At 36.1% G+C, this 71,162-nt stretch overlaps 5 protein-coding genes across 11 annotated transcripts; 2 read left to right on the top strand and 3 right to left on the bottom strand.

Moving 5' to 3' along the window:
• Window positions 1-2,096: 2,096 nt before the first annotated feature.
• Window positions 2,097-8,439, bottom strand: LOC133308570 (phenylalanine--tRNA ligase beta subunit, cytoplasmic). The gene is made up of 10 exons (XM_061509202.1): window positions 8,290-8,439; window positions 8,028-8,195; window positions 7,530-7,658; window positions 7,297-7,428; window positions 6,948-7,082; window positions 4,439-4,513; window positions 3,599-3,706; window positions 3,226-3,321; window positions 3,026-3,109; window positions 2,097-2,637 (listed from the first exon to the last, which is right to left on the bottom strand). The coding sequence occupies exons 1-10, from the start codon at window positions 8,290-8,292 to the stop codon at window positions 2,569-2,571; spliced, it is 999 nt and encodes a 332-aa protein (XP_061365186.1). The 5' UTR covers window positions 8,293-8,439; the 3' UTR covers window positions 2,097-2,568.
• Window positions 8,440-16,340: 7,901 nt separating this feature from the next.
• LOC133308584 (uncharacterized) lies at window positions 16,341-17,385 on the top strand. The gene is made up of 2 exons (XM_061509222.1): window positions 16,341-16,478; window positions 16,968-17,385. Exons 1-2 carry the CDS (start codon window positions 16,341-16,343, stop codon window positions 17,163-17,165), a joined length of 336 nt encoding a protein of 111 aa, XP_061365206.1. The 3' UTR covers window positions 17,166-17,385.
• Window positions 17,386-19,285: 1,900 nt separating this feature from the next.
• Window positions 19,286-38,321, top strand: LOC133308563 (long chain acyl-CoA synthetase 4-like). The gene is made up of 19 exons (XM_061509194.1): window positions 19,286-19,440; window positions 19,883-19,946; window positions 20,044-20,133; window positions 20,407-20,463; window positions 20,811-20,859; window positions 21,173-21,249; window positions 21,377-21,416; window positions 21,507-21,601; window positions 21,991-22,158; window positions 22,353-22,463; window positions 22,608-22,695; window positions 22,937-23,003; window positions 35,004-35,079; window positions 35,186-35,303; window positions 36,086-36,331; window positions 36,436-36,575; window positions 37,146-37,328; window positions 37,786-37,905; window positions 38,274-38,321. Exons 1-19 carry the CDS (start codon window positions 19,286-19,288, stop codon window positions 38,319-38,321), a joined length of 1,992 nt encoding a protein of 663 aa, XP_061365178.1.
• A 1,876-nt stretch (window positions 38,322-40,197) lies between these two features.
• Window positions 40,198-45,437, bottom strand: LOC133308566 (uncharacterized). Of its 2 annotated transcripts, XM_061509198.1 has the most exons (7): window positions 45,186-45,437; window positions 44,933-45,087; window positions 44,609-44,826; window positions 43,013-43,616; window positions 41,084-41,590; window positions 40,842-41,000; window positions 40,198-40,666 (listed from the first exon to the last, which is right to left on the bottom strand). In XM_061509198.1, the coding sequence occupies exons 1-6, from the start codon at window positions 45,362-45,364 to the stop codon at window positions 40,888-40,890; spliced, it is 1,776 nt and encodes a 591-aa protein (XP_061365182.1). In that variant the 5' UTR covers window positions 45,365-45,437; the 3' UTR covers window positions 40,198-40,666; window positions 40,842-40,887. The 2 variants fall into 2 exon arrangements, with proteins under 2 accessions (XP_061365182.1, XP_061365183.1); XM_061509199.1 differs by lacking the exons at window positions 40,198-40,666; window positions 40,842-41,000 and having other exon boundaries at window positions 41,227-41,410; window positions 41,490-41,590.
• Window positions 45,438-48,095: 2,658 nt separating this feature from the next.
• LOC133308577 (endoglucanase 6-like) lies at window positions 48,096-53,067 on the bottom strand. 6 transcript variants are annotated; one of them, XM_061509214.1, is made up of 9 exons: window positions 52,857-53,067; window positions 52,489-52,697; window positions 52,083-52,283; window positions 50,314-50,403; window positions 49,952-50,116; window positions 49,556-49,840; window positions 49,101-49,449; window positions 48,932-49,006; window positions 48,096-48,850 (listed from the first exon to the last, which is right to left on the bottom strand). In XM_061509214.1, exons 1-9 carry the CDS (start codon window positions 53,062-53,064, stop codon window positions 48,540-48,542), a joined length of 1,893 nt encoding a protein of 630 aa, XP_061365198.1. In that variant the 5' UTR covers window positions 53,065-53,067; the 3' UTR covers window positions 48,096-48,539. The 6 variants fall into 6 exon arrangements, with proteins under 6 accessions (XP_061365198.1, XP_061365195.1, XP_061365196.1 ...); XM_061509211.1 differs by having other exon boundaries at window positions 48,096-48,853; window positions 52,489-52,701; window positions 52,861-53,067; XM_061509212.1 differs by having other exon boundaries at window positions 52,489-52,701; window positions 52,861-53,067.
• Window positions 53,068-71,162: the final 18,095 nt, after the last annotated feature.

Here is a 71,162-nt window from a genome sequence, read left to right as displayed (position 1 = left end):
CTCCTTTGTGGGTTCTAAGCTAAGGGTTTTGTTCATTCAATAATCCTATGCATTTTTGCTTCCAACATTGATGGATTTCATTGAGTATTAAGCAAACTCAGATTTCGAGGGTTCAAAGGCTCATAAATGGTGCTATCCTCGGGTGGGTTGGTGAAGAAGAATGAGTTTGGGTGGAAAGAGAAAGTCACTTAAGTGAGATTTTTATAATTTCTGCATATGCTCGTTGGCCTCCTCGCTGCAGCGAGGAGTGGCTGGCTGTGATTTTTATTATATTTTCTCATCTCCTCACTTAACAAACAAAATCACTCTACTTGAGTATTTACTTCATAAATCTCTCATGACGTTCATTTTATTTAATTAAACCTCTTAATTAATCTTTATTATGCACAATTAAATAATTAATCCAATACAATTTCACACTTTACAAATTAGGTTTATTATAAAGTAATCCTGTACCAATTGATTTACATAAATAATTAAATTCAAATTTTCTTTGCACTCGAGGAATTGAAAATCATGTACCAACTAATAGCCATATTAAAATTAAAAGAGACTATTAGTGATAACATATACCTGTTTCTCAAACTATTATTTTATAGTATAATTGATAAATTATCAGTTATTTTTTAAGTACAATTAAAAATAGGATTCATTGATTCTCTTGTCATGATAATTTCTCCCGTCAACGATATCATTTTGGAATGACACATTTAATTCCGAGATGGGAGAACAATAAACTGTTAAAAATAAGTATTACTCTATACGGATTAAATGTTGTTAATAGTTTTTGAAAAGTTTGAATGTAAAGGCAGGAAAAAAAATTAACGGAATCCATTTTCACGTGGGGAGAATTATCACGAAAGGCAACGAGACATTATATTTTGTTATTTTATTTTTACAATGTAGGTACAAAGCCCCACAGTATGAATTTGAGGATGTGCTTTAAGGTAATTGGCACTCAACTGTTCTTCAAAACAAAATATGGACACGATCATATATTTGACGTTCTAAGCAGTATGAACACAAATTGCCTACTTCGCAGAGGTCCCGACCTGACGGTCGAATTTGAATCCTTTACGTTTACCACAATACTTGCCTATCTCATTCAATACAAAAATTTTGTCGTAAATAAGAGAAAATCGTGTTACAAAAAATTGTTCCATAACCTTAGAGAAGACCAATGTACGTAACTATATATATATATATATATATATATATGGGGAGAGATCTTTTGACTCTAGAGTAAGACTTACAACTCTTACTCCTCATCTCAACCGTTGATTTCTGTTCATCTAACGGTTATTTATAACAATTAATTATTTATTTATTTCAAATAAATAATAACCGTTAGATGGACAGAAATCAACGGTTGAGATGAGGAGTAAGAGTTGTAAGTCTTACTCTAGAGTCAAAAGATCTCTCCCCTATATATATATATATATATATATATATATATATATATATGGAAAAGTAAATTTTATGTTGTAGGAGAATTCTAATCTCATGTCATAAATACATTAAGTATGAGACCCACCTATTTAAAAAAAACAAAAAACAAAAAAATAAGCGGCACACCTTTTTATGGTATGTGTAGGAAGGATTTGTTTTCTCATGCAACATGAGAAAAACAAACCCCATATATATATATACATATATATATATATATATATATATATATATATTAGTGAATTAATACTGAAGCGAACTTCATGGCAGTTGATAACAAAATTTAGTACTGCAGGTGATTCTGTTAATGGCAGCTGATACCCAAGCATACCAATTTTTGCACAACATAGAAAAAATACAGTTTCTCTTTTTATTTTAATAATAATTAAAACAGTAATCAAATTACACTGTGGGTTTAGGGTTTAAAAACTCCAAACAATAAAATTATTAATCATAAACTTCTTTATAGGACAAGGTTCATACGAGGAGATCCCTAACATCACGCTCAAATTTTTCCACGTCAGTATAGATGGATCAAACATAAAACATCTAACAGTCTTAAACAAGGATGATAAACCACCGCAGACAAAATGGTAGACATGTAACTTGGGAGTTAAGACTACTCTTCTTCATTGACAAAATTTTCAAATGTATCAATATCCTGTCTGTTTTAAGGCCAAATTCAACTGTTTTCAACAATAGCTCTAAAGTTCACGGTTGAAATTATCCCTATCAGGTAATTCATTGCTTTTGATGTTCTAAACATATGAAACGGAGAAACTTGAGTATAGAAAATGATACAAACACCCCTCATCTCGGACATATAAAGTTACATTTAAGCTCAAAGAATTTGAATAATCACTCAAGCAGTTGAGCATCTTGATTCCGAGCTTGAAAGAACAATAATTTCAAAAAAAACGAGGGGGGAAAATGACTACCTACAGGGAGATCAATATCAGCCTAACAAAAATTACAAGAGGAAGGAGGTGGTGTAGTAGTTGGGGGAAGGGGGGGTGAAAGACGTAGAAGCGCAACAGCAATGAGAAAATACAAACTGCATTTGCATCATCGCAGACTGAAATAGTTTAGGATGGAGACACTTACATTTGCTACAAATAATCTTTATATGAAACTTTCAATATTAAGTTCAACAAAGGAGCAGGGATCCGGAATGTCGAAGTTGTTTAATACCTGAAAGAACACATAGTAGTTTAAATTTTGAAAGAACAAATACAGATTATTTATATATATATATATATATATATATATATATATATATATATATATTATGTGAAAATAGAGGAAGAAAATAGTGCCAAGTAAGAATAGAACTGAAACATTTATTGCCAGAGAGATACAATCTGCTCAACAAAGAAATATGGAATACTTGCGTCTCCATTCTGCAAATCCCTCTCTTGTAATCATTTTAACCAATTCAAAATAACCTCAATTAAAATATGGCTTAATTACAGAAAATAGACACAATCACCAAAACAAAAAAAATACAGGAATGCAAAATCATGTACGAACAAGTGGCCATATTAAATCAAGATAACATAATTTTAGTGATGACAACTACCTCTGGATGAACAATGCCAAAAGTGCCAATGTGCTTTCCCTTGTAAATGATTCTAGCTTGTCTACCAGCAAGAAACTCAGGCTCCTTCAATAAGCAATTGAGTTCATAGAATACTAATCAGCAGCAGAATAAATATCCTTTACAAGAAAAAAAGGACAAAATAAAACACACAGAACTCCTATGCAGGATTATACACTTACATCTGACCGCTCAATATAATAACCTGCTTTATCACCAGGTGAAACAAAGGGAACACCATTCTTTTCCATTACTCTGTCCACCAAGCCATGAATTATCTGCATATCATTGGATAAAATGAAATTCGATCATCCAATTTATTTTTCTCGTGTCTAGAAGGACTACATGCTAACTGTTAGGATTAGCGATATATAATTTAGATATTGAACTTCTTTTACAAATACAGCCAGTGTGGATAAGAACAATCTAAGGTTCTCATCCTACTCACTGATAAATCAAGTAGAGATAGCAATATATCAAATACTTTACATTCAATAACTTATATTCAAATAGCAAAGAACCAAATGAAGTATCATGAAGCATTATTTAGTATACCTCGAATCCCGCATTAGCACCACAGTACAGTGCAGCAAGTTGGCGAAGATTTTTTGCGCCAACATCATTTTTGTCATCCAAAATTGCTATATCACCCACTTCAAAAATCTAAACCAGAATTTTAAGATAGAAATGAGTTGTTCTAAGCTTAAAACAGTTCAGGATAAAAAAAATGAAAAATAGCAATGTACGATGCAGAGGTAGAGTAAACAATTAGTTCTCACCAACTTAAGTTTGAACCTTTCTGTGGAAAAGACTAGGTATCAATATATTTTTCTAATAGCAACCTTTCTAAATTGCACATGTAATATATTATGAACTCATCAGAAGAATCAAGTGATTATGTATTTGGCAGCAGACTTGCTAGGTAATATACTAATATAGCAATCTTTCACATTTTCCATTCGTTTACAAGTCTTTGCATTTCCGGCCAGTTTATCACTTTCTCTACTGCCTTCCAGTTTATTATATGTCATTTATTATTGCTTTCTATGATTTGATAGGTTAATCTCTCTAATACCATAGACACACATCATGATTCATGTTAACATTGCATGCGAAATGATATCTCTAATTAAGGAAGTGGCAATGTGAAAATGACATAATGATTTGGACAATAATTTTCTAAGCAGATATATTACACTGAAAGAATATACCTAAAATGAAAGATCCCATACAATTTACTATCACTGGCACTGAATTTTCATGTGACAACCACACTTTTATACATCAACATCACCTTTATCCCAAAGGATCACACTTTCATGATAGAAAATATGATTACTGTAAAGACTCATGATAGAAATATCAATAACCAAAGGGACGAACTTAAAATAATACCTTTATGGGCTTTGGATGATCCTTGTTGTGAGCAACAGTTTTCAAAATACCAGGCATAAGACTAGTCCGGACAGCCTGAATATATGTTAGACATAAAAAATAAATTATATGAATTAAGGCCAAAAACTAAAAAAAAATAAGGAGAGAAAATCAATATATCATTTTTATCTTGGTGAAAAACCAATATATCACTAATGAATACACACATCCAACCTGTTGCTTGAAAGTTTTTTTTAAGGAAATATAGGACTAAAAGCAACAGAACAGATGACCGACAGATATAAATTGAATGAATTTTGGGTTCTCAGCAAGAAGTGAGAAACAACATCAGTACAGTGAACCCATCTAAATGCCAGGTCAACATATACAAGTAAGTGTTGCAAATATAATATAATATAATATATAAAACCATTTATTTGCCTCTCCCAATAGATTAAGGGTGTGCATGACAACCATTCTATTCCCTAGCACTGTTTCTGAAAAGAATCAATTATTTTCTATTTATGTGCCTTGGAGCAGTTTCTGAGAAAAAAAATGTGTTTGATAACATGTTCTATTTTTATTCCGAGAATGAGAATTGCGTTTGATAACACAACAAATAATATAATAAAAAATAATTTCTATTAAATATAAAAATTTTTTGGATCATCACTTTCCTTTCCATATGGTGTGGTTGTGGTGGCGGCGGCTGTATGGTAGTGGTGGTGGCATTGACGTGGTGAAGATAGTGGTGGTGGTTGTGACGACAGTGGCTGAGACGATAACAGTGGTAATGGTGGTGGTGGAGGTGACGACAGTGGCTGCGACAATGGTGGTGGATATGGTGGTTGGTGGCGACAACAATGATAGCAGTGGCATGATGGTGGTGGTGGTGGTAGTGACTACGGCGGTGGCGGTAGTGGTAGGTGACAATGGTGGTGGTGGTGGTGGTGGTGGTGGTGATGGTGGCAGTGGTGGCGATGGCGTGGTGATGGTAGTGGTGGGGGTGGTGTAATAGTGGCGATGGTGGTGACCGTAATGGCTTTGACGATGGTGGTAGTGGTTGGTGGTGGCGGCGGTGACGACGACGGTGGTGGCTGTGACAATGGTAGTGGTGGTTGGTGACAGTGGAGGTGATGGTAGTGGTGGCGTCGTGGTGATAGTAGTGATGGCGATGGGGTGGTGGCAGTGGCGTGTGATGGCGATGGTGGCAGTGACGACAGTGGTTGCGATAATAGTGGTGGTGGTAGATGGCGGTAGTGGTGATGGTGGTGGTGACGATGATAGTGGCGGCGGCGGCGGCGGCGGTAATTGTGGTGGTGGTGACGATGGCATGGTGGTAGTGATGGTGGAGGAGGTGGTGGTAATGATGGTAGATGTGGAGAGTGATTGAGAGAGATAAGTGTTTCTCCTTTTGTGCCCAGGAACAAAAAAGCACAAATTTTTTGATTCTTTTTTCTGTTCCCCGGCACAAAAATTAAACCGGTTCATCCCGGAAACAAAAAAATAAACCGGTTTTACCAAACGAGTTTCCTATCCATTTCTGTTCCCGGGAACAGAAATTAAAAAAGAATTGATTCCGGGAAGGTTGTCATGTGCACCCTAAGCTTTTGGGAGAATTGGTTACTTTACATGGTATTAAAGCTTTTATGACCAAGTGATCTAGAGTTCGATCCTTGTCGCGTCCATATTTTTCTAATAATCTTCTAATAAATATTATAAAATTTCTTAGCACAGGTGATGACCTTGTGCACTATTCACCTTGTAAGCCCAATAGGCTCTTGCATGAGAGGGCGTTAGAAAAATATAATATAATATATAAAATCATTCATTTGCCTTCACTAACAATTTAAGCTTTTGAGAGAATTGGTTGCATGATAGTAGGTATATTGCATCCTAACCAGTTCAATGTTGGTATTATACAATTCTAGCAACTCAAGTATGCAACTTGTTCAACTTCAAAGTATATCCCCAAGTAAATCTACTACTAAAGAGCAGATAGCAGATAAAATACAGGTGATTGATCAAGTCAGGAATATTCAACTTCAGATTGCAATTCAATACTGGGAATATAATCCATGCAGCAGAAAACCAAAAAAAGGAAAAGAGAACAGTCTGTCGTGATGATTTGTAGATGGCAGCCTGGATGCAGCAGCACTGCCATCCTGTGATGCATTCGATGATACTATTCTTTTCTCATTTCAACTCTTAGATTAATTTAGCATGATTAGCCTTTCTAAGTAAAAATTACTCTTCCGATCAAAGATAAGTAAAGGAAGAAAGAAATAATATTAGTAAAAAATAAAAACTATCAGAGGAGCTATGTATGAGAAACAGTGAGAACTATTAGTAGTTTGCACAACTCGAAAAGACAGGAAAGAATATAAACAACTTCCGAGAACTACGTGAAGAGACAAATACTAAAAAGGACAATTTAAAGACTTTCTATTGTCATTGCAATTAGATTAACTTCTTTGTATAAGCTTAGTAGGCACATTGCCATTGAAAAAGGAAGATAAAGCGTGTGAACCTCAAAGTCTGAAGACCTAGGGTTTCCAATGACGACTGCTTTAGATTTATCATCTTTGCGGTTTAGCAAGGCAAAGTTTTCCCTTTTAGAGCAAAGTATAAATGTCAAGACCTCTGTGAACCCAATCATTGCGACCTGAAAAGAAGTTAGTAATAAAAGGATTCAGATAACTGGGCACTTTAAACAACTAACAGTAACATTCATGAATATGCCGTGCTTTAGTAATTTATTCTATTGCACTGGGTTTAACAAAGATAATATGATTGGCTTATTTAAAGAGAAATCAAAAGCATGAATCATTAACCTGCTTCAATCAAGGAGTCAAATGATCTGTTATTTTGTTCTATACCTCTTTTCTGATAAGATCACTAAGCTCATTCAGAGGAAGCATTGTCAAGGAAGTAGCCAATCTCTTTGAGCCCCGATTATCTACTACTGCTTTATCCTTGATAGCATTGAATCCATAAGCAATTGCAACATCCTATAGACAAAAAAAAAAAAAAAAGAGCATGGCTTATCAGTAAAATACACATAGATCCAAAACATGCATTTAGGAATAATCAAGTCTATCACTGCCAGTACCTCCATAACATCACACGGGTGAAGAATATCACTTCTATGGGGAGGTACAGATACAACAAAGTTACACTGCTTATTGTCAGATGTAGACTGTTCAGCTTGCAATTGCATCCGATTTAAGAGCTTAGTGACCTGAAGTAGAGGGAGGTTATGAAACAGAAATGACAAGTTAGACAATATTTATTCACTTCAGTTGCTGCCAGAACACAATGAGCATTGAATCTTGCATTAGAGACAATACACTGCGCATAGAAAGAGTAAAATGCATGCATAAAAGAAAACACACCTACCCTGAAATACGTACAAATCTTAAAAATAAAATATATTGATTGTTTAAACACATACCAAATTTAGTCCTCAAGATAAATTAACTTAAGATAATAAAAATGTTAATACTAAGCTTAATCAGTTATCAATAGTCAATTTGCAAGTGCAGGAACAAGCCATTCAATATAAAGCACCAAAATTCTCCTTAGATTTTACATTACAGGAAATAATTACCTCTTCTGCCTCCAATGATACCCCAGTCAATCCAGTAACGTAAGATAGAGAAACTTCCATATTGTAGACAGATAAATCAGGATATATGTGTGACTTTCCATCGGAAGAAATCACTTCAACTGGTTCAATGACAAACTTATTTTCACAATATTCTGAGAAGGCTGTCACCTAAGAAAACATAGAATAGTCTGTCATCATCTAAACAATTGTAACACCTATAAAATGCAAACAGAAAAGCATAAAATGAAATTCACTACTCCACCATTATATTTAAAACAATCTTCGCCTTTGTCAGATCAGTAGCAGTACATTCAATCAATACATTCTTAGTCTCCAGAGTGATGGCTGAATGTGCACCATTGATAATTGGGGGTAAAGATAAAACAGTTCTGTCAAATCATTATAGTATATCAATAACTGAATTTAACAACAGAATATAGGAAGCAAGGAGATTAGAGAAAAATAAAGACCAAGTGCCACTAGTTTGCCATTCACAAAAAGCACAATTAACAGAAAATAGAGCAGGAGTGATCGTTAAAAGCACTTCTGCAAGTTAACCTGACACAAATTTAGTGGAAAATCATCTCATTGAAGAAAATATGACAGTTTTTTTCAGTTTAAGCTTCCATACAATGACTAGTATGCATCTGAGTGTGCACGTGCATCATGAGTTAAAATTTAATAGCATATTGTTGGGTTTCATTTGCAAGGTATGGGACTTAGAGTCCCACATTGGTTGTATGGGCAACTAATGTGGGATTTATAAGGCCTTGGGCACTCCTACCCTTTGAACTAGCTTTTGAGGTGGTGCATCCCAAGGTCTCATCAAATGATATCAGAGCATCCATCACGTGGAGTGTGCATGAGGGCACGCACTAGGGAAGCTTGTGGAATGTTGGGTTCCATTTGCAAAGTATGGGACTTGGACTCCCACATTGGTTGTATGGGCAACTAATATGGGATTTATAAGGCTTTGGGCACTCCCACCCTTTGAGCTAGCTTTTGGGGTGGTGCATTCCAAGGTCTCATCACATATATAACTAGTTTACACTGCGGCCATTTTTATACAATTATTTTGTTGAAAAACTTACAACACCTTCACATTACAATGCATACAATGAGTATATTTTATGCTCTATATCTGTCATAGTTTATTTTTTATGAATTAGAATTTCAAACACTAGTCAGTGAAACCAGAAGAGAGATGAAGAAGAAAGAGAGAGAGGAGAGAAAAGAGAAAAATATCTCATGTTTTCATTATGTGTAAATCAGCACACGTGACCCCCTTATAGTGCTAAGGGTAAGAGCCACGTCACTGGTTCTGTTGAACAGAATTGGTAAGTGTAACTAATTACACTTGGTGTATTACAAAAGTACCCTTATCAGATATTACAAATATATCCCTATGTATCTACTCTAATAGCCCCCCTCAAACTCAGGGTGGATGAAACAAAGAGTGATAGTCAACCACACTGAGTTTGTCACGCAGAACAGCAAAACGAGAGGTAGAGAGGCTTTTGGTGAGAGTGTCAGCAAGCTGATCTATAGCAGGAACGTGACAGACACAAATGTCTTTAGCTAGAACCCTCTCACGAACAAAAAATAAGTCAAGTTCCATGTGCTTGGTACGAGCATGAAGAACAGGATTGTGGGACAGTGAAACTGTGCTTAGATTATCACAGAAAATCAGGGGAGTGGAGAACTGAATATGAAATTCATGTAATAGAGACTTGAGCCAAAGAACCTCAGAAGTGGCAAGTGCAAGGCTACGGTATTCAGCCTCAGTGCTAGACCGTGCAATCAATGGTTGTTTCTTGGACCACCAAGAGACCAAGTTAGATCCAAAAAACACACAGGCAACTGATGTTGAACGTCGATCATCTGGATCCCCTGCCCAATCAGCATCACAGAAGGCAGTGATAGAAAAGAGATGGCTGGGATGACAAGGTTGCAGCAACATCCCATGCTTGAGTGTACCCCGAAGGTACCTTAAAATGCGTTTGACAGCTGACCAGTGTTCTTCAAAAGGCTGAGACATAAACTGACAAGCTTTGTTCACTGCATAGCTAATTTCTGGCCGTGTGAGAGTTGCATACTGCAAAGCTCCAATAATGGAGCGATAAAATGAGGGGTCTAAGTAATAATTGGAACCATATTTGGACAACTTGCAGCCAGAAGGGAGGGGAGTAGAAATTCCTTTTGCTTCAGCCATATTGGCTTTGGTAAGCAGGTCTCTGATGTATTTGGACTATGATAGAAAGCGGCCACCAGAAGCTGACTTCTTGACTTCAATACCAAGGAAAAAATCAAGATCTCCAAGATCTTTTAGAGAAAAAACAGCATTCAGATTATGAACTAAAGAGTGAAGCAAGCTAGCATCACTTCCAGTGATGATTATATCATCTACATAAACTAGGAGGAACACACAGTGATTGGACTTCCTATAGATAAAAAAGGAAGGATCACATTTGCTTGCCAAAAATCCAAGCTGAAACAAAGATGCCTTGAGTTTGTCAAACCAGGCCCTTGGTGCCAGCTTTAAACCATATAAAGCTTTATGTAACCTGCAAACAAGAGACTTATCAGAAAATTCAAAACCAGGGGGTTGTGTCATGTAGACTTCTTCCTCTAAAATGCCATTGAGAAAGGCATTATTGACATCCAACTGTCTTAGCTGCCAACCAAAAGAAATGGCAATAGTAAGAATGACCCGAATGGTAATGGGCTTCACAATTGGGGAGAATGTCTCAGTGAAGTCAAAATCAGCTTGCTGGTGGAAGCCTTTAGCCACTAATCTGGCTTTGTACCTGCTGATAGAGCCATCTGGGTTCTCCTTAATCCGAAAGACCCATTTGCAGCCAATGGCCTTTCTGTTTTCGGGAAGGGGAACTAAGGTCCAGGTAGAATTAGCTTGAAGAGCATTGATTTCCGATTGCATAGCAGTAAGCCAATTGGGATTGACAAGAGCCTGTTTGAGTGAGGTAGGTTCAAGAGAAGTCAGTAGTATTTGAGGTAGTTGGGCAGACTTAGATCGAGTGAGGATAGTATGAGAAGGAGAAGAACGAAGGGAACCAGAGGGTATATACTCCGAACCAGAACTGGTGCTAGAAGAAGAGAAAGGGCTAGAGTTAGCTGAAATTGGAGAGGATAAACTGATACCTGAACCAGAAGGTGATACATCACTGTTGGAATGTGAAGTGCTTGCTGCTTGGGAGGATGAGGATGAGGGATCAGCTGGACTGACTGAGGTTGAACCAGAAGAGGATACTGACCTGGATGCTGGGAGAGGAGAGGTATACTGCTGTAGAGGAGAGTCACTCTGTTGACTAGAGATTGGTGTTTGGGAACAGGGTACAGAAGAAGGTACCAATGGAATTAAGTTGGAAATGGGTTGTGAGGTAGTACTGGCAGGAAGAGAGGATGTCACATGTGTCCAAGAGGTATATGGAAATTTTGTTTCATTAAAAAGGACATCCTTGGAAATGAACAGACGACCAGAGGAGTTGAGACATTTGTAGCCTTTGTGATTGGGAGAGTAGCCAAGAAATAAGCACTCACTGCTTCTAAAGTCCAACTTATGATTATTATATGGTCTTAAGAAGGGAAAACATGCACAGCCAAAGACTTTAAGACTCTTATAGTCAGGGACAGATTTAAAAAGTTTAGTGAAAGGGACCTCAAAGTTCAATGATGCTGTAGGAAGGCAGTTGATAAGGTGGACAGCTGAGATAAATGCATGATCCCAAAATTTGATGAGCAGAGATGCATGTGCAAGTAAGGTAAGACCAGTTTCTACTATGTGACGATGTTTCCTCTCAACCACTCCATTGTGATGGTGAGTGTGAGGACATGTAATTCTGTGAATGATACCATGTTGTTTCAAAAGTTGATGAAAAGAACGAAATTCTCCTCCCCAGTCAGTTTGGAGAGCTTTTATAGAGGATTGAAAATGATTTGAAACAAGAGTTTTAAACTGAGAAAAAATAATTATAGTTTCAGATTTTTGTTTGAGAGGATAAATCCAAGTATACCTAGAGTGAGCATCTACAAAGGAGATATAGTATGCAAATCCCAAGGTTGATTTTACTGGGGCAGGACCCCATAAGTCACTGAAGACCAAATCAAAAGGTTTTTCATAGACTGAGGTTGAAGTTGGTGAATGCAATCGGTGAATTTTACCCATACAACAAGCTGAACAAAAATCAATGTCACTTTTATTTGGAATAGGGACATTACAAGACTTTAAAACAGAATTGAGAGCCTCAGTGTGAGGATGACCCAAACGACAATGCCATAAAGAGTACATGTATGATGAGCCTACAACTTTCTGATGACCAGAAGCAACATTTATTGTACATGGGGAATTGACACTTGAAAAAGAAGGACTAGAACCTAAAGACTTATTACAAAGAGACATTGAGTTGGAGACACAAGTCTGACTTGAGGCTGGAGCAAGATGTACTCCATTGAAACGATATAGACCATCTGATCCCAAGTCACCCTCCAACAGCACTTCATGAGATTCCTGTGATTTGACACAGCAAGTAAAGGGGTGAAATTCAAAATAAACTCTATTGTCCCTGGCAAATTTACTCACACTGATAAGGTTTTTAGTGATGGAAGGTACAAGCAATAAGTTGTGAAGGTGCAAGTGAGTGTGTGGGTTAATAGGAGAGGGAAAAGAGGATAAACCAGTGGCATGAACTTTCAGATCTTGTCCATTTCCTATGTAAACCTGATCTGCACCTGTCAGCTGAGTACTTTGCAGGAGGTTTTGAGGATGAGACGTGACATGATGAGAAGCCCCTGAGTCTGGAAACCACTCAATGGCTTGAACACTTGGAGGAGTTGGCAATAAACCTTGCCCTTGTGAAGCAGTATTGCATTGTTGTGGAGGCATGTGTTGGTTCTGATTTGTAGTGAGGAGAACTTGAGGAGAATGTGGGGAAGGTCGAATATACTGGTGTGACCTTTGAGAGTAGGACTGAGCAGCTGGAAAGTGCTGTGAAGCTGTAGATAGAGAGTGATCAGGTACAAAATTTTCATCAAAACGGTACCAACAGCTCTGGACACTGTGTCCAAACTTATAGCACAATTGACATTGCAGGTTGTTGCGTCCATAGCTTCTGCCACTTCTGTTATAACGCATGAAAGATCTTCCTCTTCCTCTACCAGTGCCATAAGACCTCTGGTTTGGCAGACTGTGATCATGACTTTGTTGAATAGTACGAAGAGGAGCTCTGCTAGATGTGGAATCAGTTTTCTGATCAGTAGGTTGTGCCTGTACAACATTCACAGACATTGACTCTGCCAGAAGTGTCTCATTTTGCTTTGCAAGCATCATCTCATGAGACATTAATTCAACACGTAGATCATTGAGTGAATAGGGATTTTCACGAGCTCTAACAGCTGTAACAAAGGCGTTGAACTCTGCAGGAAGTCCAGCTAGGATTATTTCCATTTGTTCTTCAGTAGAAATAGGACTTTTGATAGCCTTTAACTCATCACACAACGACTTGAAGCGTCTAAGATTTTCTGCAATGGATCTACCACCTTTTTTGATAGTGCGAAGCTCAGATATGAGTTGATGAGCTTTGGATCTCATCATTCCTTGAAAAAATTTGTGGATCTGATCCCATGCTTCATATGCATGACTCACTCCTAAGATCTCGTTCAGCATATCTTCAGAAATCGTCGACAGAAGCCACGAAAGAAGCATCTGATCTTGACGCAGCCACTCAGTGTACAGTGGATTTGTGACTCCAGTAGCACGATCTTCCTCTGACTGGTACTGAAGTGGAATTTTAGGGTTAACAAGGAAGTGTTGGAGTTGATGTGAGGTGATTACTGGCTCTACAACTTGATTCCATAAGAGAAAGTTGCTTTCGGTCAACTTAACAGAGATCGCATGGTTGAACAGTGACGGAGACGATGAGCGATTCTCCGTTGCTGCGTTTATTGTCGAACTCGTCGACTGAGAAGGTGACGCGGAAGACATGGTGAGAGAGTAGCTTGTATCAGGCCCTCGAAGAAGGCTCTGATACCATCAGAGGAACCAGAAGAGAGATGAAGAAGAAAGAGAGAGAGAGAAGAGAGAAAAGTGAAAAATATCTCATGTTTTCATTATGTGTAAATCAGCACACGTGACCCCCTTATAGTGCTAAGGGTAAGAGCCACGTCATTGGTTCTGTTGAACAGAATTGGTTAGTGTAACTAATTACACTTGGTGTATTACAAAAGTACCCTTATCAGATATTACAAATATATCCCTATGTATCTACTCTAATACTCTGGATTCTGAATTTCATTTTCGCAATCTTCCACGGTCTTGTACTGAACAGGAATTTTTGGATTTACTGGATTTACTAGATGACGATGCAACTAGTGAGATGTAATAATCGGTTCAATTATCTGGTTCCAGAATAGATAATTGTCTTCTGTGAGTTTGACGGTGATTTGGTGATTGAAGAGAAGAGGCGCGCGATTCTCCATTGAAGTTGAATCTCTATGTGAACTTGATGTAGTTGATTCGTTGTTGTTTGACGGAACAACAGTATCAGATGCTAAAGCGGAAGCCATAGTGAAGCTCGAAAAATGGATCAAGCCCTCAGGATGAGAGCTCTGATACCATATTCGAATACTGTGTAGAAGCCATAGATGAGAGAGGAAGAGAAAGAGAGAGAGAGAGAGAGAGAGAGAGAGAGAGAGAGAGAGAAAAGTGAATATCTGAGAATGTATATTATGGTTATTGTATGTGATACAAGGCATCCTGATATATATACAGTAAGCCAAAACAGAATTGTAACTGACTAAAAGGAATTTATCAGCTACACGCAGATACATTGGATAAAGGTATAATACAGTAAGATACTATATCTAATAGACATTATGAATGAGAGCCAGCCACGTGTTTATGGAATTCTGATATTCTTGCATTATAATCTCATAATAACAATATTGTTCAAACTTCGTCATGGCTTGAGTGGATTGATATCTCATGTATGGATGTTCATTCTAGACAATTGGAGTTGTGTTGTTTGAGCATGCTGGCGATGTGAATAGATCTCTAGTTAGATGGAACCTGTTTTGCCTGAAACATGTTGCTAGAAATGATAAATTAAGATTGTTTTTTCTGAAGTATGTGATTCTGGTCATGGAGGTGCTGTTACATATGCACAAAAGTCAGGATAATATTGTTACACTTATTTAGTAGTTGGCGCGCATGGAGAAACAGCTCTGCATTAGTTCAGTTTGTTTAGAAGCAAGTTTGGTGATTGTGGCAGTACCTAACTAAGCATTTCTTCTTGTGAAATTTTTGTCTTTTTGAAGGGATAAGCTCATGTTGTCATTACATTTATGATGTATGGTCACCCTCTTTTAGACTTGTTCCCTCATTATGAGTTGCGGGGTTGTGATTCTTGTTGGTTTTTCTATTTTCCATTGACCTTCTCCTCTTTGACATGATATTGGCTCTAAAATCCTTGTTTCCTCCTAGTTGAGTGAATGCTGCAGGATTAGTGCACTTGCCATGCAGTATGGGATTCTGCTGCAAGATCAGGCACCTACAACTTGCCAGCCACTTTAATATTTTGCGCTGACTGATTCTTACTTGTAACTATTTGCAACCACTAGCCAGATAATTGAAACAATATCTGTTCATTCTGTAGAATAAGAAAATATTTTCTTTGCCCAAGAATCTGTAATCACTTTGTTGTGGGTTTGTCTCTGGAGAAATTTTTTTTTTGTGGTTGGAAATCAAGTTGAATCATGTGGCAAATTTCTGTGTCGGGTAAACATTGTGGCGGGATGATGATGCTCTCTAAGAATTTGTTTCAATTCAAGCTGCTTTAGAACTAAACAGAGGTGCATATGGTGTTTTGCTTGTGGGGAAATGGTACCCTAGTCCCTAGTCACCAAACCAGATAATTTTGTTGCTACATTACAGCAACATACAATTGTTGCGGAGAAGAAGTCAGCTTGGAAGCCTTGAGGTCTTCGTAACTGGTCTAATTGGTTGACAGCCTCCGCGATAGTAAACAGATCTGGTCTGTAGTAAGCTTCATCCAAGTTGTTGGGCACTGCTAGGCACAAACTCCAGAGCGTGTTGCAACTCAGAGCTTTCTGTGGAAATTTTGAAAGATGTTCACCAAGTTGATCTTCAAATACGTAGCCTATTTGTCATTAAATTGTTTCTTCTTTCTTTTTAATTGGATATATATAGAATCTGATGGTAAGAGGGTGAACTTTTTTGTAAGTGAAAGGTTAATGAGTAGCGTTTCTATTAGAAGTAGTCCTTGGTGCTGAACATGTCGGATGCTAGTCACTGCTTTTGAGGAATCTCTGGAATCATATCATGTTTCTGGTCTTCAATTATTCTATTTTCTTTTTGGCTGCAGGTTTCACGTTCCTGTGAGTCAGAGATGGGCTGCCAGTGGAGGTTTTGCTGCTAAGGTGCGACAGTTTTCTCTTATGGTCGAGTCGAGTGTGTGTTTTCTAGCTCTGTATGCTGCATTTGTTATTAAAAAACTCAACATTTTCGTGGAAAGAATGCTTCCAGTGAGTATAACTGATATTAGGTGGAGGTTACTTTAAGCTGGCCATACGTGGCTATTCTTAATTGAATTGGGCTTTTTACATTTGTAACCATGTTGCCTTTTTCTGTTAGGGTTGGGGATTAAGGGTGTACAAGTTTGAAAACATGAGGATGAAGGTGTTTTTTAGGATTAGTGGAGTGACCGTTTACTTTATGGTGATAACTGATAAGGTTGTGGAGCTCAGTTGGAGTGTCTTCTTTTTTATCTGTTCACATTGTAATTGAACATTCAGTCTTAAGATTAATATGTCTTCACATTTAAAGGTTAACTAAGCTCATTCAGAAGAAGCGAGCTTCATTGATGTGCAAAGCTGGAAAATTTTAATGAATTTGTATTTTGTGTATAGCATCCACTGCCTTCTGGTCAGCAACAGCAGGAGGATGTCAATATAATGCCTAAGCAGAGGCCTCAGACATTGGATTCACTGTTTGCAAACATGAAGGAGCAAAGAATGAAAGTTTTGTCAAGACAGAATAATGCTGTGCACCACAATGGAGGTGGGAGCCGGAGGTCTCCATGGGGAAGAGGTCAATTTGGCAACTGACAAACTGGCTGGAATATGAATCTCATGATGTCACTTTCAGAGTAGTCGTATGCTTGGTCTGCTGCATCCCAACCCCAATCCCTTAGCTGATGCAAATAGAATTTTCCGTGTGCTAGCTGGCTAGATATATTTTTTATGTCTGGAATATTTTTACCCTTTTCATTTGAACTTATTTCTGTTCATTTGCGCTTCCATTGTATATTAGTATTCTTCCATGGAATATTGTTTGGTTTTGTGATTCATGTTTGCCGTCTAGCACATGGAATTCCCAGCTGTTAACATTACTTGAATGCCCTTAGGTTTGTTATTGTCATTGCCCAAGGTATTTGATGAGCTTTTGCATGTTGATATGAATTAATATTTCATTGTGGGAAACTACTCCCAGTATACCTATTTGATAGGAAAGATTCTCTAGTTTTAAGAGAGCACTTAACCTGTCATGTGTAGGCGAAGGTTGCGATCAGGTGTACTTGTCTCTTGCGTGTGCCGGGAATGGCGTGTGCTTTATCTTTAAATGTGATGACATTCGCCTGAGAACTTGATCAAATAAATGATAGTGAAGGCTACCTGTTCATAGGAGTTCATAGGAATTTTTTAAATGTGATCCAGGACGACCATGATCTTTTCACTAGAAAATTGACACCTAGATTAATTTTTTTTCCTTTTTTCTCTCATCTTTCTCCTCAACTTTTTTTCTTTCTCTCTCTGCAGTCCCATCAAATGTTTTATCACACAAACTTCGCTCGTGTTCTTAGTGCCCATTGGGATTCTATGGAATCAACAATATAATCCACTGATATTTATTATAGTAGGCTCTTGTGTCACACTGGTTGAGTATTATATTGTAGAAGTTAAATTATGCTTTTATTGTTTATATATGATTTCATATATAAATTTATAAAGATGCAAAATATAAACTATTAGGTAAATGTTAAGTTATATAATCTTTGGGTGATGCTCAGTCGTGTGGTCAAATTCATGAAAAGACATTTGTGTTAAATGCTCATAATCTTTTTCCCTAATAATATTAAAAAAGGGGTTTTATTAACCAAAGAGTTAAAAGGAGTAACAAATAATAAATATTAAATAAAAATTATATAATTTGATATGTTTAGAATAAAAAGTTTTTATTATTATTTATTTTCATAAATTTGATATATTTAATAGTACTTAATAAAAGATATTAAATGCCTTTTAATTAACACTGCTTTGACATTTATTTTCTTTTAAGAATATGGCAGTTGTAAGCATGTGAAAATCGATTGAACGCACCAAACTCCAATGTGCCGGAGTCGGGGGATCTGGGTTAGCTATGGGGTTTGTGTAATCAGTATTCTAATATGTTTTATGGGTTTAATATTTGTCGTTTTAAAAGATATAAGTTATATCATTTTAGGAGAGAGATATACACAAAAAATAAAAATTATGGGGAAAAAAATAAGTGATTTTTTTTAATTTAAATTTTAAATAAAAAATATTATTTTGTGTCTATCTTTATCTTAAAATAACACAATTTTATATCATTTAAAATGACAAGTACTTTTTTTTTTTATTCCTCGTCTAATTTTTTTAACACCTATAGTACTTTAGTTTTGTATAAGCACATAATTGTTTTTTTTTTTTTTTTTTGTAAATATAAGCACATAATTGTTTTGTATACAATGTAATCCCGCTTAGTCTTGGACCTTTTCTTCCGGAGAATGCTTTAGGCGTGACTTCGATTCGTAGATAGTTGTTTTCTTTTTTTTCTCCAATGTAACAAAAAAAAAAAAAATATATATATATATATATATATATATATTAAGGATGAATGTGTATAATTGCACAAAATTTGCTCCTAAAATATAATAACAACGTGAGCTATTAGGAAATTGAAAATTGAATAGGGATAATTAAAAACTCAAATAAGAAAAAAAAAAATATGGAAATTAGTAACTAACTCGCTACATGGCGCAGAAAAAAGTGTGCAACGATCTGAAGTTGTTGACCAATAGAAAGCGTGTCTCACGACACGTAACACGTTTTAACGTCGTTGTAGTGGCAAGTTGTCGATTCCGTTGTGTCTCTTCGTGTGCTTCCAGTTCCAGTTATTGAGGGTGAGGAAGATTTGATTCAAAGGCATGGAGGAAACAAGATATATCGTTGAGGTTGAGAAAGCGAAGGAGGCCAAAGATGGAAGGCCATCCATGGGCCCCGTTTACCGCAGCGTCTTTTCCAAGGATCATGCACATCCTCCTCCCGTTGATGGTCTTAAAACCTGTTGGGATGTTTTCAGGTCTGTTTCATGGACAATGTTAATAATGTTTTCTTCTTTTCTTAAATTTGATATTTACAACGAGACAACACCATCCATGCATATTTGGATGAAATCAATGATGATTGTGAATGCAACGTTCCAGATGGATGGAATGAGTAGTTATTTGAATCTGGTAGATGGAGTGAACCACCATTGTTATGATTGAATTGGTGATTTTTATTTAATAAAAAAAGGAGATAGAATGAAAAAAAAAAAAAAAACGTTTATGATGATGTGCATGTATATATTTTTAGGGAAATATAAGTATTATGTTCGAAATTATAAAGTTTGTTAAAAAAAAATTAATATTATAACTATGTACTTCTTGAAATAAATAATTAGGAATGAGCATGGGACTTGTTATATTTGATAAGATATTAGACATTTCATGTTAGTTCTGACTGTTTTTGTTCTTATACAGAATGTCTGTTGAGAAATATCCAACAAATCCAATGCTTGGTTGCCGGGAGATCGTGAATGGGAAAGTAAACTCTCTCTTTTATCTTTCTTTCACTTTTGACAATCTGCAAATAAGTCACCACTCACCACTTATGAATTATTTTTCTCGGGGCTCTTTTGTAGCCTGACAAGTACAAGTGGCAAACTTACAAAGAAGTGTACGACTTGGTGGTGAAGGTTGGAAATTCCATCCGCAGTTGTGGTTACGGGAAAGTAAGTCAGTCACCTATGCCTTCTTCACTGGAAAATGAAACCATGTTTTGTTTTCACTTTTTTTTTATACTTTTATCTTATTTAATATATTCTCACTCACTACATAATAATGTGTTGCTCACATGTTCTGTTATTTACTTATTTGCGATCAACAGTGATGTGCACTCTTTTGTACCGAATACAAATTCTAAACCCTCTTAATTTAATTCTTTTTTAAAGTTTGTTCTTGGTAACATATGCTTACTTTATATATTGCCGGTTAACACTTAACAGGGAGTAAAATGTGGTATTTATGGTGGCAATTGCTCAGAGTGGATTATAAGCATGGAGGTACATTTCTTTTCTTTTATGTTGTATTTATATGTTGATCTTTGCCTGTGTCTTTGTGTTGTGTATTTATTATTGTTTCTATTTTTACTGTATTGTTAATGTGATTGATTGTTCTACTCTGTTTATGATCCTTTTTGAACATGAAGGAGAACAAGGCATTTTTAGATTGAAAATTTGTTTCATCTATCTAATATCTGCTTTCTACACAAAGTTTAGTTTCTGTTATTTGGTGCTCTATATTATGTGGTAGGCATCCTTGACCACCACCTAGTGATGGCCATTTTTATTGTTGTTAAACTTGCTTCTATCCTCTAAATATTTTCTGACATGTTACAACATAACTGCAGGCCTGCAATGCGCATGGACTTTACTGTGTTCCTTTATATGACACCTTAGGTATGTCCATACCTTTTTTAGCCTACACCTTGCTGATGGATTGACTTAACAACAACTGTAATTGGTTTTCCATTTAGTACACTAGATTCACTATTGTCAGTGCCAATCATACTCAAGCTTAAACTATTAGGTAGAAACACATAAATGGTTTAACATATCTAACATAACTCTTCATAATCCGTTACACGTTACAACTGAAGTTTCTTAGGTTCTTTTTAGCTCTTAACCAAGAATATTTGCTATCCTAATATTTCAATATTGATTTTTCAAATGTTTGTTATAATGGGTTTTGACTCTCATATATATGACTTAGGTGCTGGGGCAGTGGAATTTATTATATGCCATTCAGAGGTCACACTTGCCTTTGCAGAAGAAAAGAAGATACCTGAGGTTCACCTATTGAATTTATCTATGATAGCACTCACTGTATTACTGCTACGAAGCATTAGAAAGTGTGCTGCACAATTTTTTGTAAACTGTCAGTCTTATCCATATATTTGTTGTTGAAACTTTTCAGCTATTGAAAACATTTCCAAATGCATCAAAGTATCTCAAGAGTAAGTTTCATTGATTCTCTCCGTTCCTTTTCCTAAAATATGTCTGTATTTGCAAAGAAAGCAATTACCTTTATTTATTTACTTGTGTAGCACTTGTGAGCTTTGGAAATGTTACTCCGGAACAAAAGCAAGAAGTTGAAAAGTTTGGGTTGGCAATATATTCATGGGATGAATTTTTACAAATGGTGGGTTATTCATTTGACGCATTATTACTTTTTTTTTCCCCCTACTATTGTAAAATTTGACATGAGAGATGCTCCTTCTGTAGTTACTTGGAAGTATCTGTGATTAGTCTATAAAATTTTGTTGTTGTTGTATTACTAGTACTACCTCTTTCAACCTGTAGGTGGTGTACTAGTGGCATGTATGGTAAAATATTAGTGAACGTAGTTTTTGTGCAGTGGGAATGACAAACTAAGGATGTTTTCTTGTAAATGGCAACTTCAGTTTACATTGAAATTTATGTTTCTAACGCTCACCTCAGAAAAAAACCAGAGGGAAGTAATGTGTTTCTATTGTTTTATGGATATTTTGTGGTTCAATTCCTCATTCGAGTTTTTAATATCTGTCGCAGGGTCAAAATAAGAGTTTTGATCTTCCCGAACAAAAGGAAAGTGACATCTGTACAATAATGTATACGAGTGGAACTACTGGTGACCCCAAGGGAGTGATGATATCCAATGAGAACATTATTACACTCTTAGCCGGAATTAAGCATGTGCTGGAGAGTTGCAATGAAAGGGTAAGTAGTTTTCTTTTATGATCCCTCGATCTTATTTTCAAGTAAATGAATTTACAGAGGACTCCTAAAATGTAATTTCTTTCCATTTAAGTTAAGCATGTTATTTTTTAGTTTTATGATAATGAATGTTTAGCTATGTATGCTATCTTTTATTCTTTTACTTTCCTAATTTCCCTTCTTTTTCCTGCTTGCAGTTGCATGAGAAAGATGTATACATATCATACCTTCCTCTTGCACACATCTTTGATAGGGTCATTGAGGAGGCAATGATATGGCATGGTGCCGCCATAGGTTTCTGGCGTGGTGTGAGTGTATATGCTAAATCTCATTCATTACGGAATGAAAGCTTGATATGATTATTGAACTTTGGATTTGATTTTATCCCTAGAAAAGTCAAATTTTTGTTTTTTATAATAATAATATGAACACCTTTTATGCAATGGCTGCAGGATATCAAATTGTTACTGGAAGACATTGGGGAACTAAAACCAACTATTTTCTGTGTTGTTCCCCGTGTGCTTGATAGAGTGTACTCAGGTAAGCTTTTTGTCCTTGTTGACAGTTTAGTGATCTTTCTAACATCGTATGTTGCTGATCATCAAATTATGATTTCAGGACAGACAAAATTATTTTCTAAATTATTTCTTGGTCATTGATTGCATTGCAGTGGTCTTTTTCTTAAATTCCTTTTCTTTTTCTTTTTTTCCATTTATCTGAACAGCTTCTCCTCTCCAAAAAATAAAGTATAAAAAATCTCAATCTTCATCTTGATATACAGGTTTGACACAAAAGATTTCTACAGGAGGCTTCGTTAAACAGACAATGTTCAATTTTGCCTACTCATAGTAAGTACTATGTTTCTGTATGTTACTTAAGAGTCTTGGCCAAATCATGACAAACCCGGTCAGGGTTTCTCTTTAAGATATGATGAAAATATGACTCAATACTGTATGAATGTTCCTATGTCAATCAAATCACACAAAAATATCTCATTCAGATAATTATGATTATTATTTGGTTATTGTAGAATATGTAGAATATTCTAGATAGTATTTATTGATGTAGTTAGTAGTTGTATATTTAGTTGGTAGTTGTATATTTATTGATGTAGTTGGTGGTTGTATATTTATTAAAGTAGTTAAGGTAGTTGGATGTACTAAATATAAAAAGAACCCATTGGGTCTCTCAATGAATCAAGAAAGTATTATTCAGACAACACTTCTTCCACTTCTTCTTTTCTCCATGGTATCAAGAGCTGGTTATATTCCAGTCTCTTCCCCGTTCTGATTTATTTTTAAGTCATTTTCCTATTCCTTTTTTTCGTTTTAGCCACTGCCCAAGCCAGAATCCTTACCTAGACACCTCCAACCACGAAACCAAGGCCACCATTAGGTTCAGAAAAAAATTCTGAGCCAACCAACAGAAGACCCGTAGCAGTACTATTCATTACTGTAGCAGTACTGTTCATTACTGTAGCAGTACTGTTCATTACTGTAGCAGTACTGTTCATTACTATAGCAATTACTGTTTCACTGTGGCCAAGATTGCTCTCATTCATTGACTTTGGCGAGCAACCATCTTCCTGTTTTGAGGGTCAAAATCATATTTTGAGGAACTTTTTTTCTGGGTACCTGTTAGAAAGCCATGGATGCTGAAAATTCTGAAATTTCGTCTGGAACCTCACCCCTTCCCAACTCTTCGTCTTCTGGAGACAACCCAGCAATGCAGATCACCAATCACCGTTTAAACGGTTGGAACTATGTGCAATGGTGTCAATCTGTTAAGTTGTTTATCCAGGCTAAAGGGAAGATGGGGTATCTTGACGGAAAAAAAGTAAAACCAACAGAACGTGAACCTGGTTATGATGCTTGGGTGACTGAAAATGCTTTAGTCATGATATGGCTGACTAATTCTATGGAACCAGATATCAGTCAAACTTATTTATTTCTTGATACAGCTCAAGAAATTTGGGAAGCTGTTAAAGAATATTACTCTGACCTGGGCAATGCATCTCAGGCTTTTGATCTCAACACCAAGGTGAAAGAATTACGGCAAGGAGGGATGACTGTTACTAAATACTTCCTTGCTCTAAAAACACTGTGGCAAGAGTTGGATCTTTATGATAAAGCAGACCTTCAAGGTTTAGAAGCTAACGCAAGGTTCAAAAATTATATAGAGAAAAGGCGTCTCTATAATTTTCTTGCTGGTCTTAATTCTGATCTGGATGATGTTCGTGGAAGAATATTGGGGCAAAACCCATTACCTTCACTTGCTACTGCTTTTTCTGAAGTACGAAGGGAGGAGCTTCGCCGAAAAGTAATGTTGGGTGATATGGACTCTAAGTCCTTTGATGGGTCTGCTCTTATAGAAAAGAATATTGTTCGTCCTTCTGTGGACTTAAAACAATCTGACCGTTGGTGTTCTCATTGCAATAAGGGTGGTCACACTTGTGAAAAATGTTGGAAAATTCATGGAAAACCACCAAACTGGAAACCAAAAAGACAAAACAAGAATCGTGCTAATCAAGTATCTTCCGAAGATAAAGGGGAGGTGTCTCATGTCCCTTCAAACCTTGATGGTGTTTTCTTCTCTAAGGCCCAGTATAAGCAATTTCAGAAACTGATATCTCAACCTGCCGAGGCAACTAGTCATGTTGCTCAAAAAGGTATGGCATTCCATGTTGAACGTAGTAATCGTTGGATTCTTGATTCAGGGGCCTCTGATCACATCACAGGTAATGCAACCTTATTTTTCTCCTATACCCCTTACTATCACCTGTCACGAATAAGAACAGCTGATCGGAATTTCTCCACTATTGCGGGGAAGGGATCCATTAAACTTTCTGAGCATATTATTTTGAATTCAGTCCTTCATGTTCCCTCTCTTACCTGTAACCTCATCTCAATTAGCAAACTTACTGCTGAGTTGCATTGTGTTGCTAAGTTCTCTGCAAATGCTTGTACCTTTCAGGAACAGGACTCGGGGACAATGATTGACAGTGCTAGAGAGGAAGAAGGGCTCTATTATTTTAAAGAGGATCCTTGTGAAAGGAGGATTTTTTCGAACCACTCTCTATGTTTATTAGATAGCTGTAATGATGTTTTGTTATGGCATCGTAAGTTAGGACACCAAAATTTTGTCTATCTTCAGAAGTTATTCCCGAACTTGTTCATCAATAAAAAGCCAAGTTCCCTTCTTTGTGATATTTGTCAGCTTGCAAAGTATTCTCGTGCCACTTATTCTCCTAAAAAATATCATGAATCTTCTCCCTTTACATTGATTCATAGTGATATTTGGGGACCTGCTCGTGAAAGAATGTCTCGGGTGCTCGTTGGTTTATTACTTTCATTGATGATCATTCTACGGTATGTTGGGTATACCTCTTGAAAGATAAGTCTGATGCGGCATCCACCTTTAAAAACTTTCATGGTATGATTCAAACTCAATTCCAGACCTCTATCAAAATTCTGCGAACAGACAATGGTACTCAATATTTTAATTCTGTTCTTGGAGATTTCCTAAACCAGCATGGAATTATTCATCAAAGTTCTTGTTGTTGGACAGGTGGCTTCAATACTCAAGAGGGGGGGTGAATTGAGTTTTACAAAATCTTTTCGCAAAGTACCTCCTTTGATGTTTTAAGGACTATTTTTTCAATAAAGTGATTTAATTAGGAAATGTCTAATTGTAAAAGCAAGTGTAGTGAACAACAAAGTAAGCAATCGTATATATAAAGACAATCTAAGATGCAATTTTAATACTTAAATAAAGAGATTAAGGTTAGAGAAATTGCAAACTAGATGTATCCTGGTTCGGTCACCACCACCGTGACCTACGTCCAGACTGAAGCCGCTCGATCAATTCTTTTCACTCACTATCAAGCTTGAGGGTGCTTGACAAACCACTACAACTTTTCAAGACTTCGGGCTCTTGATGCCGTATACTTTTTCACTCCAAATTTTCTTAGGAATTTGGTAGCCTCTCAAATATAGGGTTCACTCCCCTCTCAAATCAAGAAGTAAGATTGAGGTGATTAGAAGTGGCTAAGTACTCTCAAAGTACAGATTGAACAAATTGAAGAACTAAGAGATGTATAGCTTTAAAGGAAAGATGAGCTCAAGTGTATGCAATGATCAAAATGAGTAATTAATGAGTAATAAAAGGCTAGCAAGAGTAATAAAGCTTCAATAAATGCTATAGGGTCGTGTACTGTTCATCCCAACTGATGTGGGTATTTATAATGACACCTCCTATGAAAACTAGCCGTTTCTAGTCGTTTATAGTCGTTGTAATCCGTACATATCCGGATATTCGTCGGGCTCATATTCGGATATTGTATATCGTATATCCGGATATTCTTTGTTACATATCCGGATATCTGATATCCGGATATTCAAAGTGGAATATCCGGATATTTCATAGCAGCAGCCTTTTTGTACAAGTTCTGAGTTTCTACTCTTTCCAAATGGTTTTTATGACGTGTAATGCATGTTATTGGTTATGGAAATTATCTAGAAAAGTTTGTATCGCATAGGTACTTCTTCCAAACCAAAAATGTACATATGAAACCATTTGTCTTGAATTTTCTTTTTAAGGATGCATGCTTTTGAAATATATGATTGATGAATGACCTTGAGCTCATGCAATGCTTTGTTTCTATACATCTTTACATATTTATCCTAAGTCCTAAATGAATATACCATTTGAGATTCTGGACTTGGATTGATGCTTGAGACTTGGTGCATACTTTCACATTTGCTTTTTGGATATTGCTTCGTCTTTGAATCATTCCTCTTTGTTATCATCAAAACCATGTTGTCGTGGAATCATCAAGTATATGTTGTATCCACATCATCACTTTGATTCATCAATCTCCCCCTTTTTGATGATGACAAACTTTAAATTGAGAAAGAGAGTTAGTGTTGCATAAATTCATTCAATTGAAATATAGTACTCCCCCTTAGTTCATGTCATAGGTTATTTTCAATTTTTAATATCTCCCCTATTTACCTTGCAACTTGAGTGATTGAATGTTTCGCAATTTAGTAGATGTTTCTCCCCCTTTGGCAATATCAAAAAGAAGTAATCCAATAGTGAAAGGAGTATGCAAGTAAGAAGATAGTTTAAGGAAATTGCAAAGAAAATGCGATGCATATCATTAAGCGAAAAATGGTTACATACATCAAGTAGATACGCGTAGTACTCAAACAAAATATCAATCAAAAAGGAGTACAAGCGTCCAAAAAGGCATAGTCTAGCTGCGAAACAAAATGACAATAAGTAATCCTATACTAAGAGTCGTCGTCATCACTGGAAGTGTTCGTAACTGAAGTAGTGGCCTCATCATCCTCATCTCCCTCAGCAGGAGCAACATGAGAGCCGCCAGCATCACTGATAGGAGAGTGAAGGCAAATGGAGGTCTCGATGCGAGTGAGACGAGAAGAGACATCCTCACGGAAGTGGTACCAGTCCTCACAGAATGCAATATGAGCAGCTTCTTGCTGCTGAAGGTAAAGCATGATGTCGTGAGAAGTATAGCCACGAGTCGTGGTGTGTGGAGGAGGCAGAGGAGGAAGGCGAGTCGCAGCAGTAGAAGGTGGATCTACTGGCCTATTAGCAGCCTGCGGAGTGTGCAAATCTTCCTCCATGTCAACAGCTGAGGCATCTCCATATGTGGCCTCATCATCCCATTGCCACTGACCATGCAAGTAAACGAAGTTCGTCTTGATCAGCAGCTTTTCTCCAAAGCAGTTGTGAGCGGGCCTGAGCTTCTTTTTTGCTTCACCATCCATGGGCACACCCTTAAGCTCCATGATGCGCTGAATGAGCATAGGGTATGGTAGATGTGCAGTGGAACCATAAGAGGCATCTCTCATCTGACAGCAGAAGGTGTGGCGCTAGTCAATGGGGAGCTGAGTGCCAATGGCCCACATAGTAAAAAGATCATTCTCCTGAACAATGGCATGATTTGAATGCCTAGGGAGAATGATGTGAGATATCACATAAAGCAGGATGCGAGCAGAGATGGTCAGCTTCTTGGCTGAGAATCGGACCAGGTTTATCTGTGCAGTCCGGGGACGAAGGATGGAAGCCAAGAATGCTGCACGATCGTAGGACTGAAAGTCGGAGAAGTGAATCCCATCAAAGGTAAGCGGCTCATCATCAGTCACAAAATCATCGTCAGCAGCATCATTAATCTGAAAGGTATAGCCAACTAGCTCCTCCCAGTCATCAGGTGTGACGGTAATGGCGACACCCTTTACGCGAGAGCGTAAAGTGCCATTAGAGTACTGGATGTTCTTGTAGAATGCTCTAACAAGAACTTCGGAGTAAGAGCACTGTAGGGCAGCAAAATGGAGTAAATTGACAGAGTCAAGAGTTTGGCAGATATCAAACCCCTGAGCTGCCAAAAAAACAGTGTCCAAGTACTTCGGCTCCAGAATGGGGCGTGTGGAGAACCTCTCAATGAATGTACGGGTTTCTTCGGGATTTCCATCGAAGAGATACCCGAAGCCCGAGCGGTCAACGGGGGCAGAGGCAGCAGGGGCAGTGGATGAGGCATGGGTGTCAGCCCTCCTCTTGGAGCGGCGTTCTCGTGCACCATTGTCAGCCATGGCGTGTAGCAGATGACAGAGACAGGACCGGCGACTGAGATGATGGCGAGGACCAGAAGTGGGTCGAACAGGGTTGGGAGAACGGAGAGGCTATTGAGATGATTGGAAATGATTGCAGGGAGAGGGACACCAACGATGAAGAGGACGGAGGCGGCAAGGCAGATGGAGCGGAACGAAGGTTAAAAAAGAGAAAAGGAACGAAGAAGATGAGTGGACACCTGTTTTTAAAAGAACCCCAGCGCGACAAATATCCGGATATGCGAAGCACAGTATCCGGATATTCAGTATCCGGATGTCGTATCCGGATATAGATATTTGGATATGGTATCCGGATATACGTATCCGGATATCATATCCGGATAACTGTATTCGGATATTCAATGTTGAATATCCGGATATATCCAGACAGATACGAAAAAAGACCAGAAAAGGCATACTGAATTCAATCAAACATGTCATATGGCATATACTTCATAGTAAAAAGGTTGAGAGGCATATATAACAGGTATATTGGGCTATGAGTTATGAAAAGAGCAAGATCAAAGCAATGGTCAAGGTATGGTTTGCAAGTTAAGAAGCTATTCATGCATGATTACAAATATGAAGGATCAATCAAACCAATTTCTCGTCGCAAATTGTAAAATACTTCTTTTGGGAGAGGTTTGGTAAAAATATCGGCCAATTGTTTTGAAGATTTGTTTTGAAGATTCTACAAATTCTAAAATACAATCACCGTTTTGCACATGATCTCGAATAAAATGATGCCTAATATCAATATGTTTAGTTCGTGAGTGCATAATGGGATTTTTGGTGATATTGATGGCACTAGTGTTATCACACCTAATGGGGATGTGATCAAGATCAACCCCAAAGTCCTTTAGTTGTTGTTTCATCCATATGATTTGTGCACAACAACTACCGGCCGCCACATATTCCGCTTCGGCCGTGGACAATGCCACACTATTTTGTTTCTTGCTATGCCAAGAGACTAGGGAGCAACCAAGAAAGTGGCAAGTGCCACTAGTGCTTTTCCTATCCAATTTGCAACCCGCAAAATCGGAATCGGAATAACCTATTAGCTCACATGATGCACCTTTAGGGTACCATAATCCCATGTGTGAAGTGCCTACAAGATATCTCATGATTCGTTTTACGGCACTTAAGTGTGATTCCTTAGGATTAGCTTGAAATCTAGCACACATGCACACACAAAACATAATATCGGGCCTACTTGCAGTTAAATATAGAAGTGAGCCAATCATACCTCGATATTTAGTAATTTCTATGGATTTACCTCCTTCATCCTTGTCTAAAGAACAAGATGTACCCATGGGAGTATCAATGGCTTTGGAGTTGTCCATTCCAAATTTTTTGAGTAACTCCTTGCAATATTTAGCTTGATTAATGAATATCTCATCCTTGTGTTGCTTTATTTGGAGACCAAGAAAGAAGTTTAGCTCTCCCATCATAGACATTTCAAATTCGATTTGCATGAGATTAGCAAACTCTTCACAAAGATTAACGTTACCAAAGATAATATCATCAACATAAATTTGTGCAAATAATAGATGATCATCTTTCTTTTTTATAAAAAGAGTCGTGTCCACTTTTCCTCTTGAAAAACCTTTTTCTAAAAGAAATTTGCTTAATCTTTCATACCATGCTCTTGGAGCTTGCTTTAAACCATATAAGGGCTTTTTGAGTTTAAAGACATGGTTAGGTAAATCAAGATCTTCAAAACCGGGAGGTTGATCAACATATACTTCTTCTTGAATATAACCATTTAAAAAGGCACTTTTGACATCCATTTGAAAGAGTTTAAAATTCATTATACATGCAAATGCAAGTAGTAATCTAATAGCTTCTAATCTAGCAACGGGAGCATAGGTTTCATCATAATCAATACCTTCCTCTTGATTATATCCTTTAGCAACAAGTCTAGCTTTATTTCTAGTTATTATGCCATTTTCATCAAGCTTGTTCCTAAAGACCCATTTGGTTCCAATTATTGGATAATCATTTGGTTTTGGCACAAGTTCCCAAACTTGATTTCTTTCAAATTGATTTAGTTCTTCTTGCATTGCCAAGAACCAATGTTCATCAATAATTGCTTCATTTACGGTCTTAGGTTCAATTTGAGACACAAATGCTAAGTGATTACAAATATTTCTAATTGAGTTTCTAGTAGTTACCCCTTTGGATATATCACCAATTACCGCATCAATGGGGTGTCCTCTAGCTACTCTCCAATCTTGTGGTAGATTGTTTCCATCATTGGTTTGTTGTCTTGGAGTTTCTTCATTGTTTGCTTCCTTTTCTTTTTCCCTTTCATTTTCCTCTTTGTCATTCAAGTTTATGTTTTTCATGCTTTCTATAACATCATCATCACAAAGTTCCTTTCTAGGCAAGACATGGTTAGTTTCATTAAATACAACATGAATAGACTCTTCAATGACCATTGTTCTTTTGTTATAGATCCTATAAGCTCTACTTGTAAGTGAATATCCTAGAAATATGCCTTCATCGGCTTTAGAGTCAAATTTGCCAAGATTTTCATTTCCATTATTTAAAACAAAACATTTGCAACCAAAGACATGAAAATATGAAATATTGGGTTTTCTTCCTCTGTAAAGTTCATAGGGAGTTTTCTTCAAGATAGGTCTAATTAAAGCACGGTTCATAACATAACATGCGGTGCCAACTGCTTCCGCCCAAAAATATTTTGGAAGATTATTTTCATTTAACATCGTTCTAGCAAGTTCTTCTAATACACGATTTTTCCTTTCTACAACTCCATTTTGTTGTGGAGTCCTAGGAGCCGAAAAATTATGTTCAATACCATTTTCTTCACAAAACATTTCAAATTCTTGATTTTCAAATTCTCCACCGTGATCAGTTCTAATTGAAACGATATTTGAAGATTGTTCATTTTGAATAAGCTTGGCTAGCCTCTTGAATGATTTAAAAGCATCGCTTTTATATGTAAGAAATAAAGTCCAAGTATAGCGAGAATAATCAAAGTGGAATATTCGTCGGGCTCATATCCGGATATTGTATATCGTATATCCGGATATTCTTTGTTACATATCCGGATATCTGATATCCGGATATTCAAAGTGGAATATCCGGATATTTCATAGCAGCAGCCTTTTTGTACAAGTGCTGAGTTTCTACTCTTTCCAAATGGTTTTTATGACGTGTAATGCATGTTATTGGTTATGGAAATTATCTAGAAAAGTTTGTATCGCATAGGTACTTCTTCCAAACCAAAAATGTACATATGAAACCATTTGTCTTGAATTTTCTTTTTAAGGATGCATGCTTTTGAAATATATGATTGATGAATGACCTTGAGCTCATGCAATGCTTTGTTTCTATACATCTTTACATATTTATCCTAAGTCCTAAATGAATATACCATTTGAGATTCTGGACTTGGATTGATGCTTGAGACTTGGTGCATACTTTCACATTTGCTTTTTGGATATTGCTACGTCTTTGAATCATTCCTCTTTGTTATCATCAAAACCATGTTGTCGTGGAATCATCAAGTATATGTTGTATCCACATCATCACTTTGATTCATCACTTGTCCTAACATCCCTTAACAAAATGGGGTGGTGAAAGGAAAAATAGACATCTAATTGAAGTTGCTCGAGCTCTCTTATTCACACTGCATGTCCCTAAATATCTGCGGGGGGAAGCCATCTTGACAGCCTCTTATCTTATTAATCGGATGCCTTCTCGGGTACTACATTTTCATTCTCCTTTATCCTGCCTTACTAAATCTTTTCCTTCTTTCAATGCTCTTTCTTCTCTTCCTCCCAAAATATTTGGTTGTCTGGTTTTTGTGTATATTCCTCCACATCAAAGGTCCAAACTTGACCCTAAATCCATCTGATGCGTCTTCATAGGATATTCCCCTAATCAAAAAGGTTATAAGTTTTACTCACCTTCTCTCCGTAAGGTTTTTGTTTCCATGGATGTTACCTTTTATGAGACACAATCTTTTTTTTCCCTGACTTCTCTTCAGGGGGAGTCTATTGGTCTTGGTATGGATGAAGATAAGCCTGGGAAACCAAATGATGTTGCTGTCTTACCTTGGCTTTTGGAAACAGGGGGAGTTATTGGGAAGGAAACATGGGGAGCAACTATACCTGAATCTAATGATCCTCCTGGTAAATGGGGAAAATTTTTACAGCAGGCGCAAAACACATGAAGATACTCTAGACTGCCAGGATCCTGACTCGAGTCCTTGTTCCAGCAACCTACTTGAATGTACTAGTACAGCCAACATTGATATGCCTATTGCTCTTCGAAAAGGTACTAGATCTTGCACTGCTCGTCCTATTTCTCATTATATCTCATATGAAAAGTTGTCTGCAGGTTTTCGTGCTTTCAACACTATGTTAGATAGTACCAAGATACCCAAAAATATCCAAGAAGCACTTGATGACCCAAAATGGAGGAATGCAGTATTAGAAGAAATGGATGCACTTACAAAAAATGGAACATGGGAGTTTGTGACATTACCTAAAGGAAAGAAAATTGTTGGTTGCAAGTGGGTGTTCACAATAAAATTCAATGCAGACAATAGCATCAATAGGTATAAGACCAGATTAGTTGCTAAGGGATTTACTCAGACTCATGGGATAGATTATCAGGAGACATTTACTCTTGTTGCCAAACTTAACACTATCCGCATTCTGCTATCTCTTGCCGCCAACCTAGATTGGCCATTGCAACAATTAGATGTTAATAATGCCTTCTTGAATGGTGATCTACATGAGGAAGTTTACATGGATCCACCTCTTGGTTTTGAAAAAGGGGATGGTTCTGTGTGCAAGTTGCAGAAGTCTCTCTATGGACTTAAACAATCTGCCAGAGAATGGTTTGGGAAATTTACTAAGCTGTTAAGGGAAGAGGGTTCACCCAAGCTCAGACTCATCACACTTTATTTTTTAAATACTCCGACAGAGGAAGAATTGCTATTATGATCGTTTATGTTGATGACATAATTGTCACTGGTAATAATAGCGAGGAGATAACCTCTTTAAAAAAAATGTTTAGCTGACCATTTTGAACTAAAAGATCTTGGATCTCTCAAATATTTCCTTGGCATGGAAATTGCTCGGAGTAAGGAAGGAATTTCTTTAACTCAGAAAAAATACATTCTAGACCTGTTGCAAGAAATAGGTATGCTTGGGTGCAAGCCGGCAGAGACTCCAATTGAAGCTAATATCAAGGTAGGAGTTGAGGACAGGGAAGATGTTGATAGGGAGAAGTACCAGAGACTAGTGGGGAAATTAATCTATTTGTCTCACATGATATTGCTTTTGCTGTGAGCATGGTTAGCCAATTAATGCATTCTTCTAAGGAAAAACACCTTAGTGTTGTTTATAGAATTCTCAAATACCTCAAAAATACCCTTGGTCGAGGAATTTTCTTTAAAAAAGGGCACAAAAGGATGATTGAAATCTATACAGATGCAGACTGGGCTGGCTCTGCAATGGACCGAAGATCTACTTCAGGATATTGTACTTATGTCTGGGGAAACCTTGTGACCTGGAGAAGTAAGAAACAAATTGTTGTTGCAAGAAGTAGTGCAGAAGCGGAGTTTCGGGCTCTAGCCCATGGTATTTGTGAAGGAATTTGGTTACGAAGGCTTCTGGAGGAGTTGAAGATCTCTTATTCCCTACCTATCAGATTATATTGTGATAATAAGGCTGCTGTCAGCATTGCTCAAAATCCTGTTCATCATGACAGAACAAAACATGTGGAAGTTGATCGTCACTTTATCAAAGAGAAATTAAAAGACGGTAGTGTATGCTTGACATATATACCTACCAAGGAACAGACGGCAGATATCCTCACCAAAGGATTACTTAAGCCGACCTTTGAGAATTTGATCAGCAAGTTGGGAATGATCAATATATATCTCCCAACTTAAGGGAGAGTGTAGAATATGTAGAATATTCTAGATAGTATTTATTGATGTAGTTAGTAGTTGTATATTTAGTTGGTAGTAGTATATTTATTAAAGTAGTTGAGGTAGTTGGATGTACTCAATATAAAAAGGACTCATTGGGTCTCTCAATGAATCAAGAAAGTATTATAAAGATAAAACACTTCTTTCACTTCTTCTTTTCTCCAATTATATATTGACAAAAATTTGTCCCTCAGTAGGCCTTGCAATAATCTGATAATATTAATTATGAATTTTTTTTGCAGCAAGTTACATAACATGAAGAGAGGGCAAAAACATGTGGATGCATCTCCATTATTTGACAGAGTTGTATTTAGTAAGGTAGTGTAATTTCATAAATTTTAATTCCACGCCAGCCCCCTTGGTACGAACAGCAACTGTAACGACATTGATGTACTAATTAATAATCTTTTTGCAACTTGATCAGGTAAAGCAAGGTTTAGGGGGTAATGTACGTATTATTTTGTCAGGAGCAGCTCCTCTAGCTAAACATGTGGAAGGTTTCCTGCGGGTGGTTACTTGTGCTCATATCATGCAAGGATATGGTATGCTTATGCTCTTGTTAAATTTTGTATAATCCCATTCACACTATGCCGTTTTTATTTTATTTTATTTTTTATTATAAATATTTATTTTTCATAAAATAATAAATTCATTAACATGAAGAGATAAAAAAAATTACACGGAATTTGGAGGATAAAGGATCCTCTATAATAAAAAGAAGAGAAATTATGAAAATTTTAATGAAGCAAAGTTGCCAAATCCTAAAATCTAGACTACAAAATATCTCCGAGGAGAAACCATTGATTACTTCCTACTTAGTCTCATGGAGTATAAGGATTAGCCTTGAAAATAATCTCCTTAACCCTTTCCTGCTTACTTGATTCGCTCAAATAAGAAGCTTAGATAGTTTCCGTGGACATACATTAGAAAGTGTTTAATTTGTTCCTGAATTTTGTTACTCACTGTGTAAAGAACCAATTCAACCCAAAAGGTTAAGATATTAAGTGAAAGCTCGTCAATGGTTTAAAGAACCAATCTAACACGCCTCCTCACATTGGACATGAAGGGTGAATAATGCACAGACCTATCTATCGGTGCTAAAAAACTTTACAAGAGAAAGTGGAGGCGACGAGGATTGAACCAGTGACACGAAACTCTGATATTATGTAATGAACCAATTCAATCCAAAACCTTAACTTGTTTTTATATACTTCTCTAACACGGTGATTTTGTCTGCTTCAAAATTTTTGCATCATGTGATACTCAATGCATATATTAAAATATGGACTTGATTAATGCACTTTTCTTGTTCAAATGAGAATAGGTCTGACTGAAACCTGTGCGGGATCCTTTGTCTCATTACCAAACGAAATAGACATGATGGGTACCGTGGGTCCTCCTGTACCATATGTGGATGCGTGCCTTGAATCTGTTCCTGAAATGGGATATGATGCACTTGCTAGCACGCCAAGAGGAGAAATATGTATCAGGGCAAATACCGTGTTTTCCGGATACTACAAACGTGAAGATCTCACCAAAGAGGTTTTGGTCGATGGATGGTTCCATACAGGTTTGTTCATTTATCTTTTTTCCAAAATTCAAGTTTACATAATATATGCTTTTTTATTGATTGCATGGTCACTTTTTAATTTTCGTCATTGATCTATTCAACAGGGGATATTGGAGAGTGGCAACCTAATGGGAGCATGAAAATTATCGATCGGAAGAAGAATATATTTAAGCTTTCACAAGGAGAATATGTTGCTGTTGAGAACCTGGAGAGTATTTATGATCATGTTTCTGCTATTGAATCAGTACGTCTCGTGAACTCTTATAATAGTTTTGAAGCCTTATCTTGTAATGAATTTATTTGCCACTATTAGAAAAATACGTGGAAGATGATCTGTTTTTTATATAGAAAGATGAAAAGGTTATAGGAAAAAAGTGGTAGTCAAACTACTTGAGCTCAGTGGTTCATGATAGAATTACTCAAACTGTGCCCGTAGCTTTAGACGAATGAGGTAAATTGCATCTCTATATATGCATATACTCGTATTGGACTTTTTCCTTGCATGCCTAAACATATACAAACTACATTGTTGTTGCTTGTTGGATTTATATTTTATTCTTGTTCCGGAATGATTATCACTCCTAGAGAAGACTTAAGAATATTATTATGGCATGTATCTGTATAATTATTGTTGTAAATTCCAGATTTATGAATGATATCCAAAGGTTTAGCTTAGTGCAAAGATAAGTAATAAAGGTTTTGTTTACAAAAAAAAAAAAAAAAAAGTAATAAAGGTTTTAGTTTCAGCTTCTGTTCATGAGCAGACAATGTTCTGTGACATGTTGAAATGACTTTTTTCCCTCCTCTGATTCAGATATGGATCTATGGAAACAGTTTCGAGTCCTTCCTTGTTGCTGTTGTTACCCCCAAGAAGGAATCACTTGAGGTTTGGGCAGAAGAAAATGGAATAACCGGGGACTTCAATTCTCTCTGTGAAGACTCTAAGGCAAAAAGTTACATTCTTGGAGAACTCACAAAGATTGCGAAAGAAAAGAAGGTCCTATTAATTCAAGTTTCTTAATATTTCTCTAATTTGGAATATCATACAGTATATATTTAACTTGAAGAATTTGAGTATTTCTCAGAAAATTCACGGTAAGATTGAAAGTTTCCATCATGTATATCATGTTGATAAAATTTCACATTAATCTGAAATTTTCTACGCCATCAAAACTATTTATAATTAACAGACAATGTACTTTACTATCAACAATTTATCACATACTTTTTTGTGTAACTTTTTTAAATTTGACAAGAAATATTAATATAATTAAGTACAATTGAATAGTTGGATGGACTAAAATCATTTTTTCATAAAGTACGAATGAGTGGTGTGTCAAGTATCTATTGATCCCTACCTTTTGTGTGCCTGTATGTTTGTGTCTGCAATTATGTATACGGACATCACCTTAAGCTTTATGAAATCCTGATTATTATCATTATTATTCTGGCAGTTGAAAGGTTTTGAGTTTATAAAAGCTGTTCATCTTGAACCAGTTCCATTTGACTTGGAACGTGACCTTATGACTCCAACATTTAAGAAGAAGAGACCCCAGTTGCTTAAATACTACCAGGTATAAATTGTCAAATTCTCTGGATTTCATTTTGCTTCATATGAATAGAAATGGAAAGCAAAGTGGAATCACCTTCGTAAATGGATGGTTTTCTTTTCCCTTACTTTTCAATAAACCAAGCAACAAATGAACAAAGGTGGAAGATGTTAATCAATTCCCATTGTATTGATTTAGTTGACTAATCACTGTGATTATGCCAGCATGATACTATGGTTCTATATTGTACATTGACTTGGTAATGGAAACACTCAACACAATGTCTGGCAACCTACGACGTTAAACTATCTCTATTACATGTGCTATTGCAACGGAGTGATTGAGGAGCTTCATCATAATAGTCTATCTGAACTCAATTTTTGTGTGCACAGAATACCATTGACAACATGTACAAGACAGTAAACAATTCTAGTGCCTGAGATATGCTTTTGGAGCTCGAGACATGGAGACAACTTATTTATGCGTGTAATTGCGCTAGCCTTTTCTTGTGGTGACTCTGTAGATGGGTGACAAATAATATGCCATGGATAGCTGCACAACCATAGAAGGTAAGAAAATATGCTTAGGTAGGTAACATATTTTAAACAATATTGAATTATTGCCTCGTTATGACAATAATACTAATAGTTGTTTTACAACATTGAGCAGATTTTCAATATGGAAAATTTCCATCTCGGGCCCTTTTGGTGCATCTCAGTTTGCCTGCGTCTATAGTCTTTCTGTTTTGGTCTCCTGAGTTCTGCATTTCGGTACAAGGCATGAAAAAGTCAACCATTTTGTTGGATTTGTCTCGTGGATCACTTCCTGAATATCCCACAAGGAGTTTTTAAACATCTCTTCTAAAATTTTATTTTTTAATCATCTCTTTTTCTTGTATTTCATATCGTGATTTTTTTTTCTTTTTGATTTTGTTTACTCTTTCTACTTTCTTCCTCTCTTTCCTTTTACGGTCAAACATTTTACTGAGGTATAAAAAAAATAACTTATCTAATCTCATTTTTGTACTTAATTTTTATTTTTATTTTCATTAATTATTATAGCAAAAATAACTCTTCAAAGTTAAGTCTAAAAATAAGTCCATATCAACCGGGCAAAAGCCCAAATCTCTTCTTCCTGACCCAATTGCACAGAAGCCCGACCTGATCTTTCAAACCATCACCAGTATTGTCTTAGGCTTTGGGTTATGGGTCAAACATTTTTCCCATAAACTAATTCTAATAAGAATGAAAAAGAGTGTTACCCAAGAAAAATAAAGGGAATGAGAGGAGAGCAAAAACGAAGGTGGGTCATTTAGACTTGTGATGGCAAAAAGGTGTCGGTCATTGTGACTAGCTATGGTTTTTTTCCGGCGAGGTCTCAGATTTGGAGATGGAGGAAAGGTTGTGGTTGGCTGAGCGGGCAAACTTGCTTCAATTGGGTTTGGTTATGCATGGAATGGTGGCGGTGGCCTATGCTAGCTATATGCATAACACTTGCGAAAGAGAATGCATTGTTAAAAGAAGCAGCAAAAAGATTGGCTTTTGTGCGGGGAGAGCATTCCTTCTAAAACCAACAAAAGCATACCAACTTTACAAACATCTAATAGAGAGAAGATCTTACTTAACACTAATCCTGAGAAAAATTGAAGAGTAAAGACCAATATGTTGTACCAGTTCCCTTCTCGAAACAACTAATCCTGAGGCGTGTATAAGCAAAAAATGTCTCTGCTATGGGTTCATGTTAAGTTCCTTCACCTCTCCTATTCTGAATTATGAGCAAAAAGATAACACTTGCATCCTCCGATTTCCCCTTTGTGTTTCAACCCTTTTTTTTCCATTATTCTTTTCTCTTCTTTTTTTCCATTGCCAACTTATAATAAGTACTGTTTTGTTATTATGAGTTCTAACTGCTAAATACCTAAATATGTAGTACTGCCATAAAAGAAGTAACATTCAAAATTAAAACAAAAGACATATTTCCTCTTCATTTCCCAATAATACTGCAGAGAAGCTAGATCTTTAAGACTGATTTTGGGACCCTAAGAAGGGTAATATGACTTCCCAATTCAAGGCGAGCTAGTCACAAGCATGAACTACTAGCTAATCGCCCGCCATAATTGCATTTCTTCAGAAACATTGTTACCCGAAAGCATAAATTTTTTCACACAACTGGCATAATTAGCGTTGCACAGCAAAACTATATAGTGGTGAATATGAATGTGTTTTAATATAGGGAAAAATGTTTCGAGATAAAATTATCTTCGGCAATCCCAAAACAATATTATTTTGGAAGATATTTTAAAAAATTTACTCTCATTTTATCATAAAAAGTTAATGCCTCTAATAAAACACAGGATTCGGTTTCTCTCTATTCCTCTTCCAGTATTCCTTCTCGCTCTGGCTATCCCCTCACAATATTTTCTCTTGTTCGAATACCCTACCTAGAAAGAAAGGGCACAAACACAACAAAATTTGATGCGCCTACCAATTTAAGATGTCACATACTTGAGACAATTTCTGACACGTCAAACACGAACTCGACCCCTTAAAAATTGTTCATGCTTCACAATATCGCAAGGAATACAAATCCTCACTAATGTTATCAAATACTCAAGACTTGCAAACTAAAATGCCTCCCTCCAAGCAAGATCACCCTGATGACAGCAAGGCTCATCATCACATTTGGTTTCTCTATCAGAAACATAATTCAGCTCTCACCTCATGCAGCCCAGTCGCAACATTTTTTTTGTTGAGGCCATCTCTGTTCATATAATGTGCTCGTTTCCCTGCAAAGCAACCGAATGCACATATCCAGTATAAATGGGAAGGATATCATGGTACAGTATAAGTAGAGGATCTAAATTAAAATAAAATGCTTTTAATCCACGTGCCTAGTCAACAAGAATATTGCATAATCGACAATGATTAAGAAAAACATGACAAAATGAAAATAAAAATTACCAACGCCATGAGTGCAGATAATTTATATGGAAGGAGATTGCTCCATTCAATCATATTGTTTCTCGACTATTGAATTGCCTCTCTCACTACTAGATGCAAGAGGCAAAGACATAAGTTGCAATGCAAGTAACTCATCTCTGCTATACCTCAGTCTTTGATCTATGACAATAAATGAAAAATTAAAATTAGATAAATCATAAAAAATCACAACATAAATATTAGAAAGGTTATTAGCAATTTACCTATAAAATATGGAGAAACGGACATCTGTTCTTTCTTCTCGGCCGCTTGCATAGTCCTTGAAGTTAATCGAGACGGAGAAGAATGATTAAGTCCGTTTTGGTCAAAAGGAAAGACGGTAACATGTTCATGCCTTACTTCGATTTGTGGATGGTTTCTACAGAATGACAAAATAGTATCTTTAGTCAAGAGCCAACAGCCTCTGAGGTCCATCAGTTTCAGAGTTTCAGGAGCCTTAAACAGATCAAGCCCATAATTTGTCAACACCGCATCGCAAATACTAAGATTTGTCAATTTAGGGATTGATGATAAATAGTGAAGTGAGATGTCTGCAAGTGAAGCATTTTTAAGAGATAAATATCTCAGCTTTTGGAAGCTTGATAAAGGGTATAAAGCTTCGTCACTAACTTGTGTATTCTCCAAATTCAACCTTTCTAATTGTTTAAGATTTTGTAAAGACGTTAGAGAGTGCGGCGAGTTCAGATGAGTCCTTTCCTGGTGCAAAAAACCTGAGTCCAAAGTACAGATAGGAAGATTAAAGATAAGTACTTACAAGCAGCAAATGGAGGGATACAATCAAACGAAAGTGATGCAATTATATAATATTTTAATGAATTGAGTATTTAGAAATTTTGAACAACAAATATGTAAGAAAATTGCAATTTGTTAAATTGCAATTATCCACATTAGCATATAATATAAATGCTTAATCAGGAAAATCTGCATCAAGTGTTAGAAACAAAATGAACAATTATTTAACTCATTAACCAAGATGAGAATGAGGGGGATTTTATCCAAATAGCAATTACTTCCTTGCAAAAGCTCTGAATAGTACCAAACCCCATATTCATAGATCCAATATAGATATTTCATGTCTCAACACGACATAAGAATATGGAGTCCAAATCCTTCGCAAACAAGTCAACCACTGAATTTCCTTAATATGGAATGCATGCTTGTTACTAGTGTGACAGTCTCTTATTAATATGCAATTAACAGCTATTTAAATCTATCATGCGAACACCTGAAAAGTCACTTGATTCTGCAAGGTAACCAATGATACGAACCCACCATGGTTTGTGCCCCAAATATAGTAGTGGGACCAGGTGAAAATGTTGTTGGTTATGCTGACTCAGCAAAACAGAATGGAGGTGTGGGACAGCATGTTAGTTATGGGAGCAGTGGTTAAAAGGGGAGGTTGGGTGCTTGAGGGAAGTATCTGGAATCTTGGCTGGAACTTGGGATTGGGAGAGTGTAGAGCCTCTCCAATTGCTCTACGTTATCATTTCTTCTCAGTTGCTTGTATTTTCTTTTTTTATTGTCTCTGTATAATTCATTTCCATTTACTGTTCAAACCAATATATAGCAATACAAATACAGATTTCTCATTTTAATCTTTGTTCTTGTTAAAAATCTATCATGCGAACACCTGAAAAGTCACTTGATTCTGCAAGGTAACCAACTACAGGGAAAAATATAGGCAAATAAGCTATTATCTCCAAACATATTGATGCAAGACATATAGGAAAAGTTGAATGGCTGGTTTAATTAAAGATAAGGTTTACAATATTTCAGGAAAATGTAGGGTTTTAAAATCAATTTCTAGATCTGAGAACAAAAAATAATTAAAGAAGAAGAAGAAAGCCTCATATATGATAATGTCTGCAAGTACACACGTCCTGCTGTTCTTCCCCAAAAATGCCAAAAGGGGGAAATAATGTTAAATACAGCCAGGTTTTATAGTAGCCTACAAGTTGAAGGCATAAAAGTTTCCTAAAGAGGAGCTGTTCAGTTGTAAAGTTAAAAGGCCCAGCTAATGGCTTCAGAAATAGTAGGATTTAACCAGAAAAGTACCTATATCAACCACTGCAGACACTGCAAAAGAATTTATACATCGCAATAGTAACAAACTACGTCAAGTAATCATATACCTTTAATGTTTGTATTGCTCAGGTCAACAACCTTTAATGAAGGCATCATGCTGATAAATGAGATGGCAGAGTCATCCACTGGTGTCTGAGATAATGACAGAATTTCAAGATTGGGAACATGTCCGGCTAAAATCCCTAATCCAGCAGAGCTAACCCTAGTACCAGTTAGATTCAAAGTTTTCAAGTTTCCACCAATGCACAAAACCATCTCGACAGAATCATCCCCCATCATGCATGAGCTGAGATTGAGATGCTCTATAACTTTCAGTCTACTTAAGAAGAAGAATCTGCAAAGGCCAGAATTGGCTACATCCAGAAAGGACAGGAAATTTGTATTTGCATATAACATGGCTTCAGCTTCATTCAGGAACGTAGCCCCAGAGAGAATAAGCTTTGCCAAAGGAGCTTTATCATCTTCAAGTATAGAATCAATAGTACAATTACTCATGTTCAGACATTCAAGAGATGATAAACTAGGCAATTTTGTGACATTGGTCCAAGCAAGATTTAGATAGGTTAACTTTGGGAACATATTGAGAACAGCAGCACCTTGATTTGATATTTTACTACCCCAGAGATCAAGATATTGTAGCTTTTTCAGTACCTATGAGGGGGATGTTTAAAAGGAGACAGTAAAAGACACACAAAAAAGAAGGAAATATCATCATTTCTATTACTTGAGAACTGGCAAGACAGACATGCTGAAAACACAATAAATTGGGTATCTAACTGAAACAATCAATAATGTCTAATAGTGAATTCAAGCAAGTCATTCGAGAAATATGTGTCTCCATTTATCAGCTATGAAATGGATTGCTGTATAAGCATTAGCGTAAAAACCTTCTGAACCACATAAGCACTCAAATACAGTCCGACAACTTGGAAAGCAGTGCCAAACTGAACCCAATTAAATATGGTACCATAATTAATCAAGAAAGCTAGAAAGCAATAAAACAACTCCCATGAAACCCTGACTTGCGAGGGTGGGGGTGAGCAAAATCCTAATATGCAGCTTCATCCTTGCACATTCTTTGCAAAAAGGTTATTTGTCATATTCGACCCCATGATCTCTCAATCACAAAGAAACAGCTTTATAAATAATCCAAGCTTGCTCTCTTGGAAGCAAGAAATCAATAAATAAATAATGATTTTCCCAAGATGTTATATTAAGTTTAGATGCAAAACACAGTCAATGACGTGCATATATATCCATCTTACAAGTAAAAATCAAAGGTGTAACGAACAATGTGTATTTAGGTACAAACGCAAAAAAGAAGGGTTAGGAACCACCGACAGTAGCGTAAAAATTGACATAATAACACCATCCTACAACATTTTGTAGAAAATGAATTTAACCAATCCAACTGTTGAACTATACTTAATAAAGATGTTTATCTTAACAGATTTCATAAAACTTATACAACTAGAAGAATGTGATCAAGTGGTAAATATTTTCATGTATGCGAGAAGCATACTAAACCACAAATTTAACGTAAATTGATGGTGTAGAAAAAAATTGGACTGGTACGAAAAGAAATTGACTGGAGTAGTATTGATTATGATTTACACTAGTGTATAATAGGGGGGAAAAAATACCTGTAATGAAGTTAATGATATATCATCCACGGGTAAACCGCCCAAGTCGAGAAGAGACAAATTTTGAAGAGAGGGTAGAAGCTTGACTCCTTTGGCAGTGACGCTTGTTTCTGAAATGTGTAACTTTTCCAAATTTGGAACGGAAAGAATATGGTTAATTCCAGCATCATTAACCTTGGAGCATCTTGAGAGATCCAACTCCTTAAGACTAGTCATTCCTAAAACCAATTAAGCATAACGCTGATGAGTGATCTTGTAAACTGTAATAGTAAGAATAGGTTAATGGTTATATGAGTCGCAGTGTTGGTTTTTGGGGGGAACTACCTGTAATAGGCCAAAGAGCTGAAGTGGTGATTCGATGACAATCGGCAAGGTTCAAGTAACGCAAGTTGCGAAATGCTCCCAAATATGCCATCCACTCCGCATCCACAGAGTTATCGCCTCTCACATCAACCTCTTCGGCACTATGTTTGAAAACCCTACCCGGAACAAATAGAAATGTCAATTTTGAACAAATTCGTACGGAAAATGAGGGAAAATGCATAGAGAGAGAGAGAGAGAGAGAGAGAGAGAGTACTCGAGGAGGGAGGGGAAGAGGAGACGGCGGGAGATGAGGCGGCGGAGGAGAGCATCGGCGAGATGATAAGGCAAGCGATCGAGAGTGCGCTTCTGACGCCGCCATTTCTCCACGCTTTCTTTGTTCTCACAAGCCGCGTCTATGCAAAGCCCAACCAATTCACTACTTTCGCTGTTCATCTTCCGCTTTCGAAACCTTCCTCTCTCTCTTTTTCTCTGATTTCCGAAATGAAACGAAATTATATACTTGGTTGACTATGTTTGGTTGGGATCATCAGATCAAGATTCAGCTTCCTTCTTCTCTGCAGAAAACATCTCAACATGGGCCTCGCCGCCCCATTTGGGCTTTCACCCAATGTCAACTGTCAAGTAGTTACGCGCGCCCAATGTTTTGCGCGAAAATCATTTCTATATGTTTTTTAATTATTATATTAACGACGTGTAAGTTTAATTTCTAAAGTGTAATAATACAAGAAAATTAACCGGGATATCTTCCTCAAGTAATAGTTTAATTTAGACAAAAGTCTTGTTCGTTACCTATTAAACGATGATAGTTCAGTTGGCTATTAAACGATGATAATTCAGATGGCATATGAAAACTGAATACGTGGGAATGAATATGTATTTGATCCTGTGAATATGTATTTGATTCTCCTTATTACTTTCAATCCGAAGGATTGTTTTTGATTTGAAAAAAAAAAAAAAAAATCCTCATTTTTTTACTTTGCGTCTACTAATACAAGGTGTTTTATGCACTTGAGTCCAATTCTGAATTAGGGGAGCCCAATGTCTTCCTAACGCAATTTCGGATGAGGAGAGCCCAAAGTATGCTTAACCCAAACTTGGGTTAGCCGCATGGCAACTATCATATGATCTCCATCACTGAAGCTCTTCCTCTCATTATGTCCAGCAGATACAAAGTTTAAAATACACATGACACGAAGTTTATTAGACTTTTTCCTTAATTTATGGGCAAGTACTCATTATAGCTGGATTTTTTTAATGCTGGTTGGCTTTCCTTGTCCTTGTCAGCTGATGAATCCAACAATATCTCGAGATTTTACAGATTTCATAATTTGTTTTGTCAAGGTAAACACTACAAAAAAAGTTAAGCTGCAATCTTCCATGTCTGAAGCCCAAAAGGGCTGATAAGAAAAGATTGCTTCTCATAGGAGGGGGCAGTTTCCTGGGATTAGAGCATCTGCTAAGTGATGCAAAGAAGAATTCCGATCAGAAGAATTGTCTAAGTCTCTGGTGGTGGTGTTTGGTTGGGGGTTTTGTTGAAGAAATCCAGGCAACTTTCGTGTGGATTTTCACGTGATCATGTTTGGTTCAACAGGTTTTGACCAAAATCATCTATGTGAAATGCATGACTTTTTTGAGAAAGATAATAATTTGTACTGTTTAAAAACCCGATTTGAGGGTGATTTTTTGAGAAAACCCGGGCAAAGCACTGTTGACACACTTTTTGTCATATATTTCCTGGTAAAATTTTGTCAAATCAAACTACTTTTTTTTAACTTCCCCATCTATTCAACTTTCGCTGTGGATACCTAGTAATTACATTTCTCTAGTATTCTTAAAATTTATCTTCAATTAAACGCCCCCTGAGAGATGGTAGCCATATCTTCCTTTTGTTTGTTAGTTTGTATGCCATGTTGCAAGTTAATTTTTAGATGTTTTTATATTTTCAAGTTGGGTTTGATGTTTGTATTTGAGTTATATCATTTTAGGAGAGAAAAACATACGAGCAATGAAAACAACAAGAGAGAAAATGAGTGATTTTTTTTATTTAAATTTTAAATAAAAAATATTAATTTATGTTTTTTTCTATCTTAAAATGACATAACTCTATGGACAAATATTTTTTACTTTCAAGTTTGTAAATTGCTTTTTTTAGGAGGTTTTCCCATTCTACTGGTAAGACTAATTCTTGTTTTTATTATTATTTTTGGTGAAAAATACGACTAATTTTTATTTAAAATAAAGTGATTTCTTTTCTACATACTCGAACCCCTTTGTGGTAAAACATTTCAGGATATAAAACAAATAACCAAAGACAGCATACTGATAATTTTAACGCTGTTTGGTATGGGGTTTTTGAATGAAATGATGGGGAAGTGAGGTGAAGGAAATAAAATTACCATGTTTGATATAAGAAAAAGTAAAATAATCTAGGGATATTTTTTCCCCGTGAATCTCTTTTTCTACTATACATTGCTAAAAAACTTTTCTTTCTCACATATGGTATTCTTTTTTTCTTAGTAAGAGAGAAAAGCATTTTAACACTTATTACACTAAAATGCCCTTAACAATATTCAAAATGATGGGTATTTTGGTTATTTTAGTTCATATTCCTAACAATATTTTATCATCAACCAAACATAACGTTAATAAAATTAACTCAACTTTTTCGGTAAAATTTTGGCCTATCAAACACTTTTTCGTAACTTACCGGAAAAAAATGTTTCTCATTATATTCTTGGAAACATTTTTTTCTCGTTGAAAAAAAATATCTCTCGAACCAAACGTCCCTTACGAAATAAATTTTTCCACCGTGTTGGAGATGACTAGTTATAAATTCTAACCCCAAGATATAATGCCTAACAAATAACAAAACTTTCCTATTATAGAATAGAATAGAACAAACCAGTGACAAAAACATTTTCATAGGTTTTATATATAGCCGAAGGGCCCTCATTGTGAGGGCTATGTGAGATTGTGACACTTGCATTTAACATTACTCTTTTGTAGGGTATAAATAATGTTAGAATTTAGATTCACATATCACAGTCTCCATTAGCCATCACATACACCACACTCAGGCTGGAAATATTTCAACCATTGAATTAGCAACCATACACTTGCAATAACCAAATTCGCAAATTACATTGCACAGAACAAACACATAATTTTAATGCAAGAGTACAAAATGCTGCAAAGCTTACAACATCACAACACAAAAAGACATTCAAAGCTGTTGAAAAATACAAGTGATGACTCTTCTCTGAAATATTGAGAAGTTCATATATTTTTAAACTTCTCAGCAGTCGCTGTTTCGCTGTCTGTCTTGTATCACTCACTATAAGTTGTAAAGCGGAGAAGAAAGAGGATGAGCACTCCCTTATTGTCTCTTCACTCCTTTCTGCTCCGGTCCTTCCATCTTATATAATCAACCTATTTTGATCTAACCTAATGAAATGCAAAATACACAAGAGAAGAAGAAGATTTGACACCAAAATGGAAAAGGAAAATGAAAAGAACCTTTCTTCACTGCACATTTTGTATAGCTACACAGTCTTACACAACACAGCAGTAAACCGTTGCCATCTCACTGTAACCAAATTGATCAATCTCAGGCCAATAAGTAGTTAGCGACTGAGACATCTGCTTGAGAAGCAGAATGGATGTAAACGAATTCAAGGCTTTTGCCAACTGATAATGAGCTGAGCCATAGTGGAAATGAGTATAAATCACCGGACTTTGTGAGGCCCCAGATTGGACCATAAAGCTTGGATATTGAAAGATTGAGAGACTTGAGAGTCTTGGTGGATTTGTTAGTCACCACTGTTGAGTATCTGTAATAAGTTCTTCCATTGGCAACCCATGAGGTGGTCATCTTCTGTTCAATGGAAATTGGACCTGACCATGAAGTTAAAAGAGAAACTCCTCGGTTAGATTTTCATCTCAACATCTAATTTTAGTCTCTAGAGGTAAGCATTTCTCAGGTAATTAAGCAAACAGTACCTGCAGATGGAGTTATCTCTGGATTGGGGGATGGCTGGGGCTTGGTAACAACAGGCTTAGGAGCTGGAAGAACAACTGTAAGGAAGAGACAATATACCTGATTACTATATTATCCCTTGAAGATTTTTAGCAGGAGAGGGGCAGAAAGTGAGGATAATGATTACAATACCTGGAAGAAGCTGGTTATAGCCGCCATGACCTCCACTTAGTCGTGCTAGAATACCAATAAGAGGAGCATTGTTGTAGGTTGCTGGCTCGGTTTGCTCATAATTATCTCTTTCATCAGCAAAGTCATCATATGCATCAGGTCCGCCAACAATAGCACCAGTAAGTAGATTGGGGTCTCTGTTTTTGCTGCTAAACCAAGTAGCATAACCTCCACGGCAACTGACAAATGAAGGGTTGACCTTGATGGAAACAATGGATGAACCTCGGTGGTGAACTCTTTGAGGGAAGTTGCTTCCATAGCCCACCATGTAACTTGTGGCTCTTGGGTTGTCCCCGAGAATGTAGTCCACCTGAAGATTAAACAAGGAAAATGTTGAGAACTCATTGATATTCTTAATAATTGAAACATCAAAATTCAAGTGAATGTATGGAAGTGAATGCAGGAGATGGAATTACCTGAGACTTTGCAAGGGAGAGAAGCTCAGCAGGAGGGACATTGCCTGAAGCGCATCCCAAATATTTACCAGAAGAAGCAAGGTAGTCAGAGTAGACAGTTGCTAAAAAGGAGGCACTTGTGACAAACTGCAAGTTATTCCATCTCTGGCGGAAGATGAGGCCTCCAGGAGTCTTCTGAACATTGCGAGTACCCTTTCCAAGGCATGAACACATGAAATACTCAGCCTTCTGCTGATATCTCTCAAAGACTGGTGCATAATGGCCAGCTTTGCCTTGCATTAGGAACTGCAGGGAAGGAACATAGGAAAACTGCTTAGACACTGTTTATAAATTACATGCTCCTATTAAAGAAGCTAACCAATGTTTGTTATTCACTTTTTCATTAATTAATAATACCTTGGCGACTAATGTCTGAACTCCAGCATACTTGACGTCCCAACCAAATTCAGTCATGCTCCAACCAGTTCCTCCCATGGAGTCACCATTTCTCCCAAGGTAATCCAAGTAATACTGATTGTTGGATGCTTGATACAACCAAGCAGCAGCCCAGAGCAATTCGTCCTGTGTGTACAATTACCAACACACCATTAATTGTTACCTTTTTTTTATCTTTTCTAGAATTGATTGTTAACTTAATTCAAGCAATACTTTCACATGTACATTACTTGTTCCGAATTTCCAAATGGTAAATTTTTGTATAGCTTCAGATTTAATCGTGATCAGGAAGAATAAACACAATTGTAACATGTAAAACTTACATTGTAGCCACTGATGGATCTGTAGTATTTCTGGGCAACCGTAATGCTGCTGTCATATTTACCTCTGTATTTATCCGCAAAATCAAATAACTGAAATTGATCAAACCCAATAGACAATCAGTTGAGCAGGTCCAGAAGGAAATGGAATGGAGTTGCATTAATTTCATTAAATGAATTAATTAACCTTATCCTAATGTGGTGAAAATTTTTATTAAATCCACCTATTGAGTATCCTCATTTATTAGATTCAACTAAAATTGCTTATCTCCAGAAGAAGAAAAAAAAAGCTAAAATTGCCGATAACAGAGGGACCACACTCAGATCTGGGACGAAAGCATTTACTTAATGAGATCAGAATTTCAGAAGCATCTTTCTTCATAACTCCAACCCTCAATCTCTAATAAATGAATAATTAAATGCAACATGTTCTTCACCTATCAGGAACAGTGACAGAAACAGGAATAGGATCGACAGGCCAGTGAAAGAGTAAAGTAAAAGGTAACATGACAGCGGAAAAAGAGGTTCAATGTAGCTATGGTACGAGCAACAACCTGATCCACATTGATGGCCGATGAACGAGTAACTGTGCTCGGAAACTAAATGCATACCAAACAACCAAAGAGTGTAATTTCACCCAAAAAAAAAGAAAAGAGGCTACGATAGCACCGTCAGTGTGTGCCCACGTCACATGGCACAATGGCAATAACGAAGTTTGTTTCTCGCACGGCGTAAATCCCTTCTAGGGGAGAAAATTTTTAATGCACCAAACCACCAAATTCGATATTTGTTTTCCTTAATTTTTTTTTTTGTATCCATTTTTTTTTAAATCCTAAAAAACAAAATTAATAAAAAAAGGACCGAGTTGAATGTTTCTATAGCACTAAATTTTTCTCCTTCCAATGGAAGGTCAGGATCCAATACCACACAAATATCAATCCGTACGGTCCAATGGGTCCACCGTGATAAAAGGGTAAAAGTGTCTCTTCGGCCATCATGAGAGACGGGACCACTCTTTCTTCCTTTCTTCTATGTGTTCTCATTTAGACATAAAAACCAATATTTTTTGGACCACAGTCATTATAATTAATATCGAGAAAGAAAAGAGCAAAAAAAATATAAAAAAAATAAACGAAATAAATTTAGAGTGAAATCTTGCTTAATAAAGAAAAAGACTAAGGCAGACAAAAGAAAAAGAGGGAACAAAAAAGTTTACCAAGTGTACAAAACGAATTTTTAAGGGTCCCAAAAATATTGACATAATGTATCCATTCTTGTGCTTTTTTAAGTGAACAAACATTAAATATCCCATCTACTACAATGAAAACGTACCATAGTAAAACAAAGCTCCCGGCGGCAAAATTATAATTTCTATTCAATTTAGTAAAAAGGGAAAATATTTTTTTTTTTTTTTTTTTATACAATAGAGGTTTGAACCTTTTTTTTTTTTTTTAAAGCAGCAAAGTTTTCGGCCATTTTATTAAATGCAGCTCTAACCGATGCGGCCAACAACATGCTTGCAATAACAACTCTGACAAAAGAGCCATAAAAGTGTAACTGCCTATTAACTCCAACCGTTTCACTTACCGCTCAGAATTACAATCATGCGCACCACGCTTCAGTGTTTGTATACTATCTAAAATGCGCCAGTTTCACTGTTTTAAGTTTTTTTTCATATTGCATTATCACATAACTGAGCAGTTTTGTTTGGATCCTTCTTAAACGTAGATTAATAAACCATAATAAAGAGCAGTGTTTTAAGGATGTGGAACCTGGTAGGCATGGCGGAGGAGTTCGTTGGCGTAGGAAGGGTCAGAGTGGCGGAAAACAATGGAGGCTGCGGCCATGGCGGCGGCTGTTTCTCCGGCGAGATCCGACCCGGGATTGCTCGGATCGATCTTGTAAGCGTGACGGTCTGTGGTCATGTCCTCTGGCCTTTGCCAACAGTAATGGTCACTGTTCCCGTCTCCTACCTAATTGTCAAAAAGCCACAACAACATTCTTTATTCTAAATATTTCAACATCCAAAATCAACTTCAACGCTCTGAAATTGACAAGGTATTACTAATAACCCACGAAGATAATAATAGTAAAAAAAAAAAAGGAAAAATAACCCCCCAAAAATATAATAATATAATAAAGAGTGGAAAAAAACAGAGAGAGAGAGAGAGAAGGTACCTCTCCGTAGAGAACATTGGGTTGAGGGTGGGCTTTGATGAAGTAGTCAGTACCCCACTTCACAGCTTCCATGGCATGACCAAGCTCACCGCTAGCACCCATTTGTTTTCCGTATTCTATGATGCTCCATGACATCATTGTAACGGTGAATGCCATGGGTAACCCGAATTTCACATTGTCCCCTGCATCGTAGTACCCACCAACTAGATCTACCTGCAATTTAACATTAACAAATAGGGAATGTCAAAAAATGATCTTAATTAGAGAGACTGTTGATTCCTTCAAAATGGGTTGAAATATTTAACTTAATTTTCAGTGAAAGTAGTGAACTTTAACTTGGAATATGCAGAAAATTTGGGTGAAGAAACTTACCCCGCTTGCCTTGCCGTCTTGCAAACCAGATTGAGCTCTCCACGGTACTCTCTGGTTATGGGGAAGATAACCAGATCTCTGAGCTTCAAAGAAGAGAATGCTCTTACTCAGAGCTTGACCGTAGTCATGGCCAGCAAAGGCAAAAGGTGGGGACAGAAGCAAAAGCAAAGGAAACATGGAAATGAGTTTCACTAGCTTTTCCATGGAAGCAAATAATAGAATACGCTCTAATATGTTCAATGCAGCGAGAAATTTCAGTTCAGAGAGGAAAAGGAAATGGCAATGCCGCTAAGTTACAGCAGCTGAAACTTTGGGTAATCCCACCAATTTAGGAGGGAATCCGTGCGGAAAGAGAGAAACTTGAGAGAGAGAGAGAGAGAGAGAGAGAGAGAGAGAGAGAGTAGTGGGATTGGAAACTGAGGAGGTCGAGGCTCTATATATTAAGGAGAGGAGAAAAAAGGAAGGGATCAAGAACCCAGAAATTGACAGTGATTTATTATAAATTATAAATTAATGTTGTTTTTTTATTATTGTTTTGTTTTTTGGATTTTGAAGTGGCTGTAAATTAAACGTTTCGAATGCGAGAGGAACAATGTCATGTGGGCTTGCAGAATAGAGGTCGGTGCGGGTTTAAAGTATTAGGTAGAAATCAAATTACTGCTCACGGATAATTTTTTTTTTTTTTTTTTTTAAGTTTGACTTGTAGAATGGAGTTTGAGCTAATAACTTGTGATTGTGACCCTACCAATTTTAGCCGCAGGAGAAGGAAGGTCTTGCTGTGGAAATTTCAGTACCGAAATCGGAGTATTAGGTAAAAAAAAAATGGAATAAATTTTTTTTCATTTTAACTCATATTTTTTTTATATAATTCTATTTGAGTTTTGATTTTTTTTTCTCTTTTAATATGAATGTACGATGTACCTATTGCCGGAGTACCACAGATTTTCTCCTTGCTGGAAGTTTCATAGGGTTAGTTATTTTCATTTTATTTTTAAATATTTCTCAAATTTTAAGACAGTACTCTACATATTGTGCGTTGCTTTAAATATTGATAGAATTAATTTTGAAAAATAAATTAAAAATAATGTTAAAAATGAATTTTCATTTTATAATCAATATCAACAATATATTTATCTCAAACTAATTGGGATTAGTGAATTTTCATTTTAAAATAATATATAAAAATAAAAACATTTTCTAATATAAATATGGATATGTTTTTAAAATTTATTTAGCTCCCAGAGTAGAAATTATTTCCCCTGGCTAATTTTTTTTTAAAAAATTGTTTTTCAAAAACATTTTTTATATAAATTATTAATTACTCTGCAATTACACTTTTAACGCGACAAATATGATTTTTATGTAAATGAAATATAGTTTTTTTTATATGAATCTAGAGTTATTTCCATTCAATCTCCTACAGTCACCTTATCTTAGAAATACAGTCCTAAAGGTTACTTCCTCATTGGAACAGATGGTGCATTGAGATTTACCATCGGAAGAAGGATGAGACTAATCCCTCTATCGAGGAGAGAGGTGATTCCTTTGAGCCCCAAAGATTTTTCAAGAATTTACTTGAAAGTCAAGGTTTGAACTCCTGTACCCAATCAAACTCTTGAAAGCTCAGTTGCCAGCTAATTTACCTTTGGGGATTTAAGTGAAAAATAGTTGAGTTCGAGTCTGAGTGGAATAAGTGAACTGAAGGCAATTACTCGATAAGATTTTTATCCTTATTTCTTCTTGGTATATCACCAAGTGGATTAAGGAAAAAAAAATGTAACAAAGAATTAATTCAACTTAAAAGTTTAAGCTATTGGATAATAACTTTTTTAATGATTTATATTATTCTCTAATACACTCTCTCATGCAAGTGTCTTTTGGGCTTGAAGTATGAATATTGCACAAATTCAATTTTTGATTTACTTTGTACTTATTTGATTCTATTAGAAAGTGACGATGATGAGAATCGAATTCGTTATCTTATGATTATTGAAGCTCTGATACTATATAAAGAATTAATTCAATCCAAAAATTTAAACTATTGAATTATAGCTTTTTAGTTATATTATTTTTAAAAATATTAGGTGATTCTTTAAAAAAAATAATTACAAAATAGTTATATAATTATCGTCTAAGCTCTACACAATTACTAAAAATAAAAATTTATTTCCAAAGTGGGGAGGAGAGTGTTCTTCCAGAGAGAAAGGCTTCACAGTTCACACTACCACAGACAACCCAAATGGAGGACTCCATTGCATCAAACTTACAAGTTACGTGGGGAATGCCCATTGGTTTGGTTGCTGCAAAAGTGTCAATAATGTTTGACCAGAAACGATTCCCGGTGTTATTAACTTCTCGCCTACCATGTTTGGCTTTAATGGTACCCCATGTTCTTTTGATTTGATTGTTCCTTGCTCTCTTTTTTTTTTTTTGAATACATGATTGTTCCTTGCTCTATGCTTAGGTAAATTTTGTTGGATGATTTATTGCTAAACTTGTAACGAAAAAGCGCTGCTTCCGATTCCTTTACAAAAATATTGCGTTGTTTTATGACATTATTTACTATAAGAAATTAGTATTTTTCATGTTATAGGATATAATTTATCTTTTTTTTTAAGAAAGAGATAATTTTAAGTCTTATAGAAATATAAAATATGTGGTGTTTATGTTTAATTTTTTTTTTTCTCTTCTTTTGATATGATTTCATATATTTTTATAAATATGTAAAAAATAAAATTATCTCCTAGACTATGACACATTTAAATCCCTTAATATAATTAATGAAATCTTGTTCTAAGAAACAATATGCAGATATTTGAGTAACGAGCGTTATTGGTTAATTTGAGAATTGAGATTTTGAATAAATGCATACGTGGATTGTGTCACCGGAACAGAACCGAACTATGATTCTTGATTAATGATTGCACATGCATGTACTGATTAATTTACATAATCATGTATCCCTTTTGTGTATATATTATTACGTGCTTGCCCTAGAAGTCAAATATATTGACATTAGTAAAAGAAATTTGAGTTTTTTAAGTATGTAGTATTAATTTTTTTTTATTTGTAATCTGAAGGGGAAAAACAACCCCACAAAGACTAAATCAAAGAAATCCCACGCAAAGAGCAAATCTTAGAGAAATCAGCTAAATACAATAACCAAATCCCAGGGGGTGGGGACGGGAAAGAAATAAAAATATTAACTAAATGATGATCTAGAGGGTACTTTGACAGCCAATCTGCACAATTGTTGCTTTCTCTATAAGAGTGAATCAGTTGAACTTCACAATCCTTCAGTAACCATGCTCGAATACGAGTCACCAGACGAGACTCTCGAGCTGCTCCACCATCTCTGGATAGCATAGTGATAACAGACAAAGAATCACTTTCAATAATTATACGTCTCCAACCTCCAGCCCAAGCTACTTCTAAACCTTTTAACACACCCCACAACTCTGCCACAAAAGCTGAGCAAATTCCTATATGATAAGCAAAACCTTGGAGCCAGTATCCAGCTGCATTCCTAATTACCCCACCACACGCTGATTCACCACCTCGGTTCCTAGCTGCCCCATCTGTATTTAATTTTACCCGGCCTTCAATTGGAGGAGTCCAACCAACTGAAATAACAGCCTGCTTCTTTGTAAGGTCCATTCCCTTTAGTCATCTCCAGAGATTTGGAGAACTCAATTACCTTATTCTTTATTGTATGACTTTTATACGCATACCAATCCATTGCATTGCCATGAGCAATTCCATTTCTCCAATTCCATGCAAGCCAAATAGTTGTAGCAAAGATTGTGGCCCAAGGAATATTAAACCTCCTCCACGATACATTCTTTAAATTCACCACCAGCCATCTACTAAGATCAACATCAAAGAACTCTGTAATAATCTCTGTCGACAGCAAGTCATTCTAAACTTCCTTGATCTTAGAACAGTCTCTTGCCATATGAAAGATGGACTCTTCTTCCAACTGGCACAAAGGACAGTGAGGAGGAGTTAGGTGAAATCTAGCCAGCCAGCTTCTAGTCGGCAGTCTATGATGGGCCCTTTAACTTTCCAAATAAGCTTCCAGATCTCACCATTTTTCACTTCATTATGATCACGGTTCAACAAAGCAAAGAGAATCATCTTAACTGAAATATCATTGGACTTATTCAGCTTCCAAATTAAACTGTCAGCACCGTTTAATTCATGAGGAGGAAGCAAACTCCTAATGGACTGAATAATATCCTCTGGAAGTAGATTTCTCATAGCTTCCCCGTACCAGTCACCATCATGATTAACATAGTTGATGACTTTTTTTATCAATCTCTGACAGCTGGATAGCACCAATAGCTCTACTAGCTAGATTCTTATCATGATCGAATCATAGTGTTTTGCATATGGAAGTATGCAATTGTAGAAAGAACCGATTGGGTTAAAGAGACCCTACCAGCTTGCGAGAGAGTCTGCCCCTGCCAACTGGATAGTCTCATCTGAACTCTGTCAACAATACATGCATATAAGTTCCTTGATATTCTACCATGTTGGATCATCGCCCTTAAATACCTACCCATATTTGATATTCTCTTAAACCCGCTAATTTCAGAAATCTTGTTAGCAATATCCTCAGGAGTATTATTAGAAAAGAAAATGCTAGTCTTATGATCACTTACTTTTTCACCAGAAATCTCACTAAACAGGCCAAGACAAAGAAGAAGGATATGAATTTTATCTTCAAAAACTTCTAGGAACAACATCAAGTCATCTGCAAACAACAAATGAGAGATCTTTGGACCATTTTTCCCTGCAGTAATAGGTTTCCAAAGCTTACCTCGAACAGCAGTATCAATAATGTGAGATAATTTTTTCATTGCTAAGACAAATAGATAAGGTGACAATAGGTCACTTTGTCTAACTCCCCTAGATGGTTGGAACTCCCCAGTCAGACAACCATTCCAAACGATCTTGGCCTTAGGAGAAGACACAACTGACATAATTAACTTGACTAGAGATTCCAGAATCTGAATTTCCTCAAGAACACTGCAAGTGAAGTTCCATTTGAGACGATCATAAGCTTTGTCTAAATCCACCTTTACAGCCATGAAACATTTCCTTCCTCTCATTCTTCTCATTGACTGCACAAGCTCTTGAACAACTATAATATTATCTTGAATATGCCGATTCGGAACGAAGCTGGTCTGAGCAGGAGATATAACATTTTCCATTATTGGTTTAAGTCTACTGACAACAAGTTTGCTAATAACTTTATAAATTCTGGACAAAGAGATATACGACGATACTGACTCATTTGGGTAGGAGTTTGAGATTTTAGAATCAAAACCAAAAGAGTAGAGTTTATAGATGCCAAAATATCAGGATTATTCCATATCAGATTCACTAAAGAGCAGACTTGAGCCTTAATCATCTTCCAATTTTTTTGATAAAAAGCAACTGGGAAACCGTCAGATCCTGGGGCTTTATAAGCACCCATATCAAAGATTGTTTGCTTAATCTCCTTTTTATTAGGAACCTTACGATGATTAATCTGAACACCATGCGACATCAAAGGCCAAAGACTACCTGACGAAACCCATCTTCTAACATTGATCTCCTCCTTGAAAAGTGATGTGAAATACCTACAAGCCATATTTCTGAGCTCATTTGGATCTGTTACCCAGATATTAGCCTCATTTCTCAGTTTAAAGACTTTGTTCACACTCCTCCTCACAATAATGTTAAGATGATAAATCGAGTGTTTTTATCACCATCAGATATCCACTTTTGACGAGATTTTTGGAACCAAAAAATCTCTTCTTCATGCAGTACATGTGATAACGTCCTCTGGCAATTCTCCTCAAGTCTTTTTAGATACTCTGAATCATGCTGCTCCCGCTGATGCTGAATATTCTCAATTTTTCTGATAATATTAATTCTTCTACTCTCAATATCCCCAAAAACTCTTCTATTCCATATCTTTAAATCTGGAATCAACCTCTGAAGCATATAAGGTAAATCAAAATCTTCATCCCATTTTGAGGTTAGAAAATCATTGAACTTATGATGCTCTTGCCAAGCAACATAAAACCTAAAAGGTTTATTACCAAACTTCCTCTTGTCTTCAAATAGTTTGATCATCAAAGGATTATGATCTGAAAAGAGGCGATGAAAAGAAGAAACCCTAGCCTCATCAAATAAAATCCTCCAAGAAGTATTAGCAACCATCCTATCCAAACGTTTATAAATTCTTTCCATGCCTCCCCATTTAGGACCTTGCCAAGTGAAGATTGATCCATTAAAACTCGAATCATCAACTAGGCACTCACTAAGAACAGAAGCAAACTTATCAAACTTGTTGGGATCTGGTGCAAAACCACCTTTTTTTTCATAAACAAATGCTATATCATTGAAGTCTCCACCCATGAGCCAGGGGTCAGAGATCGAAACACTCAGGGTTTTGAGGTCTTCCCATAGCTTATCTCTAAGCGTTTGAGAAGGGTTCGCATAGACTGCAGTAAACACAAATTGCTGAACTGCGAAGACTGGGCAAGTGGATCGATTGAAACCTTATTGTTGTTCCAAAGAATCCATATCCCTCCAGAGAAACCAATTGCTTCCTCTACCAACTGCCAATCAAAAACCAAGCTTTTTGACCAGTTTTTTACACACTCCGCTATGAGTACGGGGCTCAAGAAGAACAACAATCTCCACTTTATTCTTGTACATAATGGATCTAAGGGTACCGCCAAGTTCTTTTTTGCAGCATCTCTAACATTCCAATTGAGCAAATTCATTAATAACTTCTAGAATTGGATACAGGTTTAAAGGGAACCTGCTCATTTTCCTTAGTTATAACAGCATCATTTATTTCTTCCATAGGGCACATAGGGTCCCCTTCAATAACACTATGATATTTTTTTATCAACATCGGGTCAAGAGGTTTAGGATCCAGCTCCTCACTCGAATCATTAATATTATAAGCAACCTTAGCCACTGTGTTCCTATAATTTTTCTTTTCCCCAGCATCTTTCATCACCACGTGTTGCTTTATAACAGATGTATCATTAAACTGGTCAGTAGAAGAGTCACCAATAAATTTTGTCGCTTTATGCATGTGCTTTTTAACTTCAAATCTCATGTTACGAGCACCCTTATTAAATGTCTCTTTCTCACTTCTCTCCTTGTTCTCTGCATGTTTTCCTCCCTCCTTTGATCCCTCAAGGATGAAAGCCGAATCTGTTTCCACCATATTAACAACCTGGGCTGGCTGCTTCTTAAGTTTGGGCGAGGGTGCAAGCACATATGTCTGCGGATATGACTCATCCCTTTCTTGGGAATTGTTCTCAATTTCTATCATTTCCTTACTCTTCAACACTTCAAATCTAGTGCCTGTCTCATCTCTCCCCATAGAATTAACATTGTTTTTTCCTTTCTTTCCTTCTGTTTTTAAGTCAGACAATCTTTTACCCCTCCTATTTCTAAACACCAACATCCAGGGGCCAGAATTATTATTATTCTCCCTCTTTTGAGATGAACCCAATGTCCTTTGAGATCCTTCTCCCTCTTGATGGTCTTCCATACCAGGCACATCATCCTCATTTTCTGTAGTAGTTTTATTAGGGCAAGTTTCAGTTCTGTGCCCATATTTTCCACAACCATAGCAAATAAGATTTAACCCTTCATACCCTATTCCTTTTATCTTTCCTTTCACTTTATATTCTGCCCGAAGCTGTTTATTAAGATCAAGCTCGACGCACAACCTAGCAAAACGTTTTCTCGCCAGCGTTGTTGTGGCAGCATCAACCCTGATAAACTTGCCAAGCCAGTTACCAACGCTCTTGACCAGGTTTGTATTCACATATTCTATTGGGAATTCTGGTAACCGAACCCAGGCCATAATGCGATTGATCATGGCATTATATGGTTGAAAGTCCGGTTCGCATGATCTGATCGTAAGATAATGTTCGAATATAGTCGAGGGGCCTGCCGTAAGCGCGTACTCTAAATCCTTTTTCTCCTCAAATTTCACCAGAAAAAAATCATTCTTCAGATCAGTAACAAATATCCTACCATCCCTAGCCCACATGTTTTCCAAACGTTTCTTCATAAATGCATGAGAAAGCTTTTTCCCTAGGAGCTTCACGAACACTGCTTTATGCCAATTTTGCCATGTTTTCTTTTTAAAGCTATCAGACAATTGAAAGTTGGTCCTCCCGTCTGTATCTTCTTCCACCGTCACCTTCGGATCAATTTTTTCGTCCACAGCAATATCCTCCTAAACATCTTCCCCATTCTCATTATTCATGTTTTCTAGCTCCTCCTCTAGAGGCCATTCACCATTATGCCGCATCAGCGAATGACATGTTTTCATTCATCCAGCTTTCCTCTATTGGCTTCATAGTTTGTTCATGACTGAAGGCTTCATCTCCTTCCTTACTCTTTTTTGTGCTTCTTTGGAGGATATCAGATTCCTCCGCCGATCGAGAGTGGCCGGCGGCCGAAGACATAGGAAGATTTTCAAACCCTAAAAGAGAGAAACCCTAGCGCAGCCTGTGTAGTGATTAAGTATTTTTTTTTATGTAGTATTAATTTTAACTTTGAATTCACGTGTATAAAAAAAAGGGTAAAGCATTTCTCCAATTTAGATAAGTTATTTTCGGTGAGTATAAAATAATATCATTTTGTGACAAGAATTAAGATATTTTTGTAATTCTAATTTATTACAGGATTATATTAGTCTTTTAACATTATAATTTTCTAATCTTACAATCCTAAATAACGTCGTTTTGGACTCACTAGAGATAATTTTATCTCGAATAATTGAAAAAATACTTTTCTCATAGAAAAATTAGTGTAATATTGTTGAGAATAATTTTCGTCTGTATCAGTTAACTATTATTCAGGAGATTAGTTTCTTATTTTTTAAATGAAAAAATATTATAAAATATTACTGTATATATGGAGAAATGAGGGTACAAATCCATAAAGTAATTTTTAGCATAGGAAAAATATTTATTATTTTAAATGATATAATTTTATATTATTTAGATGAAATATCATTTTGGTTCATAATTAATAATTTTTTATATTACTTATACATTTAAACAACGTCATTTTATTTAAAATAATATAAAATTACGTTCATTCAAATAATAAATATTTTTTCCTGTTAGTAGATGTTGTGGAATATGGAAGTTGTTGTGTAATAACCAAATGTAAATGAAATGATTGATCCGCAGCGGCGTGGCTTCACCTGGGTTCGTATCATCGCAGATGTTGGACCTGTACCCAGGACTAGGAAGCCCGACAAGGTGACAACCGACACTCGAAACTATTTAATTCTGATTAATATTTGAAATTAATTCTCTATTGCCACCGACAGCATCCCAAGTAAAATTACGCTCAAGAATTGGAATCAAACATACAAGATACATTTTTCAAAGAATTTTACTCTCAAATCAATTTCAACTTTAAATTATGGAAAATGTTTTTTCTCATGTTGTATGAAATAAATTATCCCATGCAACACAAAAAAAAATAGATAGAATACATTTTTTTTCTCTCTCTTCTTTTAAGTAGGTCTCACTTACTTATTTGTGTGTTGCATGAGATAATTTGTCTCATGCAACATGAAAAAAAAGATATCCGTTTAAATTATAAACATATTTTTTTTTTTTTTTTTATAACAATTATAAACATACTTTACCACTACAGTCTATAGGTTTAGCTGTATCGCTAGGCACTCGGGACTCAGGAGTAACTTCAAACAATAAAATAGAACCACGTTCCTTAGCCCTTATTTATGAATGTTTTGAATTTTTTAATCATTGAAAAAAAAGTTAACAAAAGAAGTCGTTCAATATTAATTTTTATTTATTAAAACAAGAAAGGAAATAAAAACAGTAATCGAGAGAGAGAAAATGAGGATGGAAGATGTGGTCAAAACTGAAAAGGGTTGTCCTCACGCAGGGTGCTTTATTCCCAACCGCAATCAACGGCCATCGCCGAAAATGAGATAAAATCATAAAATCTCACTTTCACACACATACAATCTCTCCATGATCTTTTTTTCTCTTTTTTATTTTCTCTATCTTTTGCTTTTTAGAAAGTTTTAATTTAAAAATAAAGTAAATTTTTTTTAAAGAAAAATATATAATTATAATATTTTAAATAAGAAAAATACGTAACCTAATATTTTTATTTTAAATTTAAATTTAAAATAAAATCACTATTTATGTCTTTTTTTTCATTTAAAATAATATATTTTTATATCTTTTAAAAGAATAAATACTAAATACTTTAAAATAATTGACAGACAAAAGAGTTTGACACGTTATACATAAGTCAAAAGACAAGTTTCCGGAATGACTGACTAGCGCCGGTTCTGCGACGCTGATCGCGACATTTCCCACTATTGAGTACCCGCTGTCCAACGTTATGCTATTCAAAAACTAAAAGGATTTTGTACCAAAAAAAATTAAAAAAATTAAAGTGTTTTGATTTATTTTTGTTGTTGTATTGTTAGCTACTATATTTATTAATAATTATAAAAAAAATTACTTTACTTTTTATTTCCAAAATTGAAAGAAAAAATTATTTCTTTTACCGATAAAAATGTTTTTTCGTAATTACTAGTGAAAATATATCATTAAAAAAAAAAAAAAACAAATCCAACACCATTTCTTTAACCTTTTTTTTGGTACGTGGTGTTAGTTATGCTTTGACAAGATCGTGCGGTTACTGTGGGGTCCGTACAAATTAGCTTTAAGCATAAAATTAAATATTAGATAATGTTCAATAATACAGCGCACCGCTTGCATGCTCAAGGTTAGCGACACTACAGGTTTGAAGGACCTATAAGGGTTCATATACACTCCATAAACCGGAAGAATTAAAAGGTCTTTACTTGATTTGTTTGTGGAAAATTCACTGTTGGTTGAGATCCTAACATTGTGTCCCCCAAAATGGGTCTTGACTCTTCTTTCTTTGCCTTTTTGTTGAGTGCGTTAGGTCACCTCATCTTTTGGAAATTTTGGCACTAGACGATAGACGCGACTTCTTATTTTTTTTAAGTATGGGTGGCTTCCACATACCCAAATTGCTTCACACTGGCTTTCATTTGGCAAGCTTATAGAAATTAGAGTTCATCGACAATTCAAAATTTCAAATGCTTTAAGTTAGCTAGTTGGCTAATCAACTGCGTTAATATTGCACTTGGAAGACCAATTGCTGATCGAGATCCTTTTAAAGTGAAATTTGAATTTGCAAACTAACTTCATAATTTATTGGCAAATATGCTGCCAAACATCATGTACAAATCGGACTCTTCCAACAGATGTTGGGGGTAGTGGCGGAGCCACGATCTCCGGTTAAATTTTAATAAATTATATTTATTATATAATTAATTAAAATTTAAATCTGGATTATAATTTATTATTTGGCCTTATCTAAAACTTAAAATATTTTTGGTAAAAAATTTAGGTAAATTATATTAGGTTACGTGTTCAATATTTACTTGTATAAAAAAATAAAAAATTAATAAATTTAATAAAATTATAATTCTTATCGGTGCTGCATAAACTCTCTACCAAACACTCCATAATGGTTGTTGATATAATACATCAATACAATATGATCCATACAAGGCATCTCAACAAGAGTGGCAAATTAGCGATTTGTTGAATTCAATTCCTATAGAGACATGGTTTTCGTCATGTACATGAACTCGTCAATGGAACCTAGCCAAAATTTTATATTTCCTTGCCAGATTGATCATGTGTGATATCATTTTGGGCAACTTTGACTGAAAGTTCTGAAATCATATGGGCCGTGCAACATTAACGAGATATGACAAGGGATAAGTTGGCAAGAGCAGAGCAAGACGTGGGAAAAAGCAGAGTATCGCTTCTTCTTGTTTTCTCCTTTTTCTGATAGAATAAAACAGGGCAGAAGTTAAAAAAAAATAGTAGGTGTATCTACATATATAGGTGAGAAGTGAAAGTTGCATGCGTAACAAACTACCAATTAGCTACCAATTAAAAGTAAAAATAAGAAACTAACAATTCGCATCGTGCATAACTTAATTAGTGTCACTTTCCTTGGTCGTAGATCGGCTATTAATGTATAGCAATAAGATTAGCGCCAGGTTATATTTACAAACTGTTTTGTTTACAAACTCTTACAAACTACACTATGTAGGACCGGTCCTACATTAATCACACAGTGTACGACCGGTCCTACATTAGTGTAATTGCAAAAAAAGTTTGTAAACGGATCTTGTCCCATAAGATTAAGAGCCTAGAATGGAAAGGAATGAACAAATAAAACAATATACGCGCCTTAAGATGCGTTTGGTTTGTACAAATATTTTTTTATTTTTGACTATTAGTAATAAATATTGTCTTTTATTATTTATTGTATAAATGCTTAACGAATAAAATAAAAAAATAGTTTTTAATTATTAAAAAGGACCAGTTATACTTACTCGGTAAAACTTTTACTACTCTTACTATTAAACTAATCACCTTGATTTCCCCCAATTTGGTTATAATTTTTAAGAATGAATAATTAATTAATAAGTGTAACTCAAAAAATTATAATCTTCAAATTGATGAAAATCAACGATAATTAATTTAGTAGTAGTAATAGTAAAAGTTTACATTAAATCAGTGTTTTAAAACCCCACCCCACCCCCCGGGTTGACCCGGGTCAACCATGACGCCTCCCCTCTGAGGGTTGGGGTCACAAGTTGGACCCTATATGCACATCGACCCATCTGACCCCCAAAACCTAGCCGGGTTTCAGTGACTCCCGGGTCAGACGGGTCGAAGGGGGTCATTGCATGTTTTCTTTTTTTAATTTTTTTCCATGCAACGACATCGTTTTATTAAAAAAATAAAATAAAAATGCTTGCAAACCTAAATCTTATCGTTCTATTCTCTCCCAGCGACCTAGACGTCTTCAATCTTCACCTCACTACCATAAATCTTCTAGAAAAGGTAAAAATTTACTCATTCAAATGAAATCTTTATGGTCGTCGATGAAAAACTAAAACTCATTCTTACTTTCTTTAAATTTTCCTTTGTTAGAAACCTTCTAAAAAGAGGCAGAACCAGATCAGCGTAGTGATCCCATTAACTTGTGGTTGTAATTGGTGAATTATGTTAAGTATATTTTAATCTTTGATGATTGGTGATTTATTTTTTAATATTTTCATATAGGATATATATATTTATATTTTTTAATACATAAAACCGGGTCAGCGTAGTGACCCTATGACCCTCCGGTTGAACCCGTGACCCCATGACCCCTGACCTCGGCCAAGTCGATGTCCGAGCCGGGTTTTTAAACACTGCATTAAATAGTATAACCAACCCCATTAAAAATAAAGAATATTTTGAGCGAACGAAATAATCCTTTGTTATCAATTTTTTTTAAGGATAAAGTGTGTATCGTTTTAAAGGATATAAAATTGTGTCATTTTAAGTGAGAGAAAGAAATAAATCAAGAGAGAGAGAATGAGTGAGAAAAATTTTAACAGTGTGGGTCTCACTTTTTGTGAATGTGAAAGGATATAAGGTGTGTCATTTAAAATGACACACCTTTCTTCCTTTTTTAAAATATTTTTTACTTTTTTGTTTTTTCCTCCCAAGGTATAATAATTAAATAATAACTAAATGTTGAAATAAAGTACAATCCGGCCTATAATTAAATGGGATATAATTATTTTACATTAATATCAGTCACACTCTTAATTTTAATTGTTAATTTTATTTATATTTAATAATTTTAATTGTTAATTTTATTTATATTTAATAATTTTAATTTATTAATTATATGATTCATTATATATAAATGTATCAATTACGAAAATTTGATATAAAATTTTGTATTCTTATATGGTGTAACCTAATTAAAAACTTGAAGGGAATGATAAACTTGTAAGTGAGGTAAGTATTTATTCCTGCACCGACGCTGGTATAGTGGCAGGTCTTGAGCGTATTAAATATATAAGTAGATCGAAATTTAGTAAATTACTTGTATATTTGCTAGTATGTGAGTAGAAGCCTAGAAGTGACGGAAAATATAAACATATTAGCATGAGATAAGTAACCGACGGCTCTCTCTTACAGTATGTAATAAGTTTGAATATTTGACCCTGAAGTTTAGTTATTGGATTTTATGTTTGTTATGTTATATAACATAATTTTATTTTCACACACATATGACAAATAGATGAGGTTCACATGTTTTTCTTTTTTTTTTTATCATTTTATTTAGGGTTTGTTTTTTCTAAAGTTACTTTAGATAACTTTATCTAATGTTCATCTAAACGACGTCGTTTTGGGACGGAAATCATGATATTTTTGTAATTTTAATTTATTTCAGGGTTATAATAGTCTTTATCATTCTAATTTTTTAATTTTTCAACCTTAAAACGACGTCGTTTCGATGAACATTAGACAAAATTGTCTAAAGTAACATCAGAAACTTTTTTTCCTTTTATTTTCTCTTTTTTTTATTGTATGTGTAAAAAAATAAAATTATGTTATGTAAAATAACAAACATAAAAACTTTAAGGGAAAAAAGTATCTAATATTACTTTAGATAACTTTGTCTAATATTCATTGAAACGACGTCGTTTTAGGATTAAAAATAAAAAATTAGAATGATAAAGACTATTATAACCCTGAAATAAATTAAAATTACAAAAACACCATGATTTTCGCCACAAAACGACGTCGTTTCGGTGAACATTAGATAAAGTTATCTAAAGTAACTTTAGAAAAAACAAACCGAAACTTTAATTATTATTTTCTCTTTATCCAGAGAAGTAAGTTAAAGGAAATATGACAGCGAGTGATATTTGTATGAGTTACTTTAACTGGACACAGAATGCAAAAAAGAAAATGGCATGTTTAGTGTGGTTGTTGCCATTGGTACTGCTATCGGCTTCGCTGTTTGGGTCAAGCATTGTAGCTCCGTACACCGTGGAGCCAGAGCACCTTCTCTTCATAATGGCAAAAGGCAAGGGTGTAGATTGTCTGTGAATCAGGCAATAAACTATCTTCTAATTCCTTTCGTTTCACATGTACATGTATTGTTCACACTTTCATTTCATATGAAGATAGAAAAAAAATTATTGTACACTATTTTCTTCCCATTTTTTAGACTTTTTTCTTTTGGAAAAAAATAAAGTCGATGAAAATAAACTTTTTCGTTTTATTATCCAATTATAAAATAGTATAAAAATGATGCAAATAACAATAATAAACAAATAGCATTCATGATGTTTGTCCCAGACTTCATCCACCAATTTACTTATCCGGTTTCACAAAGTTTAGATAGCGTTAGGTTAGTATATATGTAACTAGTTAAATATTAAGAAATATTTATATTCTATTTAATATTTATCATAGTAAACATATCAGTCTGTTTTCTGAAAGGCAATAACACAAATTGAAATAAATTAATATAAACAAAGCCAAAATAAAACCTAAAGGCTAAATTACCAATTACCATGTTTTGAAATATGAATATTTGAGGGGCGCGTAGGGGCGGTGTTAAAATTTTCTGGGAGCTTTGCTAGGGTTTATCGTTTTCTATAGTTGTCAAAGGGGGAAGACCCCCTATCTCTGAGGGGACACAACAGCGAACAGGAAATCAAAGAAGGCTAAGGGTGATGCTGACATGGATCTGGACATGCAGGAAGAAACTCCGATTGCGGGCGCAATGGAGGTGGAAGTTGACGGAGAGATTCAGAAGGCAGGAATGATGGAATCAGATGTTATTCTCGGCACGGAAGAAGAAGCAAAAAGAGATCCGCGCAAGCTGGTTTTCTATAAGGATCAACTCCTTCGTGTGAATGGGGTTTGGGATGGGAACCCAGAGGACGATGAGGATGACTAGGTAGCTCAATGCAAACGCGAGGAAGCTGAGGAAGAGGAAACGATGAAAGTGTATGAACAGACGTGAGAGGACGATCCTCTGAACCTGTACTATCAGTTTGACGTGCTTGAGAAACTGGAGCAATGTAGAAGATGGAGGAAGGCCCTAATAGTTAAGCTCATGGGGAAAAGAATTGGAGCAAGAATCCTATGGAACAAGCTACATAAACTATGGAACTTGGAGGGGGAATACAAAGTCTTGGATCTGGAGAACGACCACTATATGGTCAAATTTGAGAATCCTCAGGACTACCTGTTTGTTCAACAACAGTGGCCATGGATCGTGGCTGATCACTACCTCATTGTTCAAAGGTGGAGGCCGAATTTTGATCCATATGATGATAGAGTGAAAAAACTAGCGGTTTGGATCAGAATCTCTGGAGTCCCTAGGGAGTTCTACACGCACAAAGATCTCTGGAGGATGGGCAATATGGTGGGTCGTACCTTAAGAATCAATGAGAGTTCCCTAAGAATCAGTGGTCAAGGGCAGCTTGAAGAAATCATTGACAGAGGAAGGTTTTCCCGAATCTGTGTCGAAATAGATTTGAGCAAGAGCTTATTATCAAAATTTAGAATCGGTCAAAGACAGCTGTACATAGGCTACGAAGGCTTGCATTTAATCTGCTTTCTATGTGGTCAATATGGTCACAAGAGAGACCAATGCACGATGAATCCTGAAAATGTGAAGATAGCCGAAGCCACAAAAGGAGAGGAGGCTCAATGCCAACAGTCTAACCATGAACACAAGACTGTGATAAAAGAAGAAGATGTAGAGAAAAGCCAAGAAGTGAATGAATTTGGCAACTGGATGACTGTCCAGAGAAGGAATAATAAGAGGCTAACTCCTTACCTGAAAAATGAGTTAAGCGTGGGAAAGGAACCAGGTTCAAAGATTGCTGGCCTGAATCCTAAAATAAAAGCCTCTGGCTCTAGATTTGGGCCCCTGGAAGTAGAGACACAAGGGGGAATCCCGGAATAATCAGGCAATAGCTCAGCTCCTGCCAGCAGGGAATTGGTGGCTGATGACTTAAGCCAACAGAGAAGGAACCAAGGGGGGAGAAAGAAAAAAAGCGGCACTGATAGAAACATTTCAAAATCTAAACAATGAGGTGAATCTGGAGGCTCGGGAAAACAGGTGAGTTACTCCTCTTCTCAAGAGTTTCCTAGGTCCTCTAATTTTATGCAGGTCAGTAGGGCAGCTATTTTGGTAGAAAGAGGGATTAATAGGGGAAGCTCTCAGGGGGAAACTTCGTCGGGCCTGAAATCTATGAGTGGTGGGCCAGCCTTTAATAGTGACATAGGAAGGACGACAAGATTCTGTGATAAGCAGAGTTCTGGACTTAAAGAAAACCCACCAGATAGAAGTGGGGAAGGAAAAGAGGAGAGCCAAGAGGGAAGAATTGTTATGGTTCTAGATGATATAACTAATGACATGGGGACTAGGGCCATTTCAAGTGCTCTGGTTTAATGGAGATTGGTTCCTGGTCTGTACCTTTTTGTCCATTTTGATGATTGTGTGTACATGGAATTGTAGAGGAGCGGGGAAGAAGGGGTTCTCCTCTCTTATTAAGGACATGGTTTCCCAGAACAATATCAATGTTCTGGTACCTCTGGAAACGAGGATCAGTGGCAGTAGGGCTGATCGGGTGGTTAGAAATCTTGGTTTTGATAGTTTTTTCATTAGAGAAGCAGTAGGCTTCTCTCGGGGAATTTGGATTCTTTGGAATAAAAGCACGACTAGAGTGAGTATTCTGGTGGAGGATCATCAGTTTGTGCATTCAAAACTTTTCTGGTTGAACTCAGGAATTGAAGAAAGCTTTACTTTCATATATGGAAGTCCTTGAAAATCCGAGAGGAAAGTCCTTTGGGATGGGTTGAGGAATATTGCTGCTTTTGAAGAAGGAAAATGAGCAGTAATGGGGGATTTTAATGCCTATATTGAAGAGGGGGAGAAACATGGTGGAGCTGTTGTTAATTGTGATAGCATCCAAGATTTTGTTTCTTGCTTGAATGAATGTGGGCTCTCTGAAATTGGCTTTTCTAGACCGAAATTCACCTGCAGGATAGGATCTCTTTAGGAAAGGATAGATAGGCTGGTGGGGAATGAAGAGTGGATTCGGGGCTTCCCAAACAGGGCTATGTTTCACCTGCATTTCCATGGTTTGGATCATAGGCCTGTTATCCTAAGAAATGAGATTAGTGATGGAGATATTGATGGTATAAAACCTTCTAGATTTCTAGCTGCATGGATGACAAATGATGGAAAAAGGAGACTGATTAGATTGCTGCTAAAGATAAATTCCAGAGTGATGTGGTTGATTGGCACAAAAATATTTTCAAGGAGGAGTAGAGAAGAAAATTTCAACT

Source organism: Gastrolobium bilobum, unplaced genomic scaffold (assembly GCF_033153095.1).
Source record: "Gastrolobium bilobum isolate Gb01-03AN ecotype WA unplaced genomic scaffold, APGP_CSIRO_Gbil_v1 utg18308, whole genome shotgun sequence".
NCBI classification, from domain to species: Eukaryota; Viridiplantae; Streptophyta; class Magnoliopsida; order Fabales; family Fabaceae; genus Gastrolobium; species Gastrolobium bilobum.
Note: the sequence above shows the minus strand (reverse complement) of the source record. Positions and strands in the feature narration are given on the sequence as shown.

What these genes read in the sequence shown, in the direction of transcription:
- LOC133308570 (XM_061509202.1), bottom strand. An exon ending in ATCATCCAAAGCCCATAAAG is followed by an intron (nt 3,707 to 4,438) that starts GTATTATTTTAA and finishes ATTCTGGTTTAG; the next exon opens with ATTTTTGAAGTGGGTGATAT. An exon ending in TTGGCATTGTTCATCCAGAG is followed by an intron (nt 2,638 to 3,025) that starts GTAGTTGTCATC and finishes GTGTTCTTTCAG; the next exon opens with GTATTAAACAACTTCGACAT.
- LOC133308584 (XM_061509222.1), top strand. Translation starts at nt 16,341, where the DNA reads ATGCTAGTCACTGCTTTTGAGGAATCTCTGGAATCATATCATGTTTCT. An exon ending in GTGGAGGTTTTGCTGCTAAG is followed by an intron (nt 16,479 to 16,967) that starts GTGCGACAGTTT and finishes TTTTGTGTATAG; the next exon opens with CATCCACTGCCTTCTGGTCA.
- LOC133308563 (XM_061509194.1), top strand. Translation starts at nt 19,286, where the DNA reads ATGGAGGAAACAAGATATATCGTTGAGGTTGAGAAAGCGAAGGAGGCC. An exon ending in ACCTGTTGGGATGTTTTCAG is followed by an intron (nt 19,441 to 19,882) that starts GTCTGTTTCATG and finishes GTTCTTATACAG; the next exon opens with AATGTCTGTTGAGAAATATC. An exon ending in TGGAGAGTTGCAATGAAAGG is followed by an intron (nt 22,159 to 22,352) that starts GTAAGTAGTTTT and finishes TCCTGCTTGCAG; the next exon opens with TTGCATGAGAAAGATGTATA.
- LOC133308566 (XM_061509198.1), bottom strand. Translation starts at nt 45,364, where the DNA reads ATGAACAGCGAAAGTAGTGAATTGGTTGGGCTTTGCATAGACGCGGCT. An exon ending in CTCTTCCCCTCCCTCCTCGA is followed by an intron (nt 45,088 to 45,185) that starts GTACTCTCTCTC and finishes TGTTCCGGGTAG; the next exon opens with GGTTTTCAAACATAGTGCCG. An exon ending in GAGCAATACAAACATTAAAG is followed by an intron (nt 41,591 to 43,012) that starts GTATATGATTAC and finishes CTTTGGACTCAG; the next exon opens with GTTTTTTGCACCAGGAAAGG.
- LOC133308577 (XM_061509211.1), bottom strand. Translation starts at nt 53,064, where the DNA reads ATGGAAAAGCTAGTGAAACTCATTTCCATGTTTCCTTTGCTTTTGCTT. An exon ending in AAGACGGCAAGGCAAGCGGG is followed by an intron (nt 52,702 to 52,860) that starts GTAAGTTTCTTC and finishes GTTAAATTGCAG; the next exon opens with GTAGATCTAGTTGGTGGGTA. An exon ending in CTATAACCAGCTTCTTCCAG is followed by an intron (nt 49,007 to 49,100) that starts GTATTGTAATCA and finishes TCTTCCTTACAG; the next exon opens with TTGTTCTTCCAGCTCCTAAG.